General features: G+C 40.9%; 30 non-coding genes across 30 annotated transcripts; 29 read left to right on the forward strand and 1 right to left on the reverse strand.

Annotated features, from left to right (window-relative positions):
* Positions 1–4,695: 4,695 nt before the first annotated feature.
* Positions 4,696–4,769, reverse strand: trnam-cau (transfer RNA methionine (anticodon CAU)). The gene has a single exon. It is a non-coding gene; the product is annotated as a tRNA-Met (tRNA).
* Positions 4,770–13,578: 8,809 nt separating this feature from the next.
* Positions 13,579–13,652, forward strand: trnat-ugu (transfer RNA threonine (anticodon UGU)). The gene has a single exon. It is a non-coding gene; the product is annotated as a tRNA-Thr (tRNA).
* A 139-nt stretch (positions 13,653–13,791) lies between these two features.
* Positions 13,792–13,880, forward strand: trnar-ucu (transfer RNA arginine (anticodon UCU)). Its single transcript is given in 2 exon segments — positions 13,792–13,828; positions 13,845–13,880. It is a non-coding gene; the product is annotated as a tRNA-Arg (tRNA).
* A 1,333-nt stretch (positions 13,881–15,213) lies between these two features.
* Positions 15,214–15,287, forward strand: trnat-cgu (transfer RNA threonine (anticodon CGU)). The gene has a single exon. It is a non-coding gene; the product is annotated as a tRNA-Thr (tRNA).
* Positions 15,288–16,117: 830 nt separating this feature from the next.
* trnat-ugu (transfer RNA threonine (anticodon UGU)) lies at positions 16,118–16,191 on the forward strand. The gene has a single exon. It is a non-coding gene; the product is annotated as a tRNA-Thr (tRNA).
* A 139-nt stretch (positions 16,192–16,330) lies between these two features.
* trnar-ucu (transfer RNA arginine (anticodon UCU)) lies at positions 16,331–16,419 on the forward strand. Its single transcript is given in 2 exon segments — positions 16,331–16,367; positions 16,384–16,419. It is a non-coding gene; the product is annotated as a tRNA-Arg (tRNA).
* Positions 16,420–16,555: 136 nt separating this feature from the next.
* Positions 16,556–16,629, forward strand: trnat-cgu (transfer RNA threonine (anticodon CGU)). The gene has a single exon. It is a non-coding gene; the product is annotated as a tRNA-Thr (tRNA).
* Positions 16,630–17,392: 763 nt separating this feature from the next.
* On the forward strand, positions 17,393–17,466 carry trnat-agu (transfer RNA threonine (anticodon AGU)). Its single transcript has one exon. It is a non-coding gene; the product is annotated as a tRNA-Thr (tRNA).
* Positions 17,467–19,090: 1,624 nt separating this feature from the next.
* trnat-ugu (transfer RNA threonine (anticodon UGU)) lies at positions 19,091–19,164 on the forward strand. Its single transcript has one exon. It is a non-coding gene; the product is annotated as a tRNA-Thr (tRNA).
* A 139-nt stretch (positions 19,165–19,303) lies between these two features.
* On the forward strand, positions 19,304–19,392 carry trnar-ucu (transfer RNA arginine (anticodon UCU)). The gene is given in 2 exon segments: positions 19,304–19,340; positions 19,357–19,392. It is a non-coding gene; the product is annotated as a tRNA-Arg (tRNA).
* Positions 19,393–19,528: 136 nt separating this feature from the next.
* On the forward strand, positions 19,529–19,602 carry trnat-cgu (transfer RNA threonine (anticodon CGU)). The gene has a single exon. It is a non-coding gene; the product is annotated as a tRNA-Thr (tRNA).
* A 747-nt stretch (positions 19,603–20,349) lies between these two features.
* On the forward strand, positions 20,350–20,423 carry trnat-agu (transfer RNA threonine (anticodon AGU)). Its single transcript has one exon. It is a non-coding gene; the product is annotated as a tRNA-Thr (tRNA).
* Positions 20,424–22,053: 1,630 nt separating this feature from the next.
* On the forward strand, positions 22,054–22,127 carry trnat-ugu (transfer RNA threonine (anticodon UGU)). Its single transcript has one exon. It is a non-coding gene; the product is annotated as a tRNA-Thr (tRNA).
* A 364-nt stretch (positions 22,128–22,491) lies between these two features.
* Positions 22,492–22,565, forward strand: trnat-cgu (transfer RNA threonine (anticodon CGU)). The gene has a single exon. It is a non-coding gene; the product is annotated as a tRNA-Thr (tRNA).
* Positions 22,566–24,122: 1,557 nt separating this feature from the next.
* Positions 24,123–24,196, forward strand: trnat-cgu (transfer RNA threonine (anticodon CGU)). Its single transcript has one exon. It is a non-coding gene; the product is annotated as a tRNA-Thr (tRNA).
* An 830-nt stretch (positions 24,197–25,026) lies between these two features.
* trnat-ugu (transfer RNA threonine (anticodon UGU)) lies at positions 25,027–25,100 on the forward strand. Its single transcript has one exon. It is a non-coding gene; the product is annotated as a tRNA-Thr (tRNA).
* Positions 25,101–25,239: 139 nt separating this feature from the next.
* trnar-ucu (transfer RNA arginine (anticodon UCU)) lies at positions 25,240–25,328 on the forward strand. Its single transcript is given in 2 exon segments — positions 25,240–25,276; positions 25,293–25,328. It is a non-coding gene; the product is annotated as a tRNA-Arg (tRNA).
* A 136-nt stretch (positions 25,329–25,464) lies between these two features.
* trnat-cgu (transfer RNA threonine (anticodon CGU)) lies at positions 25,465–25,538 on the forward strand. Its single transcript has one exon. It is a non-coding gene; the product is annotated as a tRNA-Thr (tRNA).
* A 763-nt stretch (positions 25,539–26,301) lies between these two features.
* trnat-agu (transfer RNA threonine (anticodon AGU)) lies at positions 26,302–26,375 on the forward strand. The gene has a single exon. It is a non-coding gene; the product is annotated as a tRNA-Thr (tRNA).
* Positions 26,376–27,999: 1,624 nt separating this feature from the next.
* trnat-ugu (transfer RNA threonine (anticodon UGU)) lies at positions 28,000–28,073 on the forward strand. Its single transcript has one exon. It is a non-coding gene; the product is annotated as a tRNA-Thr (tRNA).
* Positions 28,074–28,212: 139 nt separating this feature from the next.
* Positions 28,213–28,301, forward strand: trnar-ucu (transfer RNA arginine (anticodon UCU)). The gene is given in 2 exon segments: positions 28,213–28,249; positions 28,266–28,301. It is a non-coding gene; the product is annotated as a tRNA-Arg (tRNA).
* Positions 28,302–28,437: 136 nt separating this feature from the next.
* Positions 28,438–28,511, forward strand: trnat-cgu (transfer RNA threonine (anticodon CGU)). Its single transcript has one exon. It is a non-coding gene; the product is annotated as a tRNA-Thr (tRNA).
* A 747-nt stretch (positions 28,512–29,258) lies between these two features.
* On the forward strand, positions 29,259–29,332 carry trnat-agu (transfer RNA threonine (anticodon AGU)). The gene has a single exon. It is a non-coding gene; the product is annotated as a tRNA-Thr (tRNA).
* Positions 29,333–30,962: 1,630 nt separating this feature from the next.
* trnat-ugu (transfer RNA threonine (anticodon UGU)) lies at positions 30,963–31,036 on the forward strand. Its single transcript has one exon. It is a non-coding gene; the product is annotated as a tRNA-Thr (tRNA).
* Positions 31,037–31,400: 364 nt separating this feature from the next.
* Positions 31,401–31,474, forward strand: trnat-cgu (transfer RNA threonine (anticodon CGU)). The gene has a single exon. It is a non-coding gene; the product is annotated as a tRNA-Thr (tRNA).
* Positions 31,475–32,237: 763 nt separating this feature from the next.
* Positions 32,238–32,311, forward strand: trnat-agu (transfer RNA threonine (anticodon AGU)). Its single transcript has one exon. It is a non-coding gene; the product is annotated as a tRNA-Thr (tRNA).
* A 1,624-nt stretch (positions 32,312–33,935) lies between these two features.
* Positions 33,936–34,009, forward strand: trnat-agu (transfer RNA threonine (anticodon AGU)). Its single transcript has one exon. It is a non-coding gene; the product is annotated as a tRNA-Thr (tRNA).
* A 139-nt stretch (positions 34,010–34,148) lies between these two features.
* Positions 34,149–34,237, forward strand: trnar-ucu (transfer RNA arginine (anticodon UCU)). The gene is given in 2 exon segments: positions 34,149–34,185; positions 34,202–34,237. It is a non-coding gene; the product is annotated as a tRNA-Arg (tRNA).
* Positions 34,238–34,373: 136 nt separating this feature from the next.
* Positions 34,374–34,447, forward strand: trnat-cgu (transfer RNA threonine (anticodon CGU)). The gene has a single exon. It is a non-coding gene; the product is annotated as a tRNA-Thr (tRNA).
* A 735-nt stretch (positions 34,448–35,182) lies between these two features.
* trnat-agu (transfer RNA threonine (anticodon AGU)) lies at positions 35,183–35,256 on the forward strand. Its single transcript has one exon. It is a non-coding gene; the product is annotated as a tRNA-Thr (tRNA).
* The last annotated feature ends 32,640 nt before the right edge of the window (positions 35,257–67,896 follow it).

The raw sequence follows: 67,896 nt of genomic DNA on the forward strand, positions 1-67,896 counted from the left end.
CATGCAAAAACAAAAGTACACCTTACTGTCAAAAGAAATGACCTCAATTTTAAGCCCCACAAACATAATAGGCATAATTTACTGTTACGCGCCTAAAAACAAAAAGACAACTTAACGGCTAAATTTGTTTAAAGGTCATTTCAGTTGCCAAAACAAAGTTCCCTATGGTTTAAAACACAGATAATACAGACATGTTTAGAAAATATTCATTTTACCTCCTTACTTTATCCACGACCTCGTCGTATATCCAGAAACGATTATGAAGTCGTCGCTCGCTTCGCCCGTTCGCCGGCGCCACCGCTCTACGTTTGGTTTGAAAGAAACTGTATCCTTGCGCCTGGGGGGGAATTCTTGTAGTTTGAATATTTCAAATCTTTATAGCTGTATTTTAAATTTCCGATTATTTTCGGGAAATATTATATGACATATGATATAATGATATGTGAAAAAAAAATCGTAATTAAAAACATTCGAAGCAGGACTACTTTGTCAAGCGTAATGTGTCGTCAGTCAGTGACTAGGTCATGTTGAACCCGTAGGTCTCATATGGGACCCACTTCATTTCTGACATTTCTTAATTTCTCTCATTCCCAGCTTTGCAAATTGGAAATAAAATACATGTTTGATAAATTCATAGGCAGGTGAACGTTGTAATAATGATAATTCAAACAAAACGAAATGTCACAATAGAAAATAATGCATTTATATTTAAAACAGTTGTTATACTGATCCGATGCTATCTATGATATTAGTTATTTGTATAAAAGTGACTACCAACCAAATGTTATCATTTCAAAATTTTAAACGTATAAATATATATATATATATATATATATATATATATATATATATATATATATATATATATATATATATATATATATTTTAAGCATGAAATTATTTTGCCCACATAGGTCCTATGAAGGTCCCATATTATCATCCAACATGGGCATACCTATATGTGACCCACATTGTGAAACCCACATGGGACCCACATCAATTGCCCATGTTCAGCCCATGCCCACAAGGAACCCATGCTGCCTGGATATAACCCACATGGGGCCCACATATCAATGTTGGCTGGGTACCCAGTCATATTGTGAGTAAAACCCCAATAATTGATGTTTGAAGCTCGTCTGATGAAGATTGCTGTGACCATTTTGCACCGAATTCATAACAAATAGAAACTAAGAACTAATTGCCAGTGTACTAGCCATAGCTCTTGGTTTTCCTTTATAGTGATGTGATTTATTCAGGATGTAGTGCGTAATGATTGGTGTGGGTATTTGTGTGCGCAATTGAGTGGTAATAGGCTAACGTTAGCTTTTATTTGCATTGGACTAGAGATACTGGTAGTTGTTTCTTCTTTTCCTTCCGGTAAACTACTGTCTGGATCTGTGGAGATCGACGTGCGGTGGGACCAACCCAGGACATTTATTCATTGACCATAAGGACATCATACCAGACTGTGCTAAGGACTGCAGCTTTTTTTGACAATGTGTTTTAATAATTAGATCATCTTGATTTTATGGTAATAAATGATTTTGTAATTCAATCTACTACTGTTTGAGTGTCAATAGTGTCCAGCCCTCAGTGAGAATTATTTAATTGGGTGAATTTGGGTCCTGGGTTTCAGTAAATAACCTAGGTGGCGTAGTCGGCTACTTTTTAACTGGGTTCAATACCAATAGTATTGCTCCTTTTCGTAGGAAGAGGTGTTATAAGAGAACAACCCTTTCATCTCCATTGAACAATGGACAATCATCTCCATTTGCTGTGCCGTATCGCGCCACATATCTATCAATGCAAACAAATATCATTTGGGAATTACCCGTCTTTCGAATATCTGGATATTGTGTTAAAAGGTGCTCCACGCATTTTACTTATCATTGTTTACAGGCCTCCAAAATACTCTCCAGCCTTTGCTGAGGACTTTACAGAACTGTTATCAACAATTGCCTCAGAGTTTGACTGTTTTGCCATTGCTGGAGATTTTAACATTCACATAAATAACGCAGAAACCAATATGGCAAAAGAAATCAAAACTGTTTTAAAAACTTGATCTGACTCAGCATGTACATGGACCCACACATAATCGTGGACACACTCTAGATTTACTTATCAGTAAGGGTCTAAACATTTCATCGATTGTTATTAAGGACGTAGCACTGTCTGATTATTTTTGTATTCGCTTTGATATATTGATCTCTCCTGCCATTGAAGCTAGATCTTTGTCTGTCAAGAAGAGATACTTAAATGAGAACACTAGTGTACTATTCATGAAGGCTATATCTTTAACACCAAGCATATCTGCTGACTGTTGATTTTCTCCTTGATTCTTTTAACTCAAAAATTAAGAGTGTAATTAATGATATTGCTCCTGTGAAAGTCAGGAAGAAGAATGGCACACAAAAAGCACCTTGGAGAAACTCAGCAGCAGTGAAAAATATGCAGAGTGCATGTGGCGGAAGACAAAACTTGTAGTCCATTATAACATCTACAAAGACAGCATCCATGCTTTCAATAAGAAACTAGGCAAAGCTAGACAGACTTTCTTCTGGAATATTATAAACAGCAATATAAACAACACGCGCACTCTTTTTGCTACTGTAGAGAGACTGACAAACCCCCCAAGCCAGATTCCCAGTGAAATGCTCTCAGAGAGCAAGTGCAGTGAGTTTACTTCTTTCTTCTCTGAGAAAATCAATAATATCAGAAAGGTGATCAGATCATCCTTGAGTTGCGCTGGGGTCAGACAGATCAGACCGCAACCTGAGAAAGTAGTCACTATGTCTGATTTCGAAGAAATTGATGGCAAAATTTTGGAAGAAACCGCACAGCACCTTAAAACATCAACCTGCACCCTATTGAAATGATATTCGCTTAAATACTGATACAGGCAAATTATCAGTGCTGGTACTACTCGACCTCAGTGCTGCATTTGACACTGTCGATCACAACATACTTCTTGATAGGCTGGAAAACTGGGTCGGGCTTTCTGGGATAGTCCAAAAATGGTTCAGGTCATACTTGGTAGGGAGAGGTTATTATGTGAGTATAGGAGACCATAAGTCTGAGTGGACATCCAGGACATGCGGAGTCCCTCAAGGCTCAATTCTTGCGCCACTCCTATTCAACCTGTACATGCTCCCAATGAGCCAAATAATGAGAAAGAACCAAATCGCTTACCACAGCTATGCAGACGACACACAGCTCTACTTATCCCTATCGCCTAACGATTACAGCCCCATTAACTCCCTCTGCCAATGCATTGATGAAGTAAACAATTGGATGTGCCAAAACTTTCTTCAGTTAAACAAAGACAAAACTGAAGTCATTGCATTTGGAAACAAAGATGAAGTTCTCAAGGTGAACGCATACCTTCAGTCTAGGGGTCAAACAACGAAAAATCAAGTCAGGAATCTGGGTGTGTCTCTGGAGTCAGACCTTAGTTTCAGTAGTCATGTCAAAGCAATAACTAAATCAGCATACTATCACCTGAAAAATAATGCAAGAATTAGATGCTTTGTTTCTGTTACAGGCCCCACGCGGAAGGCTCAATATACAGATAAGACAGTTCTGCAAAATAACAGGAAAAATTTATGAGACAGGAGCCACAGTGTCACGTCGCACTAAATCCTCAGCAGATGTGAGGGCGCAGGTGCACACAGCTCCTATATGAGAGTCCTCCTTTCACTTTTCATAATACGAGTCCCGTCTTCTCACTACAACAACAAACTATATTTCTACACCGATCCTGTACTGATTCACTTTCAAGTTCCACAATTCTTTTTAGTTCACATAAATAACAATCCAATTTTGCTTAATGAATTAACACTTTACCGAAAATGTGCACATACTTTGGGGTGTCACATTTCCAGTCAAGACTTAGAGAAACTTGTGCATGCTTTCATCACCAGCAGGGTGGATTATTGTAATGGACTTCTCACTGGCCTTCCCAAAAACACCATAAGACAGTTGCAGCTCATACAGAATGCTGAGCAGAACCAGAACATATGAACACATCACACCAGTCCTTAAGTCTTTAGAGTCAAGCTAGAGTCTTTAACCCTCTGGCAAGTTTATCCAGAAATGCAGCAATGTTGGCAAAGCACTGCAATTCAGTTCATGCTAGAATTAACCAAACATTAAAGTAACACTGACCTGCAGTACATGACCTTTAAAGTAACACTTTAGTGCAATGTATGGGATTCTATGGCACTTGGAATTTCAAGTCATGACATTTCAGAAAAAATGGACATGTTGATTGAATCGGATTCAACTGAATTTCACGCAATAACATGTTGTGATGTTTACCGGAAGAAGATGCAGTAGAATTTCATGGCAAGGATTCTTGGAAATTTCTTGGAATGAAATGTCATGGGTTTGGGGGCATGGGGTGGAGTGTCATGACACAAGTTTCAAGGAATGTCATGTAAAACATTACATTAGCATTAACAAGACATGCCATTAGAATGAAAGAATGATATAAGCCTTAACAAAACATTGTAACAACACTGACACATATGACATGAATATGAGAGTAATACTATTACTGCATTTGTTCAACATTAGTCTTAAAAAAACACTGGATTTCAATTACAGTGCATATGAAGAAATGGACAAAGGCATAAAAGGGAATACAGAAAGCAGCTCATTAATTTACACGGTCCCGTGTATCAAAAAGCACCATTCTGCCCCATGTGAGGCTCGAACTCACAACCTTCAGATTATGAGACTGACGCGCTGCCTAACTGCGCCAACGAGGCATGTGCTCTGACTCGGGTGAGCGGTGAAGCCCTACCTTCTAGATCATCTGCCATTCGGTGTAGGTCCAAAAATGCTGCTCAACACCGGCCGTCATGTCAGGATGGACATGTCATGTCAACCAAGGACAATCTCAGGAGTTTTGGAACAAAGACTCCAACCAACAAAGACTCCAACCAACAACGACTCCAATCACCCATCCTTCCGACTTCCTCACTTCTCCTGGGTGCTCGGCGTGGCCTCAACAGAGTCCCAGGCCTTCACCAAACCAGTCATGCGTTCCTGGAGAAAGAGAACGCTCAACCAACTTCCACTTGACACTGCCGGAACCATCAACGACTCCAATTTTCAACAACTTCAAGAATTGTTCCCATTACAAATGCAAGTATTCAATTCAATGAAATGTGCAAATGAAATTCTGATGGTTCTTCTCATAGACCCTCTTCCGGTTTCCAATTTCATCCTATCACTAACCTATTTATGTATTCATGTGTGTATGTTATTTAGTTTATTTATATTCATATAAATATCTATATTTAGTTAATAAAACTTGTACATAATATGTATTTGGTTCTGTTTTGTTTGCAATACAAGTCACTTTACGATCACGGTTTTTGCTACTGGCTCAAAGTACTGTACAGGCGAAGAAATAATTATTCTTCGGTGGCCATGGAAGATACCCTTTATTAGAATAAATTAATAATCAAAATAGTTCGTTGGAAGAACTGATTAATTGATTGTAATATTAATTCAGCCACATCAAGTTAATCCAATTAACTGACCCAAATATTTATAATTAATAATAACAAGATATTATTGATTATTAATATTTCCAAAAAGCTGAGTTCCTTACATAGCTCACCATTACCTGCAGTGTGTTTCGAGCTGTGGCCTTCCGGCTCGTCTTAGGACAGACTGTGGGACAGAAAATGGAGACATGGCTGCCATCCACTGTTCTTTAAGAGAGGACCACACCGATGACTTTGCAGGTTCTCTCAGCCACATGTATGGCACTTCAACTGCCAATCAAAGGATTGAAAGTTGGTGGTCCTTTTTCAGGAAACAGAGGTATGTTTAACAATACTGTTACTCACATATTTTTCAATACTGTTTCATATTTCTGTAATCTTTTCGTAATATTATGCTGGGTTGGAACCATACAATGCTGACTTTGAAAATGTAGGCTTATTTATATGAGCGTCATACATGGATCAGGCTGTGTACTGCCGATTGTGCAATAGTTATGATAAGTAAAAGGATTAGTGTGCATGGTTGACTGTTTCAAATTGTAATAAGTGTTTACAGTCCATTCTGCACTGGTGAATGCAGTGCAGAATGTTGTTTTCCAAGACTGTCACATAATTTAAGTATTTGTATTAGAAACATTTATACAAAACTAAAATCACTGTACTCCATTATTAGGACACAGTTCTGGATGGATTTATTCAGTGACCTGAGAGAGAGACACTACTTCAATGGCACCCATGAACACAAGTGCCTTGTACGGTATGTGTTCCTGGGCATCTTTCAGAAAGAGCTTGATGAACACCGAGAGCTTTGGAATAACCATACCATCAGACCCGTCCGGCAGTCTCTCTGTCCATCTGGGAAACCTGATACCATTTACAACCTGCCTCACAGGTTTGTATGTAACACCTGTATTGTCATTTTCAATAAATGTTTGGTTGGTTTCCCTTTGAGATTTAAACACTATTCAAAATGAGTTCACTGTTGTGCTTTCTGTGCGGCCTTAGGTTTGGTGGAAGGGATTGTGGATTCCCAGTGGATCCCCAAGTGTTACAGGAGTTCAAAGACCTTCTGCCACCCACAAACAGTTTGTGTGGAGATGCTAACCTCCAAGCATATTTTGCCAACTTGGAGAGACAGAGCCAGCTCGCTCCACCCATCAACTGGCCAGCTGCTGTTGACAACTACATTAGACTTAAGGAAATGGCTGGTCTTTGAGAGAGAGAACTAACAGACGTGTAGGCAATTTATTTTCTTTCAGACAGCATTGCCTCCAGTGTGGTGTACTGATATGGACACCTTAAATTAAAGGTTAAATTAAAAGCAAAGATATTAATCGATTGCAATGACTTCCCTTACTTTTTCCACCATCACAATGTATGCTTTTGGTGTTAACAGTGTTGATAAATACGGTATGCTGAAGCTAATGGTGACTTTCATGCTAGATCGGTAACATTTCATGACCAATTTATGCAACAACAAATAAACTTCATTCTGATGGCTCTTGCAAAATGTTTCAGAATAGACAAACTTACATTTTCTTATAAAAATTATTTTATTTCTTTTAACTGTTAAAATACTGACAAACAGTAAAGTGCGAACAGTAACAGCAATGTAAATCTGTCACGGAAAGTTTCCAAATAGAGAAACTTGCACCTTTTCTTATACAAAAAATCATTGGACTTCTGTAAACCATGTAACCATACAAATAGTAAAGTGCGAACAGTAACAGCAATGTAAATCTGCCATGAAAAGTTTCCAAATAGAGAAATTTCTTATAAAAAAAAAATGGATTTCTGTAAACAATGTAACAGTGCAAAGTGCAATGCAAACAGTAACAACAGTAATGCAAATTTGCCACTGATAATTAATTTCTGATTGACACCTCAATGGAGCCCAAATCCTGGAGCGTTCTTGATTCCATAATTCATGGCTTCCTCAAAGATTTCATATGAGGGTAAGATCGGGAGTTTTAATGTGTTCGCGCAGACATTAGCCTCAGGAAACCTTGAGTGTTTCTGGAATGTGAGTTGAGGCTGTGGTATTAATTTTGCTGCTGGGATTTCTTTCAGGCCTGTGGCGAACATCAGAATGTCCTGCAAGGACATCCCTGACCCTTCCTCTGTGGGGGTTGGGAGTAAAGAAACACATTGAGATTTATCATCCATTTGTGAACTTCACTTCAAACAACATACAGAAAATTATACCTTTTACAGCGATTAAGTAGTCCAGCCAGTAGCCAAGCACTCTCTCCTCCTCATGGCGATTTGAGCTACCAGTTGGGCTCATTTCTGGACGGAACAGTGACTCTACACTCTCGGCTGTCAGGTCTGACGCACTGTAACACATGTAGGGCAGGAAAATGGAGGGATGCTGTTCCAGAGCGTTGAAAAAGTTGAGGGTAGCCAGGCCATCCTTGAACCTATTACCGGGTTGGGTTGTGGGTGAGGGGAAGAGGCAGATCATGGTAAGTTCTTAATGCTATTGCCAGTAGGACTCACATTTGTTAGACACTCATTTGAGTTTCATTCAAATTCTCGTTTGAATTCTTACAAAGTAGTCAGAGTGACCTACCTCTGGAAGGAAACATGGTTGCGGTAGGTGAAGTACCACTGGATGTAACCATCCACAACTTTTTCCTTATCCTCCAGTGTCCTCAGGCATTATAGCATCCTGCTGTCTGAAGCATGCTGGAGTGCTTATCTGCGAGTTCCACGAGTTCTTCCAGTGTCCTAGCATTCTTAATCTAGAGTAAAATAAAAACACTGTCTGTACACTCTAAAAAATGTTGGGTTATTTTGTGTACCCAATACCATTTCTTCTGGTGAGAAAATCCTGCACAACAGCTCTGTACTTTCATGTCAAGTTATAATATTTTGTCTATGATATAATGCACTTGTTTAAAGATTAATCCATTGTTCTTTCTGTTTTATGTAAAGACACTCTTGGAGATGTTGCTTTAAAAACCCTGCCAGCTATCCTTCCTCCATTGCCACACAAAACAGGCTGCAAGATGGCTCGGCCCTCTTACCATGAGGCAAAACAAGCATTTGTTGATTTACAGCCTGTAGGTACATCATTTATGACAACACATTTGGGGTAATATTTGATCCATTTGTGCATATTTACCATTTAAAATTTCTATTTAAAGGTTGGAACAAACATCATCAAGTATTTGGAGGAGGAGGAGCAACGGAGGCAATTCCCTCATGTCCTGCAGCTTGGGGACAAATTCAACTGCTCACAAGCCTTCGTCATTGTGGGAGGAGCGGCACTAGAGCAAGACAGCCTTTTACAAGCTGTGGATACATGCTTTAAATTATTTTATGTTTTAGACATTGAGTATCCAACGCCTGCGGCAGCTGTTTGGCAGTTGCTACAACACACAATATTTCACGAGTTCACACTTACATACAATTAAAGGGAATAAAGTATAATGCGTATTTGGCGTGCTGTACGGGGGGAGGGCTCCGAGCTCGGAATTCGGCCCGAACCCAGAGTACTCCCCCCTGTATGTAAAGTGGTTTAGGACTAGAAGAGTGGAGAAGGGGTGGTGGAGGGACGCTGCTAAACTGTCAGAGAAATGAGGTGAGAGTGCTGAGTCTATATATACACGTTTTAATCATGATTGCTGAGTGCTCTCCACCCGTGTTAATTATCTGAACGTGCTTCTCCCGAACTTTGTTAATAAAACATCATATTCTGTGCCAGGAGGAGTTCCATCAACTCATTGTCGCCTACTTAGGCAGTTTATAATTGGATAAGCTGGACAAGCTTTGGTTTGTTTTGTTTGTGTATTTGTATTCCATGTTTCTTAGAACTTAAAACATAATTGTAATTAAATTAATTTTAGCATTCTGTGGCAGGAGCTGTTCCCTCAACACACTGTCGCCTTATGAGGCAGTTTATAATTGCATTATTTCTATTTATTTATTTATTTATTTATTGAAATAATTTCTTATTTTAAGGAAGTAAATGAAAGCAATTGCAAACAATAACTTAATGAAAATGTTTACAACTTGTAATGTTTACAACTGTTTATTTGTGTTTTTGTGATCCATGTTTCTTAGAACTTAAAACATAACTCTAAATTAATTAATTTTAACATTAATATTCTGTGCCTGGAGGTGTTCCCTTCAACACGTTGCCTTATGAGGCAGTTTATAATTGCATTACTTTTTTTTATTTTATTTATTGAAACACTTGCAACAATAACTTTTGAATGCAATGTCTAATTGGATGTAAATAAAGCATTGTTAATATACTTAAGTTGTGAGTGAGTGAGTTATTTTCATGGAAATAATAGTAATTATAATTAATATTAATAATAGTTTGATTAAAGCATTTTGGCCAAATAACCCAACAGATTCGTTTTTTGAAACCCAATTTATTGGGTAAAACTAGTTACCTAATTTATTGGGTTAAAATAACCCAACAATAGGTCGGTGCTATATCAACCCACCATTGGATTAGCTGTTGGGTTGATTTTAACCCAACTTTTTTAAGTGAGTATTGGTTGGAATTTAGACTACATATTAGTGACAAAGCATGGAAGTCACTGGTTTTATTCCAATATCACACTGGTTTTTCAAGCTACTGGGGTGTCCAAATTGTTGATTGTTCATCAAAATATATATAAAAAAAATTCTTGAATATTCTTAGAAACACATAATTACAATTACCTCAAGGAGAACATTCCTGACTTCAGTATCAGGTATATCCTCAATTGGTGCCTCAATGGTCTTAACTTTACCAACCAGGTACTGGTAGAAGCTTGGGGAAAAGCATCGAGGCCCTGGACCACCATGTACAATGGAGACGGCAACCATTCTTCCAACATGGAAATACTCATCACCTTCTGCAGCTAACAATGGCAATGTTCCACGGTTAGTACAAATTGATTTATAATACTGTCAAAATGTGACAAAAAGTGAATTACCTTTGCTATCAAATGACAGGTATTTGCCATCTTCTTTGCCTTCAAAAAATCGACTGGTTTTAATGGCGTCCATCAAGAGTGTCAGAAATTCCCGTGTAGGCCCTCCTGTGTCCACAGCCTCCTCTGTTTGCCCGATGTCATCAGTGAATTTGACCAAAAGGCTACAGGTGGGGTCAAATGAGGAACGTTTGAATCCCCTCAGAGCACCATCCCAGACATTAGCACGGTTTATATTTAACCTGCTACAGCTTTTTGTGTTAATGTTGTATGACAGATTTGACAGAACGTCTGCAGCCGTCAGTCCAATATCTGCGTCTCTGCAACACAAGAAAGAGAAACATTAACACTGCCTTTTATTTGGATAATTAAAATATAAATCTTTTATGGTCCCATTACAGTGAGAACACCATATGTGTGTGATGAAATGTGATGGGCATAAGCATGAAGCACACATTGCAAGCTTTCAATAATTTCTGCCAGATTTTGTTTCGGTTTAGGGGTAAGTAAAAAAATATATACAATTTGAATATTTGCTTTAATAATTGTATGGCAACAGAAACCAGGTAAAATGCCAAATGTAGCTTGAACTATGTAATATATCTGAGGAAACAAACAAAAAAAACAACAACAAAGGTTGACAGCATTATTTCTATCAAAGTACCTGTCTTCCTCCTGAAAATTGTCTACGTCCTCAACATCAGAGCAACTGCTGTCAATGACAACTGGTGCATAGATCTTGGTATATGTGCTGTGGATTAAAGGAACAATGAAATACTAAAACAAGATGGTTGTGAAATTACAGTAAAAAGTGTTATACTTGGTACTGTAATGCATTACATTCAGCAGTCAATATTTCATGCTAAACCCAGAGCCAAAAGTATTAGTGCAATGAACGAACAATTTGAATCCATTGTGACTTACTTGTAGAAGTCACATGATGTGGTGTTTTTGGGTCCTGGTCCTGCTCCATTGGCCTGTTTATGAAAGTAGAGATAACACCAAACAAATTAACAATAATTACATCATTAACATAAACTTAATAACATTACAGAATAATACATACTTGCCCATCAGATGGCCTGGACACTGTTGGTGGACATTGTTTTGGTAAACTAAAACAAACAAATAATTTGAATAATTTAATTTAAATCATATTATAGATATTTGTTTATATGATTTAAAGAGCACAACATGCTCGATCTATTCCTTTCAGTGGAAGGCTAGCAAATGCCTCATCATCGGATTCTGAAGAGGAGTCATCTCCATGACTTTGGAAAGAGAAAATGATGCATCATTATTAGGCTAGGTATATGCAAAATATATGGCAATTTTACAACCAGCTCAAATTAAATTAAGAACTCACTTAATTACCAACCATTATCAATTATTATTATTATTATTTTACATACATGTACTTCAATACTTACTCGAATCCTGAAGGGGGCAGATGTACAGTACGATCCTCTGGTAAGACTTTCCAATGGCCTCTTTATAATGTTCAAGGACAAAGGGTTTGTCTGTGCCTGGTATATTTTGTACCTGAGAGCCATCAGGATATACCAGGACATATTCTCCATCGTACATCATGTCTTGATTAAAATCTCGCTGTTTTTTTATAGCAGCTGGCAAAATTTGTTTTGATGACCACAGGGGTTCAACATTTAATGGCAAAGTTTTCCCTCTTATAGGTTTTAACCCATATTTTGTTCTGGTCATTATGCCAATTGAAATCTACAGAAATAAGAAAAGAAGAAAAACAAACATGTTTAAGACTGTGTACTGTGTAATAGTCACATTGTGACCTAAACCTCCATATTAGTTTATCTTGACCATAATGTTTGGTTTCTTTTTAGCCTTTGAAAAGGTCCTCCTCTCAGCCTCTTTAACTTCCCTGAACCTCATGAATTGACCTGCTCTTCCTTGGATACTTGTCTCATTCACTAACACACACACACTGATTCATTATAGCTATGCTTTGTGATTGGTTGATAAATTGCCACCTTTCTGACAGCTAAAACCATGGGACAATTCAATGCAGCACAGTAACGTTAAAATGGGAGCACAGTAAGGGGATATTACCTGTAGGCCCACGGCCTAGGCTTGATGACGTGGATGGACACACCGTAAGGAACCCCACGTTCAGACCACACGACGGGCAAAACTTGGGAGCGTCCCCCAGTTGCTCGGCACAATACGGACAGAACATTTCAAACTAAAAATTAAATAAATAGTTCAGATATCAGGACAACATTGTACAAACGCCAGTAATGCATCTATTTAATGGCCAGACACGAGCTAGCCAGCTAACTTAGTTTCCAGCTAACAACGTTGGCAGACTAATACGTTATGGGGACAATAACTTAATATGTTAAAAACACACAAAACCACTTCGGTATCAGAGCACATCGACAAGTCTGTCATAATGAAAGAGAAACACTTACCTCTTGAGACAAGAAAAGCACAGCACACATTCAAAAAATAGCGCTAAGACAACCGGATGGATGCGGGTCCGTCACTGATTATGGCCCCCCCGGAAACATTTCCGTTGTGTTTTTGCAGTTTGCAGTTTGTTTCCCTATTTGCTCGTGCTGCAAATATTTGCAGCGAATGTGAAATCGACAAAGTTGTTTTCTGAATTTGCATGTGTTTTCTGAATTTGTATGTGTTTTCTGAATTTGTATGTGTTTTCTGAATGTGTAGTTGTTGTGGCGTTGTTTGCATGTGTTTTCTGAATTTGTATGTGTTTTCTGAATATGTAGTTGTTGTGGGGTTTGTATGTGTTGTGACCCTTCTCGGCCACCGTACTTTACAAATATGAATATATAATTCATGAAAATCTTTCTGGATTTTGTCTTTCAGATCAGCTGAAAGCATAGCAGAGATTGCTTTCCATTTCTCCCAGCTGAGACAGAATTTAGATGTATTGTAACTGGAGGTTCCAAAAACATTTCAGACACAAGTATTGAGAGTTTCAGATATCCCCTCTTTCTTCAACAGAGCCCTGAATGCCCCCCGGGTTTTGGAAATAATCCCCTAACCTCTTTCATGATGTAATCAGCTATTTTCCTGACCTGCTACCTCTTTTAGACTTTTTATGCCAACACATTGTAGAAGGTTCAGCAAGTGGCGCTGTGGCTTAGTTTGTCAAAGTGCCTGTCTTGTAAACAGGAGATCCTGGGTTCGAATCCCAGCAGTGCCTATGCCACAGGATGTGGGCACCGCTCACTTAATCTTTTACATAGGTAAATCTTTGCATGCTGAACAGTGTGCATCTGCACAAAATGTGGAAATCTAAGAAGTGATGTGCATGCAATAGCGTCTTAAAGTTTGTCTTTTGTGGCTCTGTGGCACAATGGATAGCGCATTGGACTTCTAGATTGTGAATGGAGATATTCAAAGGTTGTGGGTTTGAGTCCCACCAGAGTCGTGCATACCCTCTTTTGCTCAGATGTCTTTGTGTTGGACAAGCATATGCTTAAAACTTGAATCCATAAACTACTTCAGAAGCATACCCTTCACGTTCTGCTTATTTCCCTCTTTGGACACACCCAACTCAGATCACAGAGTACTCTACTAATTAACTTAAGTCACCTATTTAAATAAGAATAGGTTGAAATCCACTGGTCTAGGCCAAAATCTGCAACAACCTATTGTTGGCCACCTACCTAGAAAAAAAAGAAGAAAAAAAAAACACGCTTTCCATTTCTCCAAGCTGAAACAGCATTTAGATGTATCGTAACTGGAGGTTCCCGAAACATTTGAGACACGAGTACTGAGAGTTTCGATCCAGAAATAAATGGCTTGAGATATTCCCTTGTCCCTCAACAGAAGCCTGCACACCTTTCAGGTTTTGGAAATAATCCTGTAACTTCAAAGGGACCTATTCATGATGTAATCAGCTATTCTCCTGACATGCTACCTCTTTTAGACTTTGTATACAAAAGCATCGAACCAGTGACAGTAACTTTTGTGTGGCTTAGTTGGTTAAAGCGCCTGTCTAGTAAACAGGAGATCCTGGGTTCGAATCCCAGCAGTGTCTTATCTGTGGCTTCTAAGAGTAGTCATTCAATCATCTCTGATGTGAAAGTCTTGGCAGGAAAGACAATCTGGTCTTTTCGGTTGCAAATGAAGGTTTTAAAAAGTGTCCCGTTTTTTGGGTCCCACCAGAGTCACGAATGGTGTCCCTTTGCACAGACGTCTTTACCAGACTGACATTTGCTTAAAGCTGGGGTTTTCCAACTTTTTCAGAAGCCTACGCAGCACATTTTTCTTCTTTTCCTTATTGAGCACACCCAAGTCAGATCGTCCAGTACGTTACTTATCAATCAATTATTTGATTCACCTGTATTAAATGAGAGAGATAATAAAAAAAATATATATATGTGGTGCAGATGCGCTTCAAGAATGGTTTGCAAGTTCCTGGCTTAGGCCTGAAATCTGCTACTACCGATTGATATGGTCAAGCCTATGGATATTTGTACAAACAAAGTCTTTACATATATGAAGAATAATACATGGATATCTTTCTGGATTTTGCCCTTTCATATCAGAAGAAGGCTCAGGAAACATTTTAGGCATGACTATCGAGAGTGTAGAGCCAAAATTAAATGAGTTCAGACATTCCCTTGAGGCGTGAAAGGCCCTCGTGTTTTGGAAACAATCCTCTTACCTCTAAGGGACCTCGTTCATGACGTGATCAGCTGTTTTCCTGATGTGGTACCTCTTTTAGACTTGTTTTACCAACAAATTTCACAGTATCTGGCGCTGTGGCTTAGCTGGTCAAAGCGCCTGTCTCGTAAACAGGAGATCCTGGGTCCAAATCCCAGCAGTGCCTTTGGCACAGGATATGGGAGAGCTTAACCTTTTCACATATGAAAGTCTTTGCATGACGAACTGTGTTTACCTGCACAAAACTGGAAAAACTAAGAAGTGCTGCGCATGCAACACTTCCCTGAAGTGAGTAATTTTATGGTACAATGGATAGAACTTTGGACTTCTAGGATGCGAATGGAGAAATTCCCTGGTTGTGAGTCCCACCAGAATAGTCAGTGGCCTCTTTTGCTCTGATGTCTCTGTGAGTCAGACATATGTTTAAAACTGGGGTCCACAAACTACTTCAGAAGCCTACCCTTCACATTCTGCTCATCTCCCTTATTGGACACACCCACGTCAGATCATAGAGTACTCTACTAAGTAGCTCAATTAACCCTTTTGAAATAAGGTAAATAACGAAAATGTATAGCGTCTGGGAGGTTTCGAGAATGTTTTGAAAACCACTGGCTTAGGCCAGAATCTGCTACTTCCTATTGTTGAGATCCAGCCTCTGGATGTATTCAAAACAGTCTTTACAAATATGAATATATAATTCATGAAAAGCTTTCTGGATTTTGTCTTTCAGATCAGCTGAAAGCATAGCAGAGATTGCTTTCCATTTCTCCTAGCTGAGACAGAGTTTAGATGTATTGTAACTGGAGGTTCCAAAAACCTTTCAGAAACACGTATTGAGAGTTTCAGATATTCCCTCTTTCTTCAACAGAGCCCTGAATGCCCCTCGGGTTTTGGAAATAATCCCCTAACCTCTTTCATGATGTAATCAGCTATTTTTCTGACCTGCTACCTCTTTTAGACTTTTTATAGCAACACATTGTAGAAGGTTCAGCAAGTGGCGCTGTGGCTTAGTTGGTCAAAGTGCCTGTCTTGTAAACAGGAGATCCTGGGTTCGAATCTCAGCAGTGCCTATGCCACAGGATGTGGGCACCACTCACTCAATCTTTTACATATGTAAATCTTTGCATGCTGAACAGTGTGCATCTGCACAAAATGTGGAAATCTAAGAAGTGATGTGCATGGAATAGCGTCTTAAAGCTTGTCTTTTGTGGCTCTGTGGCGCAATGGATAGCGCATTGGACTTCTAGATTGTGAATGGAGATATTCAAAGGTTGTGGGTTCGAGTCCCACCAGACTCGTGCATACCCTCTATTGCTCAGATGTTTTGGAAACAATCCTCTTACCTCTAAGGGACCTCGTTCATGACTTGATCAGCTGTTTTCCTGATGTGGTACCTCTTTTAGACTTGTTTTACCAACAAATTTCACAGTATCTGGCGCTGTGGCTTAGCTGGTCAAAGCGCCTGTCTCGTAAACAGGAGATCCTGGGTTCAAATCCCAGCAGTGTCTTTGGCACAGGATATGGGAGTGCTTAACCTTTTCACATATGAAAGTCTTTGCATATGAAAGTCTTTGCGTGACGAACTGTGTTTACCTGCACAAAACTGGAAAAACTAAGAAGTGCTGCGCATGCAACACTTCCCTGAAGTGTGTCATTTTATGGTACAATGGATACAACTTTGGACTTCTAGGATGCGAATGGAGAAATTCCCTGGTTGTGAGTCCCACCAGAATAGTCAGTGGCCTCTTTTGCTCTGATGTCTCTGTGAGTCAGACATATGCTTAAAACTTGAATCCACAAACTACTTCAGAAGCATACCCTTCACGTTCTGCTTATTTCCCTTATTGGACACACCCAACTCAGATCACAGAGTACTCTACTAATTAACTTAAGTCACCTATTTAAATAAGAATAGGTTGAAATCCACTGGCCTAGGCCAAAATCTGCAACAACCTATTGTTGGCCACCTACCTAGAAGAAAAAGAAGGAAAAAAAACACGCTTTCCATTTCTCCAAGCTGAAACAGCATTTAGATGTATCGTAACTGGAGGTTCCCGAAACATTTGAGACACGAGTACTGAGAGTTTCGATCCAGAAATAAATGGCTTGAGATATTCCCTTGTCCCTCAACAGAAGCCTGCACACATTTCAGGTTTTGTAAATAATCCTGTAACTTCAAAGGGACCTATTCATGATGTAATCAGCTATTCTCCTGACATGCTACCTCTTTTAGACTTTGTATACAAAAGCATCGAACCAGTGACAGTAACTGGCGCTGTGGCTTAGTTGGTCAAAGCGCCTGTCTAGTAAACAGGAGATCCTGGGTTCGAATCCCAGCAGTGCCTAATCTGTGGCTTCTAAAAGTAGTCATTTAACCTTCTCTGACGTGAAAGTCTTGGCAGGAAAGACAATCTGGACTTCTCGGTTGCAAATGAAGGTTTTAAAAAGGTTGTCGTTTTTTGGGTCCCACCAGAGTCACGAATGGTGTCCCTTTGCACAGACGTCTTTACCAGACTGACATTTGCTTAAAGCTGGGGTTTTCCAACTTTTTCAGAAGCCTACGCAACACATTTTTCTTCTTTTCCTTATTGAGCACACCCAAGTCAGATCGTCGAGTACGTTACTTATCAATCAATTATTTGATTCACCTGTATTAAATGAGAGAGATAATAAAATATATATATATATGTGGTGCAGATGCGCTTCAAGAATGGTTTGCAAGCTCCTGGCTTAGGCCTGAAATCTGCTACTACCTATTGATATGGTCAAGCCTATGGATATTTGTATAAACAAAGTCTTTACATATATGAAGAATAATACATGGATAACTTTCTGGATTTTGCCATTTCATATCAGAAGAAGGCTCAGGAAACATTTTAGGCATGACTATCGAGAGTGTAGAGCCAAAATTAAATGAGTTCAGACATTCCCTTGAGGCGTGAAAGGCCCTCGTGTTTTGGAAACAATCCTCTTAACTCTAAGGGACCTCTTTCATGACGTGATCAGCTGTTTTCCTGATGTGCTACCTCTTTTAGACTTGTTTTACCAACAAATTTCACTGATCTGTGGCTTAGCTGGTCAAAGCGCCTGTCTCGTAAACAGGAGATCCTGGGTTCAAATCCCAGCAGTGCCTTTGGCACAGGATATGGGAGTGCTTAACCTTTTCACATATGAAAGTCTTTGCATGACGAACTGTGTTTACCTGCACAAAACTGGAAAAACTAAGAAGTGCTGCGCATGCAATACTTCCCTGAAGTGTGTCATTTTATGGTACAATGGATAGAACTTTGGACTTCTGGGATGCGAATGGAGAAATTCCCTGGTTGTGGTTTTGAGTCCCACCAGAATAGTCAGTGGCCTCTTTTGCTCTGATGTCTCTGTGAGTCAGACATATGTTTAAAACTGGGGTCCACAAACTACTTCAGAAGCCTACCCTTCACATTCTGCTCATCTCCCTTATTGGACACACCCACGTCAGATCATAGAGTACTCTACTAAGTAGCTCAATTAACCCTTTTGAAATAAGGTAAATAACGAAAATGTATAGCGTCTGGGAGGTTTCGAGAATGGTTTGAAAACCACTGGCTTAGGCCAGAATCTGCTACTTCCTATTGTTGAGATCCAGCCTCTGGATGTATTCAAAACAGTCTTTACAAATATGAATATATAATTCATGAAAAGCTTTCTGGATTTTGTCTTTCAGATCAGCTGAAAGCATAGCAGAGATTGTTTTCCATTTCTCCTAGCTGAGACAGAGTTTAGATGTATTGTAACTGGAGGTTCCAAAAACCTTTCAGAGACACGTATTGAGAGTTTCAGATATTCCCTCTTTCTTCAACAGAGCCCTGAATGCCCCTCGGGTTTTGGAAATAATCCCCTAACCTCTTTCATGATGTAATCAGCTATTTTCCTGACCTGCTACCTCTTTTAGACTTTTTATAGCAACACATTGTAGAAGGTTCGGCAAGTGGCGCTGTGGCTTAGTTGGTCAAAGCGCCTGTCTTGTAAACAGGAGATCCTGGGTTCGAATCCCAGCAGTGCCTATGCCACAGGATGTGGGCACCACTCACTTAATCTTTTACATATGTAAATCTTTGCATGCTGAACAGTGTGCATCTGCACAAAATGTGGAAATCTAAGAAGTGATGTGCATGCAATAGCGTCTTAAAGTTTGTCTTTTGTGGCTCTGTGGCGCAATGGATAGCGCATTGGACTTCTAGATTGTGAATGGAGATATTCAAAGGTTGTGGGTTCGAGTCCCACCAGAGTCGTGCATACCCTCTATTGCTCAGATGTTTTGGAAACAATCCTCTTACCTCTAAGGGACCTCGTTCATGACGTGATCAGCTGTTTTCCTGATGTGGTACCACTTTTAGACTTGTTTTACCAACAAATTTCACAGTATCTGGCGCTGTGGCTTAGCTGGTCAAAGCGCCTGTCTCGTAAACAGGAGATCCTGGGTTCAAATCCCAGCAGTGTCTTTGGCACAGGAAATGGGAGTGCTTAACCTTTTCACATATGAAAGTCTTTGCATGACGAACTGTGTTTACCTGCACAAAACTGGAAAAACTAAGAAGTGCAGAGCATGCAACACTTCCCTGAAGTGTGTCATTTTATGGTACAATGGATACAACTTTGGACTACTAGGATGCGAATGGAGAAATTCCCTGGTTGTGAGTCCCACCAGAATAGTCAGTGGCCTCTTTTGCTCTGATGTCTCTGTGAGTCAGACATATGCTTAAAACTTGAATCCACAAACTACTTCAGAAGCATACCCTTCACGTTCTGCTTATTTCCCTCTTTGGACACACCCAACTCAGATCACAGAGTACTCTACTAATTAACTTAAGTCACCTATTTAAATAAGAATAGGTTGAAATCCACTGGCCTAGGCCAAAATCTGCAACAACCTATTGTTGGCCACCTACCTAGAAGAAAAAGAAGAAAAAAAAACACGCTTTCCATTTCACCAAGCTGAAACAGCATTTAGATGTATCGTAACTGGAGGTTCCCGAAACATTTGAGACACGAGTACTGAGAGTTTCGATCCAGAAATAAATGGCTTGAGATATTCCCTTGTCCCTCAACAGAAGCCTGCACACCTTTCAGGTTTTGGAAATAATCCTGTAACTTCAAAGGGACCTATTCATGATGTAATCAGCTATTCTCCTGACATGCTACCTCTTTTAGACTTTGTATACAAAAGCATCGAACCAGTGACAGTAACTGGCGCTGTGGCTTAGTTGGTCAAAGTGCCTGTCTAGTAAACAGGAGATCCTGGGTTTGAATCCCAGCAGTGCCTAATCTGTGGCTTCTAAGAGTAGTCATTTAACCTTCTCCTTCTCTGACGTGAAAGTCTTGGCAGGAAAGACAATCTGGACTTCTCGGTTGCAAATGAAGGTTTTAAAAAGGTTGTCGTTTTTTGGGTCCCACCAGAGTCACGAATGGTGTCCCTTTGCACAGACGTCTTTACCAGACTGACATTTGCTTAAAGCTGGGGTTTTCCAACTTTTTCAGAAGCCTACGCAACACATTTTTCTTCTTTTCCTTATTGAGCACACCCAAGTCAGATCGTCGAGTACGTTAATTATCAATCAATTATTTGATTCACCTGTATTAAATGAGAGAGATAATAAAAAATATATATATATGTGGTGCAGATGCGCTTCAAGAATGGTTTGCAAGCTCCTGGCTTAGGCCTGAAATCTGCTACTACCCATTGATATGGTCAAGCCTATGGATATTTGTACAAACAAAGTCTTTACATATATGAAGAATAATACATGGATAACTTTCTGGATTTTGCCATTTCATATCAGAAGAAGGCTCAGGAAACATTTTAGGCATGACTATCGAGAGTGTAGAGCCAAAATTAAATGAGTTCAGACATTCCCTTGAGGCGTGAAAGGCCCTCGTGTTTTGGAAACAATCCTCTTACCTCTAAGGGACCTCTTTCATGACGTGATCAGCTGTTTTCCTGATGTGCTACCTCTTTTAGACTTGTTTTACCAACAAATTTCACTGATCTGTGGCTTAGCTGGTCAAAGCGCCTGTCTCGTAAACAGGAGATCCTGGGTTCAAATCCCAGCAGTGCCTTTGGCACAGGATATGGGAGTGCTTAACCTTTTCACATATGAAAGTCTTTGCATGACGAACTGTGTTTACCTGCACAAAACTGGAAAAACTAAGAAGTGCTGCGCATGCAATACTTCCCTGAAGTGTGTCATTTTATGGTACAATGGATAGAACTTTGGACTTCTGGGATGCGAATGGAGAAATTCCCTGGTTGTGGTTTTGAGTCCCACCAGAATAGTCAGTGGCCTCTTTTGCTCTGATGTCTCTGTGAGTCAGACATATGTTTAAAACTGGGGTCCACAAACTACTTCAGAAGCCTACCCTTCACATTCTGCTCATCTCCCTTATTGGACACACCCACGTCAGATCATAGAGTACTCTACTAAGTAGCTCAATTAACCCTTTTGAAATAAGGTAAATAACAAAAATGTATAGCGTCTGGGAGGTTTCGAGAATGTTTTGAAAACCACTGGCTTAGGCCAGAATCTGCTACTTCCTATTGTTGAGATCCAGCCTCTGGATGTATTCAAAACAGTCTTTACAAATATGAATATATAATTCATGAAAAGCTTTCTGGATTTTGTCTTTCAGATCAGCTGAAAGCATAGCAGAGATTGCTTTCCATTTCTCCTAGCTGAGACAGAGTTTAGATGTATTGTAACTGGAGGTTCCAAAAACCTTTCAGAAACACGTATTGAGAGTTTCAGATATTCCCTCTTTCTTCAACAGAGCCCTGAATGCCCCTCGGGTTTTGGAAATAATCCCCTAACCTCTTTCATGATGTAATCAGCTATTTTCCTGACCTGCTACCTCTTTTAGACTTTTTATAGCAACACATTGTAGAAGGTTCAGCAAGTGGCGCTGTGGCTTAGTTGGTCAAAGTGCCTGTCTTGTAAACAGGAGATCCTGGGTTCGAATCTCAGCAGTGCCTATGCCACAGGATGTGGGCACCACTCACTTAATCTTTTACATATGTAAATCTTTGCATGCTGAACAGTGTGCATCTGCACAAAATGTGGAAATCTAAGAAGGGATGTCGATGCAATAGCGTCTTAAAGTTTGTCTTTTGTGGCTCTGTGGCGCAATGCATAGCGCATTGGACTTCTAGATTGTGAATGGAGATATTCAAAGGTTGTGGGTTCGAGTCCCACCAGACTAGTGCATACCCTCTATTGCTCAGATGTTTTGGAAACAATCCTCTTACCTCTAAGGGACCTCGTTCATGACTTGATCAGCAGTTTTCCTGATGTGGTACCTCTTTTAGACTTGTTTTACCAACAAATTTCACGGTATCTGGCGCTGTGGCTTAGCTGGTCAAAGCGCCTGTCTCGTAAACAGGAGATCCTGGGTTCAAATCCCAGCAGTGTCTTTGGCACAGGATATGGGAGTGCTTAACCTTTTCACATATGAAAGTCTTTGCATATGAAAGTCTTTGCATGACGAACTGTGTTTACCTGCACAAAACTGGAAAAACTAAGAAGTTCTGCGCATGCAACACTTCCCTGAAGTGTGTCATTTTATGGTACAATGGATACAACTTTGGACTTCTAGGATGCGAATGGAGAAATTCCCTGGTTGTGAGTCCCACCAGAATAGTCAGTGGCCTCTTTTGCTCTGATGTCTCTGTGAGTCAGACATATGCTTAAAACTTGAATCCACAAACTACTTCAGAAGCATACCCTTCACGTTCTGCTTATTTCCCTTATTGGACACACCCAACTCAGATCACAGAGTACTCTACTAATTAACTTAAGTCACCTATTTAAATAAGAATAGGTTGAAATCCACTGGCCTAGGCCAAAATCTGCAACAACCTATTGTTGGCCACCTACCTAGAAGAAAAAGAAGAAAAAAAAACACGCTTTCCATTTCTCCAAGCTGAAACAGCATTTAGATGTATCGTAACTGGAGGTTCCCGAAACATTTGAGACACGAGTACTGAGAGTTTCGATCCAGAAATAAATGGCTTGAGATATTCCCTTGTCCCTCAACAGAAGCCTGCACACATTTCAGGTTTTGTAAATAATCCTGTAACTTCAAAGGGACCTATTCATGATGTAATCAGCTATTCTCCTGACATGCTACCTCTTTTAGACTTTGTATACAAAAGCATCGAACCAGTGACAGTAACTTTTGTGTGGCTTAGTTGGTTAAAGCGCCTGTCTAGTAAACAGGAGATCCTGGGTTCGAATCCCAGCAGTGTCTTATCTGTGGCTTCTAAGAGTAGTCATTCAATCATCTCTGATGTGAAAGTCTTGGCAGGAAAGACAATCTGGTCTTTTCGGTTGCAAATGAAGGTTTTAAAAAGTGTCCCGTTTTTTGGGTCCCACCAGAGTCACGAATGGTGTCCCTTTGCACAGACGTCTTTACCAGACTGACATTTGCTTAAAGCTGGGGTTTTCCAACTTTTTCAGAAGCCTACGCAGCACATTTTTCTTCTTTTCCTTATTGAGCACACCCAAGTCAGATCGTCCAGTACGTTACTTATCAATCAATTATTTGATTCACCTGTATTAAATGAGAGAGATAATAAAAAAAATATATATATGTGGTGCAGATGCGCTTCAAGAATGGTTTGCAAGTTCCTGGCTTAGGCCTGAAATCTGCTACTACCGATTGATATGGTCAAGCCTATGGATATTTGTACAAACAAAGTCTTTACATATATGAAGAATAATACATGGATATCTTTCTGGATTTTGCCCTTTCATATCAGAAGAAGGCTCAGGAAACATTTTAGGCATGACTATCGAGAGTGTAGAGCCAAAATTAAATGAGTTCAGACATTCCCTTGAGGCGTGAAAGGCCCTCGTGTTTTGGAAACAATCCTCTTACCTCTAAGGGACCTCGTTCATGACGTGATCAGCTGTTTTCCTGATGTGGTACCTCTTTTAGACTTGTTTTACCAACAAATTTCACAGTATCTGGCGCTGTGGCTTAGCTGGTCAAAGCGCCTGTCTCGTAAACAGGAGATCCTGGGTCCAAATCCCAGCAGTGCCTTTGGCACAGGATATGGGAGAGCTTAACCTTTTCACATATGAAAGTCTTTGCATGACGAACTGTGTTTACCTGCACAAAACTGGAAAAACTAAGAAGTGCTGCGCATGCAACACTTCCCTGAAGTGAGTAATTTTATGGTACAATGGATAGAACTTTGGACTTCTAGGATGCGAATGGAGAAATTCCCTGGTTGTGAGTCCCACCAGAATAGTCAGTGGCCTCTTTTGCTCTGATGTCTCTGTGAGTCAGACATATGTTTAAAACTGGGGTCCACAAACTACTTCAGAAGCCTACCCTTCACATTCTGCTCATCTCCCTTATTGGACACACCCACGTCAGATCATAGAGTACTCTACTAAGTAGCTCAATTAACCCTTTTGAAATAAGGTAAATAACGAAAATGTATAGCGTCTGGGAGGTTTCGAGAATGTTTTGAAAACCACTGGCTTAGGCCAGAATCTGCTACTTCCTATTGTTGAGATCCAGCCTCTGGATGTATTCAAAACAGTCTTTACAAATATGAATATATAATTCATGAAAAGCTTTCTGGATTTTGTCTTTCAGATCAGCTGAAAGCATAGCAGAGATTGCTTTCCATTTCTCCTAGCTGAGACAGAGTTTAGATGTATTGTAACTGGAGGTTCCAAAAACCTTTCAGAAACACGTATTGAGAGTTTCAGATATTCCCTCTTTCTTCAACAGAGCCCTGAATGCCCCTCGGGTTTTGGAAATAATCCCCTAACCTCTTTCATGATGTAATCAGCTATTTTTCTGACCTGCTACCTCTTTTAGACTTTTTATAGCAACACATTGTAGAAGGTTCAGCAAGTGGCGCTGTGGCTTAGTTGGTCAAAGTGCCTGTCTTGTAAACAGGAGATCCTGGGTTCGAATCTCAGCAGTGCCTATGCCACAGGATGTGGGCACCACTCACTCAATCTTTTACATATGTAAATCTTTGCATGCTGAACAGTGTGCATCTGCACAAAATGTGGAAATCTAAGAAGTGATGTGCATGGAATAGCGTCTTAAAGCTTGTCTTTTGTGGCTCTGTGGCGCAATGGATAGCGCATTGGACTTCTAGATTGTGAATGGAGATATTCAAAGGTTGTGGGTTCGAGTCCCACCAGACTCGTGCATACCCTCTATTGCTCAGATGTTTTGGAAACAATCCTCTTACCTCTAAGGGACCTCGTTCATGACTTGATCAGCTGTTTTCCTGATGTGGTACCTCTTTTAGACTTGTTTTACCAACAAATTTCACAGTATCTGGCGCTGTGGCTTAGCTGGTCAAAGCGCCTGTCTCGTAAACAGGAGATCCTGGGTTCAAATCCCAGCAGTGTCTTTGGCACAGGATATGGGAGTGCTTAACCTTTTCACATATGAAAGTCTTTGCATATGAAAGTCTTTGCGTGACGAACTGTGTTTACCTGCACAAAACTGGAAAAACTAAGAAGTGCTGCGCATGCAACACTTCCCTGAAGTGTGTCATTTTATGGTACAATGGATACAACTTTGGACTTCTAGGATGCGAATGGAGAAATTCCCTGGTTGTGAGTCCCACCAGAATAGTCAGTGGCCTCTTTTGCTCTGATGTCTCTGTGAGTCAGACATATGCTTAAAACTTGAATCCACAAACTACTTCAGAAGCATACCCTTCACGTTCTGCTTATTTCCCTTATTGGACACACCCAACTCAGATCACAGAGTACTCTACTAATTAACTTAAGTCACCTATTTAAATAAGAATAGGTTGAAATCCACTGGCCTAGGCCAAAATCTGCAACAACCTATTGTTGGCCACCTACCTAGAAGAAAAAGAAGGAAAAAAAACACGCTTTCCATTTCTCCAAGCTGAAACAGCATTTAGATGTATCGTAACTGGAGGTTCCCGAAACATTTGAGACACGAGTACTGAGAGTTTCGATCCAGAAATAAATGGCTTGAGATATTCCCTTGTCCCTCAACAGAAGCCTGCACACATTTCAGGTTTTGTAAATAATCCTGTAACTTCAAAGGGACCTATTCATGATGTAATCAGCTATTCTCCTGACATGCTACCTCTTTTAGACTTTGTATACAAAAGCATCGAACCAGTGACAGTAACTGGCGCTGTGGCTTAGTTGGTCAAAGCGCCTGTCTAGTAAACAGGAGATCCTGGGTTCGAATCCCAGCAGTGCCTAATCTGTGGCTTCTAAAAGTAGTCATTTAACCTTCTCTGACGTGAAAGTCTTGGCAGGAAAGACAATCTGGACTTCTCGGTTGCAAATGAAGGTTTTAAAAAGGTTGTCGTTTTTTGGGTCCCACCAGAGTCACGAATGGTGTCCCTTTGCACAGACGTCTTTACCAGACTGACATTTGCTTAAAGCTGGGGTTTTCCAACTTTTTCAGAAGCCTACGCAACACATTTTTCTTCTTTTCCTTATTGAGCACACCCAAGTCAGATCGTCGAGTACGTTACTTATCAATCAATTATTTGATTCACCTGTATTAAATGAGAGAGATAATAAAATATATATATATATGTGGTGCAGATGCGCTTCAAGAATGGTTTGCAAGCTCCTGGCTTAGGCCTGAAATCTGCTACTACCTATTGATATGGTCAAGCCTATGGATATTTGTATAAACAAAGTCTTTACATATATGAAGAATAATACATGGATAACTTTCTGGATTTTGCCATTTCATATCAGAAGAAGGCTCAGGAAACATTTTAGGCATGACTATCGAGAGTGTAGAGCCAAAATTAAATGAGTTCAGACATTCCCTTGAGGCGTGAAAGGCCCTCGTGTTTTGGAAACAATCCTCTTAACTCTAAGGGACCTCTTTCATGACGTGATCAGCTGTTTTCCTGATGTGCTACCTCTTTTAGACTTGTTTTACCAACAAATTTCACTGATCTGTGGCTTAGCTGGTCAAAGCGCCTGTCTCGTAAACAGGAGATCCTGGGTTCAAATCCCAGCAGTGCCTTTGGCACAGGATATGGGAGTGCTTAACCTTTTCACATATGAAAGTCTTTGCATGACGAACTGTGTTTACCTGCACAAAACTGGAAAAACTAAGAAGTGCTGCGCATGCAATACTTCCCTGAAGTGTGTCATTTTATGGTACAATGGATAGAACTTTGGACTTCTGGGATGCGAATGGAGAAATTCCCTGGTTGTGGTTTTGAGTCCCACCAGAATAGTCAGTGGCCTCTTTTGCTCTGATGTCTCTGTGAGTCAGACATATGTTTAAAACTGGGGTCCACAAACTACTTCAGAAGCCTACCCTTCACATTCTGCTCATCTCCCTTATTGGACACACCCACGTCAGATCATAGAGTACTCTACTAAGTAGCTCAATTAACCCTTTTGAAATAAGGTAAATAACGAAAATGTATAGCGTCTGGGAGGTTTCGAGAATGGTTTGAAAACCACTGGCTTAGGCCAGAATCTGCTACTTCCTATTGTTGAGATCCAGCCTCTGGATGTATTCAAAACAGTCTTTACAAATATGAATATATAATTCATGAAAAGCTTTCTGGATTTTGTCTTTCAGATCAGCTGAAAGCATAGCAGAGATTGTTTTCCATTTCTCCTAGCTGAGACAGAGTTTAGATGTATTGTAACTGGAGGTTCCAAAAACCTTTCAGAGACACGTATTGAGAGTTTCAGATATTCCCTCTTTCTTCAACAGAGCCCTGAATGCCCCTCGGGTTTTGGAAATAATCCCCTAACCTCTTTCATGATGTAATCAGCTATTTTCCTGACCTGCTACCTCTTTTAGACTTTTTATAGCAACACATTGTAGAAGGTTCGGCAAGTGGCGCTGTGGCTTAGTTGGTCAAAGCGCCTGTCTTGTAAACAGGAGATCCTGGGTTCGAATCCCAGCAGTGCCTATGCCACAGGATGTGGGCACCACTCACTTAATCTTTTACATATGTAAATCTTTGCATGCTGAACAGTGTGCATCTGCACAAAATGTGGAAATCTAAGAAGTGATGTGCATGCAATAGCGTCTTAAAGTTTGTCTTTTGTGGCTCTGTGGCGCAATGGATAGCGCATTGGACTTCTAGATTGTGAATGGAGATATTCAAAGGTTGTGGGTTCGAGTCCCACCAGAGTCGTGCATACCCTCTATTGCTCAGATGTTTTGGAAACAATCCTCTTACCTCTAAGGGACCTCGTTCATGACGTGATCAGCTGTTTTCCTGATGTGGTACCACTTTTAGACTTGTTTTACCAACAAATTTCACAGTATCTGGCGCTGTGGCTTAGCTGGTCAAAGCGCCTGTCTCGTAAACAGGAGATCCTGGGTTCAAATCCCAGCAGTGTCTTTGGCACAGGAAATGGGAGTGCTTAACCTTTTCACATATGAAAGTCTTTGCATGACGAACTGTGTTTACCTGCACAAAACTGGAAAAACTAAGAAGTGCAGAGCATGCAACACTTCCCTGAAGTGTGTCATTTTATGGTACAATGGATACAACTTTGGACTACTAGGATGCGAATGGAGAAATTCCCTGGTTGTGAGTCCCACCAGAATAGTCAGTGGCCTCTTTTGCTCTGATGTCTCTGTGAGTCAGACATATGCTTAAAACTTGAATCCACAAACTACTTCAGAAGCATACCCTTCACGTTCTGCTTATTTCCCTCTTTGGACACACCCAACTCAGATCACAGAGTACTCTACTAATTAACTTAAGTCACCTATTTAAATAAGAATAGGTTGAAATCCACTGGCCTAGGCCAAAATCTGCAACAACCTATTGTTGGCCACCTACCTAGAAGAAAAAGAAGAAAAAAAAACACGCTTTCCATTTCACCAAGCTGAAACAGCATTTAGATGTATCGTAACTGGAGGTTCCCGAAACATTTGAGACACGAGTACTGAGAGTTTCGATCCAGAAATAAATGGCTTGAGATATTCCCTTGTCCCTCAACAGAAGCCTGCACACCTTTCAGGTTTTGGAAATAATCCTGTAACTTCAAAGGGACCTATTCATGATGTAATCAGCTATTCTCCTGACATGCTACCTCTTTTAGACTTTGTATACAAAAGCATCGAACCAGTGACAGTAACTGGCGCTGTGGCTTAGTTGGTCAAAGTGCCTGTCTAGTAAACAGGAGATCCTGGGTTTGAATCCCAGCAGTGCCTAATCTGTGGCTTCTAAGAGTAGTCATTTAACCTTCTCCTTCTCTGACGTGAAAGTCTTGGCAGGAAAGACAATCTGGACTTCTCGGTTGCAAATGAAGGTTTTAAAAAGGTTGTCGTTTTTTGGGTCCCACCAGAGTCACGAATGGTGTCCCTTTGCACAGACGTCTTTACCAGACTGACATTTGCTTAAAGCTGGGGTTTTCCAACTTTTTCAGAAGCCTACGCAACACATTTTTCTTCTTTTCCTTATTGAGCACACCCAAGTCAGATCGTCGAGTACGTTAATTATCAATCAATTATTTGATTCACCTGTATTAAATGAGAGAGATAATAAAAAATATATATATATGTGGTGCAGATGCGCTTCAAGAATGGTTTGCAAGCTCCTGGCTTAGGCCTGAAATCTGCTACTACCCATTGATATGGTCAAGCCTATGGATATTTGTACAAACAAAGTCTTTACATATATGAAGAATAATACATGGATAACTTTCTGGATTTTGCCATTTCATATCAGAAGAAGGCTCAGGAAACATTTTAGGCATGACTATCGAGAGTGTAGAGCCAAAATTAAATGAGTTCAGACATTCCCTTGAGGCGTGAAAGGCCCTCGTGTTTTGGAAACAATCCTCTTACCTCTAAGGGACCTCTTTCATGACGTGATCAGCTGTTTTCCTGATGTGCTACCTCTTTTAGACTTGTTTTACCAACAAATTTCACTGATCTGTGGCTTAGCTGGTCAAAGCGCCTGTCTCGTAAACAGGAGATCCTGGGTTCAAATCCCAGCAGTGCCTTTGGCACAGGATATGGGAGTGCTTAACCTTTTCACATATGAAAGTCTTTGCATGACGAACTGTGTTTACCTGCACAAAACTGGAAAAACTAAGAAGTGCTGCGCATGCAATACTTCCCTGAAGTGTGTCATTTTATGGTACAATGGATAGAACTTTGGACTTCTGGGATGCGAATGGAGAAATTCCCTGGTTGTGGTTTTGAGTCCCACCAGAATAGTCAGTGGCCTCTTTTGCTCTGATGTCTCTGTGAGTCAGACATATGTTTAAAACTGGGGTCCACAAACTACTTCAGAAGCCTACCCTTCACATTCTGCTCATCTCCCTTATTGGACACACCCACGTCAGATCATAGAGTACTCTACTAAGTAGCTCAATTAACCCTTTTGAAATAAGGTAAATAACAAAAATGTATAGCGTCTGGGAGGTTTCGAGAATGTTTTGAAAACCACTGGCTTAGGCCAGAATCTGCTACTTCCTATTGTTGAGATCCAGCCTCTGGATGTATTCAAAACAGTCTTTACAAATATGAATATATAATTCATGAAAAGCTTTCTGGATTTTGTCTTTCAGATCAGCTGAAAGCATAGCAGAGATTGCTTTCCATTTCTCCTAGCTGAGACAGAGTTTAGATGTATTGTAACTGGAGGTTCCAAAAACCTTTCAGAAACACGTATTGAGAGTTTCAGATATTCCCTCTTTCTTCAACAGAGCCCTGAATGCCCCTCGGGTTTTGGAAATAATCCCCTAACCTCTTTCATGATGTAATCAGCTATTTTCCTGACCTGCTACCTCTTTTAGACTTTTTATAGCAACACATTGTAGAAGGTTCAGCAAGTGGCGCTGTGGCTTAGTTGGTCAAAGTGCCTGTCTTGTAAACAGGAGATCCTGGGTTCGAATCTCAGCAGTGCCTATGCCACAGGATGTGGGCACCACTCACTTAATCTTTTACATATGTAAATCTTTGCATGCTGAACAGTGTGCATCTGCACAAAATGTGGAAATCTAAGAAGGGATGTCGATGCAATAGCGTCTTAAAGTTTGTCTTTTGTGGCTCTGTGGCGCAATGCATAGCGCATTGGACTTCTAGATTGTGAATGGAGATATTCAAAGGTTGTGGGTTCGAGTCCCACCAGACTAGTGCATACCCTCTATTGCTCAGATGTTTTGGAAACAATCCTCTTACCTCTAAGGGACCTCGTTCATGACTTGATCAGCAGTTTTCCTGATGTGGTACCTCTTTTAGACTTGTTTTACCAACAAATTTCACGGTATCTGGCGCTGTGGCTTAGCTGGTCAAAGCGCCTGTCTCGTAAACAGGAGATCCTGGGTTCAAATCCCAGCAGTGTCTTTGGCACAGGATATGGGAGTGCTTAACCTTTTCACATATGAAAGTCTTTGCATATGAAAGTCTTTGCATGACGAACTGTGTTTACCTGCACAAAACTGGAAAAACTAAGAAGTTCTGCGCATGCAACACTTCCCTGAAGTGTGTCATTTTATGGTACAATGGATACAACTTTGGACTTCTAGGATGCGAATGGAGAAATTCCCTGGTTGTGAGTCCCACCAGAATAGTCAGTGGCCTCTTTTGCTCTGATGTCTCTGTGAGTCAGACATATGCTTAAAACTTGAATCCACAAACTACTTCAGAAGCATACCCTTCACGTTCTGCTTATTTCCCTTATTGGACACACCCAACTCAGATCACAGAGTACTCTACTAATTAACTTAAGTCACCTATTTAAATAAGAATAGGTTGAAATCCACTGGCCTAGGCCAAAATCTGCAACAACCTATTGTTGGCCACCTACCTAGAAGAAAAAGAAGAAAAAAAAACACGCTTTCCATTTCTCCAAGCTGAAACAGCATTTAGATGTATCGTAACTGGAGGTTCCCGAAACATTTGAGACACGAGTACTGAGAGTTTCGATCCAGAAATAAATGGCTTGAGATATTCCCTTGTCCCTCAACAGAAGCCTGCACACATTTCAGGTTTTGTAAATAATCCTGTAACTTCAAAGGGACCTATTCATGATGTAATCAGCTATTCTCCTGACATGCTACCTCTTTTAGACTTTGTATACAAAAGCATCGAACCAGTGACAGTAACTGGCGCTGTGGCTTAGTTGGTCAAAGCGCCTGTCTAGTAAACAGGAGATCCTGGGTTCGAATCCCAGCAGTGCCTAATCTGTGGCTTCTAAGAGTAGTCATTTAACCTTCTCTGACGTGAAAGTCTTGGCAGGAAAGACAATCTGGACTTCTCGGTTGCAAATGAAGGTTTTAAAAAGGTTGTCGTTTTTTGGGTCCCACCAGAGTCACGAATGGTGTCCCTTTGCACAGACGTCTTTACCAGACTGACATTTGCTTAAAGCTGGGGTTTTCCAACTTTTTCAGAAGCCTACGCAACACATTTTTCTTCTTTTCCTTATTGAGCACACCCAAGTCAGATCGTCGAGTACGTTAATTATCAATCAATTATTTGATTCACCTGTATTAAATGAGAGAGATAATAAAAAATATATATATATGTGGTGCAGATGCGCTTCAAGAATGGTTTGCAAGCTCCTGGCTTAGGCCTGAAATCTGCTACTACCGATTGATATGGTCAAGCCTATGGATATTTGTACAAACAAAGTCTTTACATATATGAAGAATAATACATGGATAACTTTCTGGATTTTGCCATTTCATATCAGAAGAAGGCTCAGGAAACATTTTAGGCATGACTATCGAGAGTGTAAAGCCAAAATTAAATGAGTTCAGACATTCCCTTGAGGCGTGAAAGGCCCTCGTGTTTTGGAAACAATCCTCTTACCTCTAAGGGACCTCTTTCATGACGTGATCAGCTGTTTTCCTGATGTGCTACCTCTTTTAGACTTGTTTTACCAACACATTTCACTGATCTGTGGCTTAGCTGGTCAAAGCGCCTGTCTCGTAAACAGGAGATCCTGGGTTCAAATCCCAGCAGTGCCTTTGGCACAGGATATGGGAGTGCTTAACCTTTTCACATATGAAAGTCTTTGCATGACGAACTGTGTTTACCTGCACAAAACTGGAAAAACTAAGAAGTGCTGCGCATGCAATACTTCCCTGAAGTGTGTCATTTTATGGTACAATGGATAGAACTTTGGACTTCTGGGATGCGAATGGAGAAATTCCCTGGTTGTGGTTTTGAGTCCCACCAGAATAGTCAGTGGCCTCTTTTGCTCTGATGTCTCTGTGAGTCAGACATATGTTTAAAACTGGGGTCCACAAACTACTTCAGAAGCCTACCCTTCACATTCTGCTCATCTCCCTTATTGGACACACCCACGTCAGATCATAGAGTACTCTACTAAGTAGCTCAATTAACCCTTTTGAAATAAGGTAAATAACAAAAATGTATAGCGTCTGGGAGGTTTCGAGAATGTTTTGAAAACCACTGGCTTAGGCCAGAATCTGCTACTTCCTATTGTTGAGATCCAGCCTCTGGATGTATTCAAAACAGTCTTTACAAATATGAATATATAATTCATGAAAAGCTTTCTGGATTTTGTCTTTCAGATCAGCTGAAAGCATAGCAGAGATTGCTTTCCATTTCTCCTAGCTGAGACAGAGTTTAGATGTATTGTAACTGGAGGTTCCAAAAACATTTCAGAAACACGTATTGACAGTTTCAGATATTACCTCTTTCTTCAACAGAGCCCTGAATGCCCCTCGGGTTTTGGAAATAATCCCCTAACCTCTTTCATGATGTAATCAGCTATTTTCCTGACCTGCTACCTCTTTTAGACTTTTTATAGCAACACATTGTAGAAGGTTCGGCAAGTGGCGCTGTGGCTTAGTTGGTCAAAGCGCCTGTCTAGTAAACAGGAGATCCTGGGTTCGAATCCCAGCAGTGCCTATGCCAGTGGATGTGGGCACCGCTCACTTAATCTTTTACATATGTAAATCTTTGCATGCTGAACAGTGTGCATCTGCACAAAATGTGGAAATCTAAGAAGTGATGTGCATGCAATAGCGTCTTAAAGCTTGTCTTTTGTGGCTCTGTGGCGCAATGGATAGCGCATTGGACTTCTAGATTGTGAATGGAGATATTCAAAGGTTGTGGGTTCGAGTCCCACCAGAGTCGTGCATACCCTCTATTGCTCAGATGTTTTGGAAACAATCCTCTTACCTCTAAGGGACCTCGTTCATGACGTGATCAGCTGTTTTCCTGATGTGGTACCTCTTTTAGACTTGTTTTACCAACAAATTTCACAGTATCTGGCGCTGTGGCTTAGCTGGTCAAAGCGCCTGTCTCGTAAACAGGAGATCCTGGGTTCAAATCCCAGCAGTGCCTTTGGCACAGGATATGGGAGTGCTTAACCTTTTCACATATGAAAGTCTTTGCATGACGAACTGTGTTTACCTGCACAAAACTGGAAAAACTAAGAAGTGCTGCGCATGCAACACTTCCCTGAAGTGTGTCATTTTATGGTACAATGGATACAACTTTGGACTTCTAGGATGCGAATGGAGAAATTCCCTGGTTGTGAGTCCCACCAGAATAGTCAGTGGCCTCTTTTGCTCTGATGTCTCTGTGAGTCAGACATATGCTTAAAACTTGAATCCACAAACTACTTCAGAAGCATACCCTTCACGTTCTGCTTATTTCCCTTATTGGACACACCCAACTCAGATCACAGAGTACTCTACTAATTAACTTAAGTCACCTATTTAAATAAGAATAGGTTGAAATCCACTGGCCTAGGCCAAAATCTGCAACAACCTATTGTTGGCCACCTACCTAGAAGAAAAAGAAGAAAAAAAAACACGCTTTCCATTTCACCAAGCTGAAACAGCATTTAGATGTATCGTAACTGGAGGTTCCCTAAACATTTGAGACACGAGTACTGAGAGTTTCGATCCAGAAATAAATGGCTTGAGATATTCCCTTGTCCCTCAACAGAAGCCTGCACACCTTTCAGGTTTTGGAAATAATCCTGTAACTTCAAAGGGACCTATTCATGATGTAATCAGCTATTCTCTTCTTTTAGACTTTGTATACAAAAGCATCGAACCAGTGACAGTAACTGGCGCTGTGGCTTAGTTGGTCAAAGCGCCTGTCTAGTAAACAGGAGATCCTGGGTTCGAATCCCAGCAGTGCCTAATCTGTGGCTTCTAAGAGTAGTCATTTAACCTTCTCTGATGTGAAAGCTTAAAGCTTGTCTTTTGTGGCTCTGTGGCGCAATGGATAGCGCATTGGACTTCTAGATTGTGAATGGAGATATTCAAAGGTTGTGGGTTTGTCATATGGGTAATTAATAAATAAAAACGTATCGATACAAGGCCCCCACTCCAGAGCATTTTTTCACACACCGGCTTGTCTTGTGGATGTCTTGTGGATGCCATACCACCTTTGGAAGGTCAGGCTGTGCTGTCCAGTGTGTGGAGAATCAGGGTGTTCTGGTTAACCTCCACCAGCTGCATGGATGTTCCTCCCATCACCAAGCTGTTGCCCAGTACAAGCTGCCTTATCCTGCGATAGTCTTGCAGGATCAGAGACAATCTTGACAGGGCTCCCTTGCCTTTTCTTTTGGGGCTTGGGTGGACAGTGCAAAGTCTGATGAAGATGGTCTCCAGCAGACGGCAACAGTCAGGCCACTGAGCAGGTGCGCTGCTTGCACCCAGCACACATCTGGTGGTGCTCTCTACACCAGCAGGGAACTACACTAACATTTGCCACTGGTGGCACTTGCGCTACTAACTTTTTCAGTTACTAGCGCAAAACATGATTTGGTCGCACAAATTATTTATAGTAAGCCGCTCTGGATAATAATGACCAATAATGAAACTATTGCATACAGATGTGCTTTTTATTTTACTTGCCATCTTTTAAACCAAATGCCTTCTTGTTTTCTTTAAAATTGGTTGGGATAGATTTACTGCAATAGAAAATACAGTAGGCCTACACAATAAAGAATGAATTTCTTTTGGATTTCAACATGCTATGGTTGGCACAGATGGGCAGACTTCTGAACTCTTAAGGAAAAATAAAATAAATATAATCCACTTCGCGTGCTTCATACTGTCATTGTGAAGCTTCAATGATTTGTGTTTGAATTGTTTTGACGCAGTTAGAAATTTGGACAGTCCTGCAATTGAAGGCCCACAGAATTTACATTAGGGCTGCACAATATTGGTAAAAAATGACATTGCGATAGTTTATTTTTCTGCGATATATATTGCGATATAAAAACAATTTCACCAGATGACTTGAATAGCTCTATTTGGAAAGAATAAATCATTCTAGAATGACTGGGGTGGTTTTGTCATGGAGTAAATCCACATAGAAACTAATATTAATAGAATGTTTTAATGTCAAGTCAAGTCATCTTTATTTATATAGCGCTTTTCACAATACAGATTGTATCAAAGCAGCTTCACAGTGATAACATGAAAATAATTACAAGAAGTTTGTTTCTAGAATAAAGTTGCGTAATCGTCCACATGAAGTAACGCAGATCAAAAATATTGTTGAATAATTAAATGTCCCCAACTAAGCAAGCCAAAAGCCAAGGCAACAGTGGCAAGGAACCAAAACTCCATCAGGTGATAGAACGGAGAAAAAAACCTTGGGAGAACCCAGGCTCAGTCGGGGGCCAGTTCTCCTCTGGCCAACGAACGAACAGTGTATGATGTAGCTAATGTAGTTAACCAGACTTTAATAAATGGAACCTTATTGTAAAGTTTTTCTGATTTATGTCTCTTGAGTTTAGTGTTGGACAGATCAGTTGTTTTAACCATTCGTTAAAGTGAATCGGTTCAAAGGAGTCATATTAATTCGCGAATTGGACGTGTCATTAACGGACCACGGCACACGTTGTGTGATTATCCAGGCAGTTTAGGACATCGCACAAGATTTGTCTCAACACAGAAAACATTTCATCACTAGATAGATTTTTTGGTTTTGTTTATTGAAAGTGTTGTTTATGTAATCTGAATGTGTGGAAAGCTTTTCAGAGAAGATGAGGCAACGTTATTTTAGCACAATTCATAACCAGTGGTAGTTCAGGGAGAAAAAAAAAATTGGTCGTCCGACCTTTTACCATCGTGTATTCTCAAAGATGTTCAGTCAACTCAATTCATTAATATGAGCGAGAGCGGGAGAGAGAGCAAGACAGTGTTAAGACGGTGAGGGAGTGCGCGCGCGGGGGTTTCACTCTCTCTGCTCATTCTCTCAGTTAAACAAGCGCGAAGCCAACTTGATCTGTTGAATGCTCCGAGCACGTTATAAAACGTATTCTTAAAATACACATTTCTGTTTTAATAAATGCTCATAGTAAATCATAGCATATTGCCTAAAACATATAGGTAGAAAAATAATCAAACGGTGATACATTTGCGACCCATTGAAAATTAGGGTCGCAATGGCATTTCAAAAGGTCGCATATGCGACCATTTTGGTCGCAGTGTAGTTCCCTGACCAGGGTGAGTGGGCTTCTTCGGGACCTTGAAGCGTCCACTCAGCAGTCTCTTTCGGCATCGACTGTCTTACACCACCCGTTCCTTGTCCCGGTCATCCAGGTTCTGCCAAAGAGCAATTATGGTGTTGGCTTCCTGGTTGGTCAGGCTGAGGGCTGTGTGGTCCCGGAGATCCACCAGATATTCTGCCAGCTGGTCCACATGTTGATAACCCGGGATATTTTGGTAGTCAACAGCCTATTAAAAAACACAAACATGCAATACAATTATTACATCACATCTGTCTAATGCATAATTCCATAACTGATTGTGTTATTTTCCTGTTTATCACCGTAAAGCACTGTATAGTACAAAGCAGAGAGAGCGCCATTCTTGACATTTTACAAAGCACCAAATAAATAAAGATGACTTGACTTGATGTGTATTTGCAGCTTACAAATGAATTTAGGCTGTACTTTTAAATGTAAAATATGTGGAAAGTCTGGATTTAAAGCATTGGATGTTAATTCATCATAATTATTCTAGTTAATTTGAAAGACATACAAAGGAGTAGTATTTACCGTCTCTTCTTCATCATCATCCTGACCAGCATCCTCTGGCTCTGAGGGGAGAGTTGAAACAGATGTTTCAGAGGGAACAGGTGTGACAGCAGTCCCTGAGGGTCCAGGTGATGAAGGAGACTGTGTGAGGACAAGTTTGGGGTCAGGGACCAGTGAAGGGGATGTGGAGCCCAGTACAGGTGTGGCACTGCTGGTGACCAGGGTGGAAGAACCCAGTGTCAGTGTGGAAGTGGGTGGTGACAGAACAGCCTCCGGATCTGCTATTGTGTGATCCTCGCTGATGTCACAGAAGCCCTCATCTTCATCTCCCTCCTCCACACTGAGGTCCTCAATGAGCTCTGCTGTCTGCTCAGAGTCAGGATTCATGTCCTGCAGTGCCTGACCAGTCTGCTGGAACAGATACTGCACTCCAATGAGCTCACCTGAAATAAAAACAATAAACAAACGGAAATTAAATAGAATGTTGTGTATCATATTTGATACATTAGGCTTTTGTAGTAGCTCATATAGTGTGAGAATATAGAGCTCATCGTCAAGGAGAAAAAAAACAAAATAGTTTTATTAAGAGGCCAAACACGTTTAATTATGGGGGCAAAACATGAAATGAAATGCAATACAATGATGATTGAGAGAAAAGTCTGATGATCATTTTGATATTTACATGTAACATGATTTTCTAATCAAGTGAACCCAAGCTGCTTCAGTCTAGTAACTAGTCATTAAATATTACTAACAATATAAAAGTTATTCTTACAATTACTTTATAAAATCAGTAAAGGTTTTACAATGAAAAGAAACGTGAAGCACGAGCTGAAGGTGGACACTTTTACAATTATACTAAAAGACTATAATCAATCAGACGACAGAGGGCATGTTTCCTAAAAATTTTTGATCATGTTGATCATTTAGAGTCCTTTAGAAACTTGCATATCAATTATGATACAATCGACTCTATAGGGTTAAATCTGACATATAGACGGAGGTTACACAGAAATTGCAAGTTGATAAAATAAAAAATATATAAAACAATTCTCACCGGTGTAACATGCAGGGGGACAAAACGTGGGGACCACTTTCCTACCAAACAGCTTTTCATAATTGCCGTTTACACAGTGAACAAGTTCTCCTGTGTAGCTGTGGAAAGCTGATGGCTCCGATGACAGGGAAGCAGCCTCCCGGTCCTGGTTCCACCGGTGTAGACCCTCCAGCAGATAAATCTGAAAGTTCAGACTGTTTGCACTGGTCCCTGTAAATAGACACAACAGTGTTTAGGAGGTGTTAAAGGAACACACAAAAACACTTAATGCTCTTTCTTTACACCTGCACAGTGTGTGTGACAAAGACAATACCTGGGATGAAACGGTTCAGGTGTAAATGAAAGGACTCGAGAGAAGTGGAGCCTCTGGCACATCTGTAGGTCTTCAGAAGCACACCTCCCTTGTTTAGGCTCCCTGTCTCTGTATAGAGCACAACACCAGGGGGGTCTTGAATGCATTTCACATGCTTCTTCTGGACATTCCAGATGTGCTCCATCCTTTCTCGGTCCAGGAGAGGAACACCCAGGGAGTCTTTGCCCTTGCTGCTCAGGAGCTCTGTAAGCAGCCGCTCAAGGAGAAGGATGGTAGTCTCCTCTCCACAGGTCCTCCTCCGGCAATGGAGTGCCAGCTCATTCCTGGTAAGATGCTTGTTGACATCTTCATCTGTCAGCGCAGGCCAACCCTGGGATATCAACAGCTCTCTCTTTGCTTTGCGAAGCATAGAAACATCAGCCGCATCCCACTCAAAAATGCACGCTGACAGCCGTGACATGAAGATGGGATACAGCTGATGGGCATCAGTTGTACACCCCATGGCAATCCTGCGCAAAAAATGCCAGATGTCCAAGCGAATCATGAGATCAGGCCACCCTCTGAATCTGGTTTTCAGCTTGGTCTCACCCACATCAGTGCAGCAGCCACAGTCCACGTACAAAACAGCAGGTGGATCCACACTAGCCTGCTGGTACCTTTTCACCAGACCATCGACCATCATGTCCAGTCCTGCTCCTTCCTGTGCTGTCAGCACACTCATGAGCACCTGACCAAACTCATTGCCAACAGAGGTAAACCAGAGTCCCGTTCCCCTTGCCGTCCCAGCCAGCTTCTTAGTGATCTGCAGTAGATGACAGGAAGCATGCAATGCAATGAAACATCACACCATGTAGAATATGATACTCATGCTCTTATAATGATATAACAGTAAACACCATAAATTAACAAAAATCCCCTGCTAACCTTTTTAGTGGAATCTATCTTCAAGACTGAACCATACGTAGATGTTATCCTTGCATGGATTCATCCAGCCTTGTCAGGATGTCTTGGCTGTACACGGTGAGCAGCCACTTGCAGCTTGGGACCACTGTAGGCTCTGGGGGTTCCTGGAATTGTATTTGCAACACCCCGGGTCGTTTGAGGAAGTCCACACATTGGGTGGTGTACCGGGCCATACGCTGCAGCCACTCCTCACTGTGGTTCTCACGCAGCTGTTTGATGACACGGGACTGTTGCCTAGGCCACGCTCACGCAGGAGCCGAATGACTCTCATATCACAGGCATACCTTAGGAAAAGCTAAATCCACACATTCATATATTTTACACAATTGATTTGTAAAGTATTTGCAAACATATGTGATGATGGGCTATCAACTGGATGTGTAATTAAAGTGTACTTACTTCCGCGTGAGGATGACCCGAAATTCAGAGCGATTGCCCAGATCCAGCTGTTGCAGGACAGTCTGACTCCAGGACACATGCGAGGCTTTACACTTGGTACAGATGAGGGTTTCTGTGACCATGTTGTACATCCTATCGATGTCCAGAACCTGCCGTGCCCTTTTGTGCAGACCGCCTCCAGTCAGCTGATGCTGCCCGCAGGCAGAATTGGGACAGAGAGCCTTGATTTTCCAAAGCTTGTACGGCATCCACAGCAACAGAGCAAGACAAAAAAATCTGTCTGGAGCTGGAGCCTGGTTGTAAATAAGTGCTGGCTGTGGTGGGTAATACCAGAGCTGTAGGTTGTCTCGAAGCTCTGGTTTTCCCTTGGGCCCCATTTTAAAAAGCCTGCTGGCAATCCATCTGTGATCCTCTGGTGGCAAAGTGTCCGACCACAAACGATGCAGTCGAACTAGAGATGCATCTTGCAGTAATGCCCCCGAAGGAGTAGTCTGTGAATGAAAAAGACAAAACATTTAGTCTAGCAGGTCGTTTATTTAATTACCGCTTTATCTATCCAAGACTACCCTCATATAAAATAGAAAATATTGGATGTCAAAAACGTACTTAAGGTTATAGAATAAAATGTATACATTTGTTCCAATAGTTTTCAGAATTGTGTCAGCTGCTAGCACTAATTTGTGTGACTACTGAGTTGTGACAGTTAATATGCAAATTCAATTATTTTGGACCAATAAAATTTGAAATTACTTACCGAGACAACATGCAATGAAATATAATATATGTTGCATATATAACAAGAGAAAGAAACAGTCATAACTGTCCAATAATTTTAACTAATCCTAGATGGAATTATACAATACTGTTTAAAGGTCTATGTTCAGTAAGATTCTTTTTGTTTTTGAAATATGATTAAAATACAGTCAAAAACAGTAATAGTGGGAAATAATATTGCAATTTAGGATCGCCGCTTATTTGAATCTGTTTTCAAAAGTATTTACAGTTTTTTTCAATCGCTAACAAGCGCTTACCCATACTTCAGATACTTTTTCCTAAACTCTTAACACAGACTCACACCAACAAAACACAATTGGCCAAATGGATAATTTTCTTCTCAATAACACATTTTGTTACAGATTTTTATGATTGTTTACACACTAAAATAAAAATTTCCACACAATTTGCAAAATTCTACTCCAATGAGCAAAACCCCTCCGCAGATTTGCACAACATTACACACAATGTCTGCCTTACCCTTATAGCAAAACATTACACACAGTGATTTGTAAAACTCTACACACATTTTCACACCTTAGACACAGATAAGGATTGTGAGGTTACTTCCTTGTCATTACAAAGCCCCGGATTGCCATTGACCACACTAATGAATGAATTGGATATGCACATCCATCAGGCGTGGAAGCACACATGTGCTAATTTGAAAACGCATCACTCAGGAGTGCTATAAAAGGCAGCAGGTGAGTTCACCTGTCTTCAACAAAAATGGAAGGAGCTAGAAGAAGAAGAAGAAGAAGAAGAAGAGTGAGAATAAGAGGGGGGGCTCAAAGAGGAGATGAAGGAGGTAGAGGAAGAGGAGAAGGAGGTAGAGGAAGAGGTGAAGGAGGTAGATGAAGAGGAGAAGGAGGTAGAGGAAGAGGAGAAGGAGGTAGAGGAAGAGGTGAAGGAGGTAGAGGGACCATGGACTGACACCGATGGAAGCTGGACAAAGAGTTCAACCAAATCTCTGGTTGATACTGTAACTGAATAGTTACAGTATTCTTGTTGCTTTTACAGCAGTTTTTCTTCAGAGTCAAACTGTATGTACTTCATGCAGTAATTTTAATTTGTCTACAGATTTTATTTTTTTCATTGATTTCATTGTTGGTTGATTACTGTAACTGATTATGGTAAGAAATACTGTAAATAAATACTTGAAATATGAGTCTGCAGAAATCAGTGTTGTGCAGTGCTTGGTAAGTTTATAGTAGGCCTATTTGTGTACATTCTCCCTATATCTCAAACTAATCATGAAGAATGTTGTTTGTTTGTCACAATTTTTTTTTTCATCTAAATTATCCCTTACATAACAATGTCTGGCCAAAAATCTAGCACATGCTATTTCCTAAAAATAGTATTTTTACAAATGTGTTTTTTATTTATCACAACAGTGTGAAACTGGTTACAATAGTGTCTGATCATTGAGGACTGTGTTGGTTAAATGAAAACTAATAGCATTTTCACAAATATGTGTATATCTTTTGACTGAAGTGTGTATGTTTTGACAGAAGTGTGTCATTTTCCAAACAATCTAGGAATTATGCCAAATGAGTGTGGTGTTTGGATAATTGTGATTACATTTTGAAAAAAAGAACCCGGTTTTCAAAATTGCGTGTAAACAATTGAAAAAAACTGTAAATATATACTAACTCTTGTAAGGAACTCAGCTTTTTGGAAATATTAATAATCAATAATATCTTGTTATTATTAATTATAAATATTTGGGTCAGTTAATTGGATTAACTTGATGTGGCTGAATTAATATTACAATCAATTAATCAGTTCTTCCAACGAACTCTTTTGATTATTAATTTATTCTAAGAAAAGGGTATCTTCCATGGCCACCGAAGAATAATTATTTCTTCGCCTGTACTTGTACTTTGAGCCAGTAGCAAAAACCGTGATCGTAAAGTGACTTGTATTGCAAGCAAAACAGAACCAAATACATATTATGTACAAGTTTTATTAACTAAATATAGATATTTATATGAATATAAATAAACTAAACAACATACACACATGAATACATAAATAGGTTAGTGATAGGATGAAGTTGGAAACCGGAAGAGGGTCTATGAGAAGAACCATCAGAATTTCATTTTACACATTTCATTGAATTGAATACTTGCATTTGTAATGGGAACAATTCTTGAAGTTGTTGAAAATTGAAGTCGTTGATGGTTCCGGCAGTGTCAAGTGGAAGTTGGTTGAGAGTTCTCTTTCTCCAGGACCGCATGGCTGGTTTGGGCAAGGCCTGGGACTCTGTTGAGGCCACGCCGAGCACCCAGGAGAAGTGAGGAAGTCGGAAGGATGGGTGATTGGAGTCGTTGTTGGTTGGAGTCTTTGTTGGTTGGAGTCTTTGTTCCAAAACTCCTGAGATTGTCCTTGGTTCTTTGTGAGAGAGTCTTCTCTCTTTTCCATGAGGCCGGATCTGGTTGGAATCGAGGCCTGCTGGGCCCTGGGGCCCCCGTGGAGGGGGAGGGGGCTCCCCAGTCTCACCAGAACAGTGTTGCGGCTGGATGAAAAACTAAGAGAGGCAGGTCACATGTGGACTGTCTCTAATAAGGCCTGGAGAAGATCCTCCCCTAAGGGTTGAACTCGACCAATCAGAAAGGGGACATGTCTGAGAGGGAAAGTGGCTCTTAGTTGATTTATGGATCTTTGTCCCTAGGAAGATTATACCTTCATTAATGCTAAAATAGCTATAACACATCCACACTGCATTCTAGAAGAAGGTGATGTACATCAAAGTGTGAGTCATTAAATGAGGATTAGTTAGGTAGGAGGCACTATACAGGTGAGGTTACATTGATCGTTAGTTTGTTGTATACCAGGATACATACCATAATATATACCTAATAGTACACGAGACAGTAAACCATTTACACTGTTTCTTTCACAGTTTTATGCATGTTCATTTATAGATCAGTTAGTCTATGATTAATGCAGCAAAGTCTGTTTTAAAGAGGGTTTCTGTTTCATAGTCTCTCTCTTGAGTATGTGGCCACATTCCTCGGAGGTCGTAAAATCTCCTTGTCATGCCCTGTAACATGACACTGTTTCTGCCCTTGTGTTTGTTCATTTGGGCTGTGTGAGGAGTTTCATAAACCTTTGTATATAATGAATAATTAGTATGTGTCTAATTGGTCCATACCCTACAGATCCCCCCTCTCGATCGTTGTTGTCCCCCCTCAAGGACAACCACGAGCGAAGTTGGAAGTGCAGAGAGATCGGACACGCACTTGTCATAGAAGGCTGGAAGGCCATGGTGGCCTCTGGTTGCTCGTGTCTTCTGGAGCGGTGGTCGTTCCACGGCTGGTGATGTGGACAGTAGCCAAGTCCAGGTCTCTGCAGCAGGTGTTGAGGCAGCAGGTGTTGGGACATTCTGAAGTTCATTAGTTTTGGGGCAGGTGTTTCCTTGTGGTTGCAGGAAGTGGTTAGGCCTCTATGTAGCATAGAGAGGTTTTCAAGCTGACATGGTGCTGGTGGCCGGAGGTCAGAAGGTGGTTGTTAGCCTCTCAGTCACGAGAGGTCTGAAGGATTGAAGTGTTGTTCTGTCCTTATGGTGGTGCCGACGCAAGCTTGCCTAAGCTGGGGTGGGCAAGGAGTCGGAAGCTTGTACCTTACAGGACTCCTCGGGTGAGTCCTGTGCAGGGAGCTATTTTGCGTGTGTCAGCGGCTCCAGTAACTCTGAGGCAGGTGCGTCCAGCTGTCCTTGCGGAGCCTCAGATTGACACCTGTGTGAAGGGTATGGAAGAGGATGCTGTCGTTGACAGCCGTGGTCTTCCTGTGGTGTTTGCAGGTTGAGGGTGCTGTCCTCCATGGCTTCTCCAAGGGGCTTGGCTGGTACCTGGGTTGTTGCCATGGTGACAGTTCTGTGCTGGTCCTGGGCATGCTCAGTCCAGCTGCATTGAATCTGGTTCGAACCTCAGTGTCTAGCTGGTCTGTAAGGCTTTGGGCACAGGTCCGCTCCTTGTGGGACGCTGTGATCTATTATGTGAGGTTGTTTACCTTCTGTTTTATACCCATAAGGTGGGGTAAGGAGATGAGAATCTTGATCACCCCGGTGTGGCTGTAACTCTGGCTTGGGTCATGGGTCGTTTGTCCTCTTCTCTCATGGTGCAGTTCCGTTGGCTCCGGTGCCGTCGGATGTCAGCAGCCATGGGTGGAACAGTGTTCCTCGCGATGGCTTGTCAGTCTTTTCGTTCTCCTAACCGGTTAAGGTCAGGTTAAGCAGAGGATCTGCAACATTTTGGCACACCTGTGGTGAGAGACTAATGCATGACCCTAGAAAGTTCAGAGCCACGGTTTAATGGGTTCGCTAGATATGTAGCATAAAGCTAGGTATTTCATGTGTAGCTAGCTAGTGAAGTGTGTATTGTATCCTTATCATCTTAGCTGTGAATGTTAGGAGGCTAAGACTTGTGTGGTTCCAAGAGTATTTCCTGGAAATAAATGACTTAAGATGGTTCTTATGACTAAAATATTTCTCTGGACTTAACTGGTGGTTCACTACGGCTTGACGAAGTGAAGAATAGGAGGAAAAAGGACAGCTTTCCTATTCAAATTATGCTTATTATCAATCCTCAGGACTATAGTTATGCCCTAGTAATCGTTGAAGTTACTTGTGTTGCAGGGTCATAAAAATTAGTGCACTTGTTGAAAATAAACAAAATCACAAATAAAGGTGTCTCTGGTTCCTTTCTGGGCCCTATGGGAAATGGAACCACATTTGAACAAGAGAAGAAATGGAATTAAATCATATACATGACAGTATAGACAAGTGAATAGCTGACTGCTATTATTATCGAAGTAAAATAAAAATAAAAAGGACTTAAGTAAGTGATCAAAACAGCCGGAATGATCTGAAATTGAGAGTAATCAATAGCACTAGTGACTAACCTTTAGATTTGCCTGGACCAAAACTCCATAGTGAGTCACAGCTGTTGCGTGTTTAAGACCACACCGTGTGTGTCCCTCCAAAGGTTTAGTCAACATGCTGATGAAAATTCTCATAACTATAAGAATTCTTCTCTAGCTACACAGCTTACATGTAATTAAACTTGGGTTTAATTGACAGGGCATCTGCAAATTTAGCCTACAGCGCTCAGCAAGGACTATGCCTAAACTAGTGAAGGTGAAATTCAGCTGAGAAGAATTGAAAGTAAGGAAAGAGAAAAATTAGAAACCCTAAATGGGGTTAAAGAAAGTATTTTAGAATACTTTGCGCTGTATACATAAAAGCTGTAATTAAGGCTTCAAGTAAATGATGCTAACCGCTAACTGTAGAAGTTATTATGTAGCTTAGCCTAAGCTGGATGGATGCTAGGTTAGCTTAGCTTAGCCTAAACTGGATGGACGCTAGGTTAAGTTAGCTTAGCCACCTAGGCTGGTTTGTTTACAAGATGACGTCACGAGTTAGCACTTCCTGTGACAAGTCGTTGTCATGGGAACAAGTGCATGTCAGAACAATTCAACAGTCCATGAAGAATGTCCGCACATTTTAAATGAGTTATGCATGTTTAAACGGGTTAAAAGGGTGCGCCTATACTTTAAATCTTTCAAGAACTTGATGTTACATTCAGTAAAATGCAAATGTGGTTTGGCATTTGCAAATTTTACTCATGGAACTCTTCTCTTTACTGTACGCAACTTATTCTATTTGTTTACAGAGTAAGGAAATAGATTTGCTGTAAGTCAAAGCTTGTCTAAGCCTATATAGTTACGTCCATCTCGTGCATAAATACTGACTTTTCAGCGAGTAAACAGTTTTGATCGCTAGGTAGCTCTCTGCTTGTAGATGCAGCCAAAATTTAGGTGAATTTACATCAACCTAACAATAATTTGTAAGGTCTTTACTTTGTAGAAAGGGGAGCATCACCCAAGTCTACGTGTATATAACACTGTACTGAGATTCCTTCGTCAGAAACAGATTAAGCAATACTGCAATTTGGATTCCTTCAACCAAAGCAGACTAATAAATACCGGTACAGTTTGCATGCCGCTGAGATGAGATTCCTTTGTCAAACAGACTTACGCTTTAATGCTGAAATTACCGATACCAGTTAAGACCCCTTTTTTTTTATTTTTTATTATTATTATTTTAAGTAGAGATGTCAATTCCAGCTATCGTTTTATCTGCATTTAGACAAGCCAGCAGCTAGTGATCAAAATGTGTATCGCATATCATGTCCCGTTTGGATCGGAATGATCAAATAAGCACTTTTTTAGGATAACAGTAGTTACGAAGGGGCTCTAGGTCATGCTAGTTTTCCTGTAACCCTTCATTGTCATGGAAACTAATGTGTAGCAGTGCCAATTCAACCAGCATGTAGCAAATGTTTGTTTCAAAAGAGTCGTGCATAGTCTGTTGGCAGGTGAGGCTTACACGTCCATTCAAGATTTCCTTTATATCAGTAAAATTCTACTTTTACTAATGCAGAGTCTTGCTGCTCTTTGAGCACACATTTTCATCTATTTTAAAAGTTTTATGTCCTATGTTGACCAGGGACTTTTTAGCAGAGTCTTGCATTGTTTTCATGCTGTGTGCCTTCTGGCTTTGCAGTTCAGAATCAATGGGGTCTTAGGAACCTTTTCTGGGGAGGCCTTCTGTGTTAGAGGCCTTCTGCATCAGGTCACGCATCGTTGAGTGGGCATTGCGTGGGGGCAGGTGAAAATATGGTGACTAACTGGTTTTGGAGGAAAAGTTTCTTGAAGCTGGTGTCCTCCTCCGTCACAGGTTCGTTGTAAGTTCCACAGAAAACTCGTTCGGAGTCGGTGGTGGTAGCACAGGCCCTTCTAGGTCTGTCCTGCTTGGTGTTTGGGCAGGGCCCAGCTGGGCTAGATGTGTCTAGATCAGATGGAGTCTGTCTCGGTGTGCCACACCGGCTGCAGGTGCAGACTGCAGGTGAAAATCAATGTCTCGTGGATTGGCAGGGATGTCTCTGACCTTTCACTTGAGATTGTTGAGTGTCACTTCATGTGCCATTTCAGGGATTGTCTGAGTTACCTTTTCCTCCTGCAGCTGCAGGGGCTCTCAGGACACTGTCTGGTGAAGTGTTAAGCCGAGGGCTTTGGCTCCTCCCCCCCTTTGTGCAGGGCTGGGGAAGCTTACGCTGCTAATGTGAAGGTCAGCAGGGTCCATCTTTCTTGTGTGGTCCATTTGCAGTGGGTTGGACTGTTGCAGCTCTCTTTGGACCACATGGAGTGCGTCAATAATGTTACAGCATCGCTAAGTCAGTGTTCGGACTTCCGCTGCACATTGATGGCTTTAGCTCTCTTTGAGTTCAACCATTTCTTTAAGTTCTTTGAGTGAAACAGTTCTTTACCCGTCGGTTTGCAGGTGCTCAGAGCTGTCGTCCGCCTGAAAACTGATGATCTCTTTCAGTTGCTCTGCTCTGTCAGGGTCCTTGCATCTGTCCTGTGCCTTCTCCCGTTGAGCAGGGTTCGTTCTCTGTGGAGTCCTGTGGCTGGCAGCGTTAGTTCATTTACCTCCTGTTTGAGGCCTGCGGGAGCATGGCCAAGGAGAAGATAATGCTGGTCAGCTCTTGGTGGCTCAGGCTGGGTGTCAGACGTCTGCTTTCATTGTTGCCTAACTGTTCCTTCCTCTGCCGTGGCAGGTCGTTGCCTGCTTCAGGCTGAAGGATGTCCATGACACTGCTCTGCCGGGTCTTCAGGTGGTCCTGGTGGCAGGGCTGGGTGTCTGAGGCCTACTGGAACACTTGTGGGAACACGAGAGAGAAATGGCAAAGGCAAATGCAAGTTTCTACAGAGGTGGTGAGCTATCTGTGTGGGAGAATGGCTATGTGGAGCAGCTAAAATTTAGTGTTGGTGAGCACACACAACAAAAAAAAAAAGTTTTGAGTATCTTAGTTGACGTGCTTTAAGCAGCATCGACTGATGACTGGGCTCTTACATGTCATAACCTATTACTCAAAAATGCTGATGGTTCTTCTCACATGTTGTGCTACGAGAGTAACAGATAGAGCAAAACCAAAATAAAACAATGGGATGAAACCAGAAAAGAAGAGGAAGAAAGGAGTGTTTTACCTATTTAGGTTTAGCAAGGAGACATAGGTAAACAGGAGTAGCTTATGGGTTATGCTGGTGTTAGACTAAGCTACCAGGGACACATCAGACATCTCAAGGTCCAAAAGAAGAAGAAGAAACAATGGGAAGTGTTTCCAGTTCTGTCTGGGGCCTACTGTGCGTTTGTGTTTAGCCGTACTTCATGTACTTAGCTTGGTGCTAAGGAGTGAGGATGGGTAAAACACAGACAGGAAATAGGATATTAATGACCTGTGTAACTCGCTATGGAAACAACAGTCGCTAGATATTGTAATCCTATAGAGAGAGAGAAGATGAGGATAGTGACTAGTGATCTAAAATAAGGTAAAGGTAAAGTTAGAACGTCCTTATAGCTCTAAGAAAACTAAAAGGAAAGGGAAGCGTATCAAGTAATTTAATTAAATTTCAAATTTAGTTAAGCCCTTCTTTTTTTCTTTAGCTGAATATAAGAATTCAGGCTGAAACAAACGTAAATAACTAAATTGAAATAAAATAAAAAAAAATAAAAAAAATGTATGTAAACATTGTGTGTTCTCATAGCTCTGGTAACTAGAGGGGAACTTGACTAAGCAAATTGATTTAATTAAATTCCCAATTTAATTAAATTCAATTTAACTGAATAGGACTATTCAGGCTCAACAGGTGTAAATACACAAAATAAAATAGGGGTAGATTTAAGTAAAAATAAAAGAAACACAAATAAAAACCCAAAGTATCTGGGTTTCAATCTGAAAGTGAAACCAAGAGGAAGGGGTCGAGAGAGAGAAAGAGAGAGAGAAGAGGGTGGTTTAACCCTCTTATGAGACGTGCTTCGTGAAGCTCTGACACCAGGGTGAATCATTCGTCTCAAATCATTCGGAGTGTATCACTGCTAAGGTCACGTGATTTTATTAAACTGGGCTTCGTTACGCGTCATAGCTGTTTCGAAATTGTTTTAAATTTCAACGGTTCGTGAACCATTGTGTATCTGGTCTCTATGTTATCTCGTATCACTTTATAGATTCGTACACATTTAATGACGCATTTGATAAAGGGTCTGATTGACTTTCAAGTCAAGCTTTCATAAAACGAGCCCTACGGTTTACTAAGATATTATGCCTTGAAAGACACCTCATATTAAACGATATTAGGTAGCTCGCGGATTGCCATTACCTGATTACACCTTTTGATAAAACCTTTGCGATTGGTTTGTAAAAGGTGTTCCGTTGATTTGAGTTTCCGCTACACTTCCACTGTTTTGACCAGCAGGGGTCGCCAGCGAGGGCGCTTCAAACAAAGAGTCATTTGTGACTCAGTTGACTCCTTTGATTCAAAGCCTCGAAGAGCTTTGACTCTCATTACTCGTGTTCAAATCACTCAGTTCAAATCACGCAAAATCTATAGTCTTTGGTTTAAGGTTACACTTTACGCTCTAACGTGTCTAAGTTTTTAGGCGGTGCTAAAACTATCACTCGAGGTAGAGGGTTTTACTTGTAAGTCATGCGTGTAAGTTAGGATTGAGGGAGCTATTGGCTACAACCGTCGCTTGTTTACACGAGGGTCTGTGAGATTGGTGCTGTTGTCAGAGAAACTAGATAGGAACGCCTGCTCGCGTTCCGGACGCAATGCCAACCAACAACACAGATCGTTCGGAGCAGCGATCGAGCTGTGCTGACAGTTTGCACTGAGTCTCTCGCTTAGACACGACGTTGCGTGTGAGTGACTTTTTTTAACAAATCAAAACAGCACCGTTCTTTCACAGACAATGGCAAATTACTAGTTAGCTAAGCTAGAATTTATACCACTAATTCGACGCGATTGTTTCATATTAGCGCTTCAGCGGTTTAATATGAATACAATGACGTAACGCATAATAAGGCCTTAATCGGTGATTGAGGAACATCGCTCAGATCACATTCAAAAATGCTGAAAATGGAGATTTCTTCGTCCATATCAGGTTAATTTGTTCTGGTACCATTTATGCGTGCGGCTAATCTGAGATTTCTTCGTCAGAGAAGGCTTATGCTCGATTTATATCTGAAATTAGGCTTTCTTCGCTAATATCAGGAGTTTCTTATCGTACGATTTAAATATGCATTATAGCATTTGTGAACTTTCTGCCATTCGTAGGAAGGCATATTCAAGCTATAGTTTTGCTGATTTACCCAGAAACTTGTACGTGCATGTATGAGATGTTAATAAAACTTATGGGACAACATATGATTGATTACTGTCTGCTTGCATACAATGTTTAATACGATGCCTTAAAATTCTCCACCATATATGTAAGGAACTCAGCTTTTTGGAAATATTAATAATCAATAATATCTTGTTATTATTAATTATAAATATTTGGGTCAGTTAATTGGATTAACTTGATGTGGCTGAATTAATATTACAATCAATTAATCAGTTCTTCCAACGAACTCTTTTGATTATTAATTTATTCTAAGAAAAGGGTATCTTCCATGGCCACCGAAGAATAATTATTTCTTCGCCTGTACTTGTACTTTGAGCCAGTAGCAAAAACCGTGATCGTAAAGTGACTTGTATTGCAAGCAAAACAGAACCAAATACATATTATGTACAAGTTTTATTAACTAAATATAGATATTTATATGAATATAAATAAACTAAACAACATACACACATGAATACATAAATAGGTTAGTGATAGGATGAAGTTGGAAACCGGAAGAGGGTCTATGAGAAGAACCATCAGAATTTCATTTTACACATTTCATTGAATTGAATACTTGCATTTGTAATGGGAACAATTCTTGAAGTTGTTGAAAATTGAAGTCGTTGATGGTTCCGGCAGTGTCAAGTGGAAGTTGGTTGAGAGTTCTCTTTCTCCAGGACCGCATGGCTGGTTTGGGCAAGGCCTGGGACTCTGTTGAGGCCACGCCGAGCACCCAGGAGAAGTGAGGAAGTCGGAAGGATGGGTGATTGGAGTCGTTGTTGGTTGGAGTCTTTGTTGGTTGGAGTCTTTGTTCCAAAACTCCTGAGATTGTCCTTGGTTCTTTGTGAGAGAGTCTTCTCTCTTTTCCATGAGGCCGGATCTGGTTGGAATCGAGGCCTGCTGGGCCCTGGGGCCCCCGTGGAGGGGGAGGGGGCTCCCCAGTCTCACCAGAACAGTGTTGCGGCTGGATGAAAAACTAAGAGAGGCAGGTCACATGTGGACTGTCTCTAATAAGGCCTGGAGAAGATCCTCCCCTAAGGGTTGAACTCGACCAATCAGAAAGGGGACATGTCTGAGAGGGAAAGTGGCTCTTAGTTGATTTATGGATCTTTGTCCCTAGGAAGATTATACCTTCATTAATGCTAAAATAGCTATAACACATCCACACTGCATTCTAGAAGAAGGCGATGTACATCAAAGTGTGAGTCATTAAATGAGGATTAGTTAGGTAGGAGGCACTATACAGGTGAGGTTACATTGATTGTTAGTTTGTTGTATACCAGGATACATACCATAATATATACCTAATAGTACACGAGACAGAAAACAGTTTACACTGTTTCTTTCACAGTTTTATGCATGTTCATTTATAGATCAGTTAGTCTATGATTAATGCAGCAAAGTCTGTTTTAAAGAGGGTTTCTGTTTCATAGTCTCTCTCTTGAGTATGTGGCCACATTCCTCGGAAGTCGTAAAATCTCCTTGTCATGCCCTGTAACATGACACTGTTTCTGCCCTTGTGTTTGTTCATTTGGGCTGTGTGAGGAGTTTCATAAACCTTTGTATATAATGAATAATTAGTATGTGTCTGATTGGTCCATACCCTACACTCTTCATTTCAAAATAGAACACATCTTTCTCTGCACACACTAACTTTACCAAAACACTGGAAATCTGACTCAGAATGAAATTATTCTGTCAAAGAATAACACTTGTTTTCACTTCACAAGGTACATGCAGTCAATCAAAGTACAACAAGTTTCAAAATACTGGCTATTGTATTACAAAAACTTCATAGACTTTTGTGTTTCAGTTTTACAGGTATTTGCATACAAAACATGCAATCCACCATTTTTACACTAAATTTATTGGTTGGGAACTGTATGTCCACATGTACAGTATTCCAGTAAAAAGCAAATCAGTTTTTTTTCCCTTTACTGTTTACCAGCCTCTCTTAGTGAAAGACCGTGGTTGATTACATGGTCAATGATAGTGGCACGAATTTCATCACTGACTACTGTTCTTGCAGCCCTTGGAGTGCCACCACCACACATTCTTACACCTCTACCTTGCCCTCTCCTTAGGCCTGCTCTTCTCCCTGGCCCTGCTCCTCTCACTGCACATCTCACTGCACATCTCACTGCACATCTCACTGCACATCTCACTGCATCTCTGACTGCACCTCTCACTGCACCTCTCACTGCATCTCTCACTTCACATCTCACTGCACCTCTCACTGCATCTCTCACTGCACCTCTCACTGCATCTCTCACTGCACCTCTCACTGCACCTCTCACTGCACCTCTCACTGCACATCTCACTGCACCTCTCACTGCACATCTCACTGCACATCTCACTGCACCTCTCACTGCACATCTCACTGCACCTCTCACTGCACATCTCACTGCACATCTCACTGCACATCTCACTGCACATCTCACTGCATCTCTGACTGCACCTCTCACTGCACATCTCACTGCACATCTCACTGCACCTCTCACTGCATCTCTCACTGGGCCTGCTCTTCTCCCTGGGCCCCTTGCTCTTACTCTTCCTCGTCCAGACATTACAGTGTTTGTCTTTTTCTGTTTCCAAAAACATCCCTCCTCAAAGTCCTCCTTTTACTGTATAAGTGTCAATGTAACAGAAAAAAACAACCCCTGCCACTGAGTCTAAGCCAGACTGGAATCAGCTATGGTTGGCCCAATTTACACAACATAAATCAGGTGTTTGTCAATTATTCAATTGTTTGTTTATTATCAGCTGAGATATATTGTTTTTGAACTGATATCATTGAAGAAGCCGAGGTTTTTATACTGTATCTAAGGTTTGGAATATTGTTTTTGCTATTGTGGGGTGGTGTGTGTTAACATTTGTAAATACTACAAAAACAATCCATAATTTTGTTGGGAGGTATAGCTTGTCTGTTACGAAAATGTAAGCATTGTGGAAATGTGTTCACTGACTGCATATTGTGTGAAAACTGTATAGTATTGCTCTTAATTCATTATGATAAGATTTCCTGCATACAAAATATATTTCTAAAAAGTGCACAGATGTGGAATGTGTCTTAGAATGCAAGTTTCTAAAAAGTGCACAGATGTGGAATTTGTCTTAGAATGCAATGTGGATTATGCCAGTACTTACAGAGACAGTGGTGCTTGGTGTAGGGGCACTGGACACTGCTGCGCTGGGTTGGTCAACAGCCTGAGATGGTCTCCTAGCCACACTCAGATTTGGCTTTGCAGCAGCAATGTGGGACCCACCAAATCTTGGCTTGGTAAACTAAAAAAGGGCAAAACAATTTCAATGAAAAGACAAATTGAATTGTAACAGCACATTGGCCAAAAATATAATAAAATGTAAAATGAGAAAATATCTATTGATCCTATCATTCATTATATAACTAAAGGACCTGCTTTCTTTCTTTAACTTATTTTTTTGTCTGTGTATTACCACACTCTACTACTTATACAGATTTAAATAAGCACCGTTAGAATAGAAAAATGTGTGGGAAGGTATTGCTAGAATGTGAGTATATAATATTTAACAAGTACCTTTTAAAAATGACTTAAAATCAAAAATAGTTTGCACATAGTTTGTAAGAGAAAGCGTTTATTAACAGTAATGAAGGTTACCCTTGAAATGGCAACAAAGCAGATTCATGATGACTTAATTAATAATACGTGTATAATTAATTGTGCATAAGTGGAATGTTACCTGAGAAATACAGAATGAAAGACGTAGCTTCAGTAGCCAGTTAGAAAAATCAAGAGAGATGCCATGAAGGACGCGAGTGTCCTTTAACCCATAATGGCAAAGCCCAATTAGAGAGGAAGAGGAGAATGCAAGAGCAGAGCCCAGAGAAGAAAGAGAGATCACATAGGTTACATTGTTCTTTCACCATTTTACTTGATCTAAACCAACCTGAGACAGTGAAACTGACCAATAAGCAGACTACAGCCGCCCCTGTACAAGGTGTCATAGCTGGCAGGTAGGTGTAAAAACATACCAGCCATTTCCACTGAACTTAAACCTTTATACTAAACGTATATTAAAACTGCAATTATATATATATATAATAAAAATGTTATTACCTTTGACAAACTTGGTATAATTTTAGAAGTAGGCTGGGGTGGGAGCTGACGCTGACTCTGCGCCATGACCTCCTGTGCTGGTCCAGTAGCGGCAGACTGTTGTTCAACAACCCTTGGTGCTTGTCCAATAGAGGCTGTGGCCTGCTTAAGACAACCACAAAAATACATAGGCTACAATAATTGTTGAACGAGAAGAATTTGTTCAGTAAATTATATATATATAAAAAAAATACAAGTTACATCTTTACATTTTTACCTTTTGAGTGTGAAAACCACATATGCACTTTGGGACCGCTCCGAGCAAGGTTGTCTGGCCGCGAGACTGCATCGGACATCTTTCAATCTGTAAACATTATCACACATATAATATAGAATACATGCATTTCTAACTTATCAGTATGAATGCCACATTAATTTATTGTAGTCTGTCATTTATTTTTATTCATGTTCTTTGAAGGGGAGATACAAACTGTAAAATTAGAGATAAAGAGTGAGTAAAGTTTGTATCCTCCTTTAAAAGAACAAGAGAGGAACATTTCACACCTTCAAAAAAACATCCATTCACTCAATATCCCCACCCCCACTGCCTCAAATCTCTGAATCTCCCAGTGCAAAAAAAAGTTTTTTTTTTTACATAAATAAACATAAATCTCAAATACCTGCAACATTATCTACATACATATCCATAAATAATGATGACATTGATTTAAATGATTAGGATTACAATTATTACATCATGCAAAGGTGACAAAAGCACACTCACCCTTTGGTACACGTCATGCCACTTTTTCTGTCGAGGAGCTGGCCTGTTACCCTCATTTGATGGCCAAACTCCTGTGCTGGCAAACTTTTTTAGCCTTGCAATCCAGTCAGTATCTGACATGGCTTTATGGGATTTTTTGCCAGACATTTTTTTGTTGGGGGGCTAACGGTTAGGTTATATCGTTTTGAACAAAACTACTATAATACAAATTATTTCTTTAAAAAAAGCACACACGATATTTACAATTATAATATATACAATTATATACAAATATAAAATTACATTGTCCGAAAATACAGTTAAAGTTACCGAAAAATAAGTTTCGCAGTCCTCCGTTAAAATGATGCTGCCTGACCTCCGTGACAGTGATACTCGACATCTGAACTTTTTGACCTCTGACACGCCCCTCAGGATATGTCATTACTTCGTACACCTTCGGCTCAGTTCGGCAACTTGATTGACACTCGGCTAGCTTCCTGACTCCTCCTCCTAGCGGTGCTAAGCGTAAACGTGCCATCGACATTTCCTTGTACTCTGATTGGTCAAATGTCGAAAATGATAAGGAAAAAGTCAAGAATGGCGCTCTCTGATTGGCTGCAAATGTTATAATGTCGAGAATGGCCCTCTCTAATTGGCTGCAAATGTTATAGCGCGTCGACGTGATTGGCTGTGGCGTTCAACATTGTTCAACATTAACCCCATTTTGACGGACTATCCTTCGGCAGCTGGCGTTCAGGTCGCAGTCTCCCCTGGAGGCGTGGGTTCGAATCCCACTTCTGACAAACCTAACCTTTGGCTGCAGGCTCAAGCTAGAGTCTTTAACCCTCTGGCAAGTTTATCCAGAAATGCAGTAATGTTGACAAAGCACTGCAATTCAGTTCATGCTAGAATTAACCAAACATTAAAGTAACACTGACCTGCAGTACATGACCTTTAAAGTAACACTTTAGTGCAATTTACGGGATTCTATGGCACTTGGAATTTCAAGTCATGACATTTCAGAAAAATTGTAAAGCAAACGTGTTATCCACTACACTACGGAAACCTATTGATGAGACGCATGTGTTTTTTAGAAGATGGCTCCTTCCCATAATCTGCCCTGCAAGCAGTGTGACAGTCTGTAAATTCCACAAACAACAGAACAGAGGTCATTCAGCATGGCAGTCTGCCTACAGCTCCTTGGTACGATGGCCTTCACCTGTCTCAAAAGTAAGGGTTTTGTAGCGAATTGCTGGATTACAGCGAAACACAGGAAACCTCAATGGTCATTTGTTTTATTTTTGTCCTTTTCTAAAGAGATTAAACCACAAACATTCCTGCAAGTGTACCGACCTGCTCAACAGAAAATCACATACGATATTTTTGCAAAAACCACCCACAGTTTCCGCCCAGTTTCGAACTGGGGACCTTTCGCGTGTGAGGCAACGTGATAACCACTACACTACGGAAACAGTCTTCATGTTGCAGACATAAATCTTTAGTTGCACGCTTATTAAAAACCATATAAAGGAAATGAGTGCTCCACCCACCTAGCGTGGCAAACAGTTTCTGTCAGAATCCAACCGCGATTGAATTTAAACCACAAACGTCCCTGCAAGTGTACTGACCTACTCAACAGAAAATCGCATATGATATTTTTGCAAAAATCACCCACAGTTTCCGCCCAGTTTCGAACTGGGGACCTTTTGCGTGTGAGGCGAACGTGAAAACCACTACACTACGGAAAAATGTCTTCAAGTTGCACACAAAAAATCTTTAGGTGCACGCTTATTAAAAAGCATATAAAAGAAATGAGCGCTGCACCCACCTAGCGTGGCAAACAGTTTCTGTCAGAATCCAACCGCTGTTTCTGCTCGGTTGCGAACCGAGGACCTTTCACGTGTTAGGCGAACGTGATGACCAATACACTACAGAAACCTATTGATGAGACACATGTGCTTTTTAGAAGATGGCTCCTTCCCATAATCTGCTCTGCAAGCAGTGTGACAGTCTGTAAATTCCACAAACAACAGAACAGAGGTCATTCGGCATGGCAGTCTGCCTACAGCTCCTTGGTACGATGGCCTTCACCTGTCTCAAAAGTAAGGGTTTGTAGCGAATTGCAGCATTTATATTTAAAATGCCTCCACTTGTTTCCGGACAGTTTTGAACTGAGCACCTTTCGCGTGTAAAGCGAACGTGATAACCACTACAATACGGAAACTTGATTTGGACGTCAGTCCCACCTCTTCTCAAGCACAATCAGCACCTACACCTGCACCAATGCCGTCTGCACTGACTGAAACAGCTGTTCCCAGCTACTCGAAGAAAAAAAGTAAAGACAGTTAAACACACGTGCATTAAATGTGTTATACACGCAGATATATATATATATATATATATGCATTTATTTCCTTTGCTTTGTGTTCCGTGCAGTTCTGCCACAGCCTTCACCGACATCACATGCAGTCTCTAGTTCTCCCAGTCCACCAGCTCCTGTGTGTAGACCTTCTTCACAGACTGATGGCTCTGTACCACCTCCTGCAGCACAATCAGCACCTACAGCTCCTGCATCAATGACGTCTGCACAGACGGAAGCACCTGTTACTAGCTACTTGCAAGATGTTATGGAGTAAAGATGGAGGCTTTTGGAGTCCAGATGGAGGATGTATTGACTTGCATTATTTTATCTTGCTCAGATGTGTAAACACTAAATGTTAATAACTGTTATCATTAAACACTACATAATTATTGATTTAAAAAATCTTTTTTTTCCCATGTTCTCCACAGCTTTATATTTTATTATTATTATTATTAATGTTATTTTTGTTTAATCTATAAGTATTTAATACATTACCTTTTTCAGTTTTACATAATAATATGTATATTTTTGTACTATAAATAAAACGAGAAACTTATTATTTGGTGTTTACTGGTTATATTTCATATATATATTGGATTTGTGTACATAGTTAAACAAATATAATGTAAATATCTCAATGTAAAATGTAAAGGTCTAAAACATTATCAAAATGTTCTTTACAATTATTCACATTAAAATATTTTCTATATTAAAGAAAACTATACCCTATTATAATGTAAATGTTTATTAAGGTAATTGCACATTTTGTACATCCTACACAATAACAAATCTTACACGTTTTATTCTATTTTGTGCACAAAGTTAGTTTATTATATGTAAATCATACTTAACATGAGTTTCTAATCATTTTTGAATCTACAGTAGATACACTTTATGGTATTTGTGGTCGAGACGGGAATCGAACCTGTTATTTCGTGTATTTTTTCAGTCCCCCCTCCCTGGAATTTCCTGCGTTCTTATTGGCTAGCAACGCTCTACACCTACATGCGACTGGCCGTTGCGTGTAAAGCGAACGTGATAACCACTACACAACGGAAACTTGATTTGGACGTCAGTCCCACCTCTTCTAGGGTACGCTTGTTCAAGAGCGACTGAAACTATAGACTGCCCAGTGTTTTTAACATGGCAAAAAGCTGCTAATTTAACTGCAGGGCATAGTCTGCCACCGTAGAACAGCCCTGACGTTAACATAGCAGCTGATCGTGGATGGAAACCGCATTCGAGGTTTGTGCGAAGACAACTTGAAAGTGTTCCAGAAAGCAACTCAACGATTGTAGAGCAGGTTAGAAACCCATAGCTCATTCCTGTACCCATAGGATATCTTGGCTCTTTCAGAGATGAATTGGTGGGCGTGGATCTCCATGTAAAGTCGACACTGCAAAAGGAATCCACTGCAAGTCTCGTCTCCCGAATATGAAGCGGGTCGGGCCATGGGGCTACTGGATGCCGGTCGGAGACTCTGTAGAGTGCGACTAAGTTCAGCGAGGGTTTCTTGAAGTGAGGTAGGTGGACTGGATGATGCAGCGTCCGCTTCGAAGAGAGGCGAATGTACTGTGGCAGTCGATGCGGTGGCGCCCTGAGTGGTCTCAGCACCGGAATGTAGAACATTATGAGCCGATGAAGCTTGCATAGTATGGTCCGGTCTTCTGTCAGGCTTGTACTGATGGACGAAGACACAAAGATAGAGTGACAATGTTTATTTAAACAAGTATAAGCAACTTCAGAATACTTGAAGGCTCGTGATGTCCCGGGGAATTGACCTTTCGCCGGCCCCTCCCCCAAAACGGCCATTGACCAATCACACATCATAGCAACCGTTACTATGTGAGCAGGTCCGTCAAACATTGACTCCAAGCAAGATGGTGAAGCGGTGCCCACGGCGTTTGTAAATCGGACACTAGATACCCCGAGAGATTGTCTGGAGGAGTTGTGTTCTATCCGTTTCCAAAGCCGAAAACACAACGTGAGCGGTGCCTACAATGGATAAAAACAGTGTGGACGGCCCCACTCCCAGTTACATGTGTTGAACATGGTTAACTCGCGTGCAGCGTGCGTGAGACTGACACTGAGATTAGTCAAAGAAACATGGAGAAAGCAGATCAAGAGGATCCACAAAGGAATTACGTTTTCTAAAGGTTTGTTGTTAACATGATATTTTCGGGGAGAAATGAGCAACAGTCACTAGCAGTGCAGCACCTGTAGGCTAACGTTACAATTTAGAGGAGTGCAGGTTCGCAACGGGGAAAGCATGAAGCTTGCTTGACAACATCAGTTAATATCAATATCGTAACGAATAGAAATAACCTTTAATAATGTATGATTATCTGCATCTTTCTGTCTCTTATGTATAGTTACTTTATAAACACGAAAATCGCATTCAGCATGACACGCAAGCGGTTGCCGTGGTAATGAACAACCTGCTCGTTAAAGAGAATGTATAATCCTGTATCGGAGGCAAAATTACTAAATATGCAGCGTGAGTTATATATTTCTAACTCCAAACAATTGGCCACTGAACCAGCTTATAAAATCTTCTTAAAGGCTGTGCTGGTTGCATTTGAGTCACAGGTCATAGGGTTTCTCAGATTTCGCTTGAGACAGTATAAGCATTAGCCTCGATAGTAGTCGTGTCTCCTTCATTGCGTATTTTATATTTGGAATATATCCCTCCTCTGCATACTGTAACCCATTTTGCCTCGATCTGGAGGATATCGCGGAGGTATTGATCCAAAAAAGGTCACTGACACGCACGGGTACACCTCTTCCCGTCATGGCAATCTGTCCCGCTGGTCGTGTTTGACCATTTGTTTGTCGGTCGTAGCAACAGTAACTAAGGGGGGCGGGGCTCGGCGAAAGGCTAATTCCCAAGTCCCAGAGGATTCCGTGAACAGGAGTGATACAGAAAGAGCTCGACTTGATCAGCTGGATCTTACTGAAGGACACTTGAACAGTCGTAGATCAGTGCAGGTGAAACACAGGAAGGTGATCGTGAGTATCAAGAAACCCAATTCACGGCCGCCGCAGAGGAGATATAAATAGGACATTAGCATGGAGTGAAAACCACTTGAAGTCAGGCAATAACTGGAACCAGGCGATGAACACAAGGAACCAGTGAGTCACAGGTAACGGATAGACGAGACCGGACGCTGAGTGAGAGGAGACTGAAGCTTATGAATGGTGTGCAACAAGGTGTGTAATGATGATGAGCAGGTGGAAGCGATTAGAATTCCGGGGATGTTGAGCGAGACCAGGTGCGCTGAGTTGCGATTGATGAAGTGGTGTCATTGATGAATGAATCGGTGACAATAGGAGGACCGAACCTGCAGAAATTAAAACTGAATAAATAAATATGTAAATGAATAAAAAGATAATTGGTGATAATATGTGATAATAGGAAAATAAATAAAGGATTAAATGGATTGATAAAATAAATATGATTTATTCTTAATCAAAGAATAAATTGTAGTTTTTTTCCTTAATTTATTTTCTTTTTTACATTTTTACATACAAAATATTTTTTAACTTTTATTTATTCTGTAATTCATTTTTATATTTGGTAAGCAAGACCAACCCACATTATTATTATGCACGGCAAAGACATGTAAGAATAAATATAAAAAGAAAGAAAGAAAATGTAAATAAATAAAGGTTAAAAATAAATAAATGTGGAAATAAATACATATTGGAATAAATGCATATAAAAATAAATGAATGCATAAATAAATATAAGAATAAATGGAAAAAATTAATTCAAAACAATAAAAATACATTAAAATATAAAAGCAAATAATAATTAATTAGGGGACAAATAATACAAAAATACATTTGATTAAAAATTAATGATATTTATTTTATTATAGTCGTTGATTCATTTATTTATTTTCCTATTATCATATTTATTTATTTATCTATTTATTCATTTATTTATTCATTTTTAAATTCTGCAGGTTTGGTCCTCCATACTACTGCACATTACATCTTACTTCACTTTTAACATATTTTAAACATATTATTTGAGTGCATCATATAATGAAACATTCAATGATGAAATCAATGATGAAACATTCACCTTTACAAACAAAGATACCATTGTAAAATAACAGCTGTATTTAAACCCAGGAGTTTGGTTTGCTGTTTCTTAACGTCACAAACCATTCAACACGATAACAATACGATTACATGATAATATACATGCAATTTAAATGATAAAATATTTGAATAATGATGTAAATGCAGTTACCTGAGTATAAATCTGTCTGCAGGTAAGGTAGTTTAGACAGTAACAAAACAAAACAAGTTTCCTAACAAGTTGGTAAACAAATATCTCTCCGATATTGGCACAAAATCCAAGATGGCGCCGGGGGTGGCTGCCTCGGTGTGGAGCTCTCCAGCTATTGTGTTGTTTTTGTTCGTTTGTTCTGCGTTTAGTCATTCTTTTCCTATCAGTTTAACTAAAGACGAACTACTGGACATTAGGAAACACACACCAGAAACCTTTTCTACAGCTTTTGATTATTCAGACGTTTTGCTGGACATTCTCGTCGGAGGTGCAGCGGTGTTGTTCAAACGCGCCAGTATTCATCTCGCGAATCTCCGATCCCTTCCTAACAAAACGGATGAACTACTTCTCCTCACCCACACTAACAAGGATTTTTTAAACTCTGCTGCTTTGTGCTTCACTGAAACCTGGCTGAGTGAAGCCATACCGGACAACGCAATACATCTGCCGGGCTTCCAGCTGTTCCGAGCGGATCGCATCGCGGAGCTAACGGGGAAAACGAGAGGTGGTGGATTGTGTTTCTACATTAACGAAAGTTGGTGTTCAGATGTAACAACACTGAAGAAGATGTGCTCTCCTAATTTAGAGGCACATTTCATAAACTGTAAACCCTTCTACTCGCCTCGGGAATTTTCCTCTTTCATTCTCGTGAATGTTTACATCCCTCCAGACGCGTGCGTGAGCGTGCCGCTACAACAGCTGGCTGAACAAATATCTGAAACGGAACAAAGGTACCCAGACTCTCTTTTAATCATTCTTGGGGATTTTAACAAAGCAAATCTTTCCCGTGAACTACCAAAATACAGACAGCACGTTACATGTCCCACCAGAGACAGTAATATACTGGACCACTGTTACACCACAATAAGAAATGCGTATCACTCCGTTCCACGGGCAGCTTTGGGGCTCTCTGATCACTGTTTGGTTCATCTCATACCGACCTACAGGCAGAAACTGAAATCAGCTAAACCTGGAATAAGGACTGTAAAAAGATGGACTAATGAAGCAGAGCAGAATCTACAGGCCTGCTTTGATTGCACTGATCGGACTGTTTTTGAAGCTGCTACCAATGATCTGGATGAGCTCACAGATACTGTAACATCATATATAAGTTTCTGTGAGGATACATGCATTCCTACCAGGACATTCTTATCATTCACTAATGATAAACCATGGTTTACTGGGAAACTCAAACACCTTCGTCATGCCAAAGAGGATGCTTACAGAAGTGGGGATAAAATCTTGTATAACCAGGCCAGAAACAGATTGACAAAGGAGATCAGAGTTGCTAAAAGGAACTACTCTGATAAACTGAAAAAACTGTTTTCATCCAACGACCCATCATCAGTCTGGAATGGCCTGAGGAACATCACCAACTACAAGTCACCATCCCCTCGATCTGTGGACAATCAACACCTGGCTGACGATTTAAATTCATTTTACTGCCGGTTTGAAAAGCCCTCATTCACAACACACACCCGGTCTGATCTGCACTTCACACATTCACCATCACCTCCTGCACTCCAATTATCACTCCCCCCTCCTGCCATCCAACCTGAGCTTAAGGTCTGTGTGGAGGACGTGAGCCGAGTCTTCAAAAAACAGAAGACTAGGAAAGATTCAGGCCCAGACGGCATCTCATCTGCTTGTTTAAAAGCCTGCGCTGACCAACTGGCCCTAGTCTTCACGCAGATCTTCAACAGATCATTGGAGCAGTGTGAAGTTCCCTGCTGCTTCAAACGCTCCACTATCATTCCTGTCCCCAAAAAACCCAAAATCACTGGACTTAATGACTACAGACCTGTCGCTCTCACGTCTGTGGTCATGAAGTCGTTTGAAAGACTGGTGCTGGCCCACCTGAAGGACATCACTGGACCCCTGCTGGATCCCTTTCAGTTTGCTTACAGAGCAAACAGTTCTGTGGATGATGCAGTTAACATGGGACTGCATTATATCCTGCAACATCTCGACAGACCAGGGACTTATGCAAGGATCCTCTTTGTGGACTTCAGTTTGGCCCTCAATACCATCATGCCTGGTCTTCTCACAGCCAAACTGACCCAGCTCTCCATACCATCCTCGATCTGTCAGTGGATCACCAGCTTCCTGACGGACCGGCAGCAGCGAGGGAGACTGGGGAAAAACACATCCAAGACACTCACAATCAGCACCGGAGCCCCCCAAGGGTGCGTTCTCTCCCCACTGCTCTTCTCCCTGTACACTAATGACTGCACTTCTAAAGACCCCACTGTCAAGCTCCTGAAATTTGCAGACGACACCAATGTCATCGGTCTCATCAAAAACGGTGACGAGTCTGCTTACAGACTGGAGGTTGAACAGCTGGCTGCCTGGTGCAGTTATAACAACCTTGAGCTGAACACGCTCAAAACAGTGGAGATGATCGTGGACTTCAGGAGGAACAGCTCAGCACTCCCCCCACTCACCATCATGAACAGCACTGTGGAAGCAGTGGAGTCATTCAGGTTCCTGGGCACTATCATCTCTCAGGACCTGAAGTGGGACAATCACATTGACTCCACTGTGAAAAAGGCCCAGCAGAGACTGTACTTCCTTCGCCAGCTGAGGAAGTTCAACCTGCCACAGGATCTGCTGATTCAGTTCTACTCAGCCGTCATTGAGTCTGTCTTGTGCGCTTCCATCACTGTCTGGTTTGGTTCAGCTACCAAATCAGACATCAGGAGACTACAACGGACAGTCCGGACTGCGGAGAGGATCATTGGTGCCCCCCTGCCAAACCTCCAGGACCGGTACTCTTCCAGAGTGAGGAAGAGAGCAGGTAAAATCATCACAGACTCCACTCACCCTGGACACCACCTGTTCGAACTGTTACCGTCAAGACGGAGACTCAGATCACTGGCCACAAGAACATCTCGGCACAGGAACAGTTTCTTCCCACAGGCCATTTCCCTCCTGAACAGTTAACACTCCTCCCAAGGCATATGCCTGTAAGTGCAATACTCCCACTGTTTAGTGCAATATCCTACAACTCAGGTGATACTTATATGTAGATTTATTTATTTATAATATTCAAAACACTGTAAATAGGTTCATAATCTGTAAATCTGAAACTGTCTATTCTGACTAAACCCAACTGTGATAGTTTTATTCTCATATATTTATATTTTTATTTTTTATTCTTATAATTTGTAGTATTATGTTTCATGTTGTATTTGTATTTGTATATGTCCACTGGAAGCCTCAGTACCAAAACAAATTCCTTGTGTGTGCAAGCACACTTGGCAATAAAGCTCTTTCTGATTCTGATTCTGATTCTGATCGTAAAACGGGTCTCCCCCCTCCACTGCGAATGATTGATTGACAGATGACACTACGCTTTTTAAATTCCCCGCCACAGAAAAGCGAAACAGCGCCAGGAAGTCTACGTTTGGCCAAAGGTATATTGCATCCGTAGTGTTAAGCACTACCATAGAGAATGAATAGGAAAAGTTAAGGGAAGTTAAGCTTAACCATTTTTTAAGTGCCAGGTCCAAACCAAGAGAGTTTCAAATTCATCTGCACCTGCCAGCTGCTAATGTATTGCGAAAATTCTTGCTGACCTCACAACCGGGCTTCCAGTCTACGTTCAAATGCCTGCGTTGGTGGTATAGTGTTGAGCATAGCTACCTTCCAAGCAGTTGACCTGGGTTTGATTCCTGGCCAACGCATCACATTTTTAAATTAAAGACCTTGATTACGAGCATTCTTGCTGTATGGGTTCGATTCCTGGGTCTGTCCATTCTTGCTGTATGGGTTCGATTCCCAGCCAACGCATTGCATTTTTCTCAAGCTGTCTTTAAAACAGTCATCCGGGTCCCCTTGCCAACTTCTCCTGTAACTTGTTTGCTGGAGCGAAACTTTTGTTAAGGTCTTTTGGCAGCAGTAAAGGACTGGATCTCCCCATCAGGGAATCGAACCCCGGTCTTGCGCGTGACAGGCGAAGATACTTTCCACTATACTAATGAGGAGTTGCAGAGACAGGTAGTTGTATCCGATCAGCTCAACTTCCAGGAACGGCGTCATGCGTCATTTTAGCTCAACGCTTCACAGAAGCCAGTGAATCCAAAAAATAATCTAATACCGTTTGAAGTGTCTGTATAAAACGTGTTACATTATTAAATTAGAGACCTTGTTTTTTAATATGGTGCCTGGTAGGTCAGGTCAATAAGTTCATGCAATTTTTTTAAGTGCCAGGTCCAAACAAAGAGAGTTTCAGTTCATCTGCACCTGCCAGCTGCTAATGTATTGCGAAAATTCTTGCTGACCGCACAACCGGGCTTCCAGTCTACGTTCAAATACCTGCGTTGGTGGTATAGTGTTGAGCATAGCTACCTTCCAAGCAGTTGACCTGGGTTTGATTCTTGGCCAACGCATCACATTTTTAAATTAAAGACCTTGATTACGAGCATTCTCGCTGCATGGGTTGGATTCCTGGGTCTGTCCATTCTTGCTGTATGGGTTCGATTCCCGGCCAACGCATTGCATTTTTCTCAAGCTGTCTTTAAAACAGTCATCCGGGTCCCCTTGCC

Source organism: Siphateles boraxobius, unplaced genomic scaffold, assembly GCF_051911475.1.
Source record: "Siphateles boraxobius isolate OS27281-9 unplaced genomic scaffold, OSU_SipBor_1 42, whole genome shotgun sequence".
Lineage (NCBI taxonomy): Eukaryota > Metazoa > Chordata > Actinopteri > Cypriniformes > Leuciscidae > Siphateles > Siphateles boraxobius.